The 72089-nt window shown below is 35.7% G+C and overlaps 1 protein-coding gene and 2 non-coding genes across 3 annotated transcripts; 2 read left to right on the top strand and 1 right to left on the bottom strand.

The window, feature by feature from the left end:
* Positions 1-25344: 25344 nt before the first annotated feature.
* On the bottom strand, positions 25345-25845 carry LOC139870430 (uncharacterized). The gene has a single exon (XM_071858241.1). It carries the CDS (start codon positions 25843-25845, stop codon positions 25345-25347), a length of 501 nt encoding a protein of 166 aa, XP_071714342.1.
* Positions 25846-27425: 1580 nt separating this feature from the next.
* On the top strand, positions 27426-27532 carry LOC139873908 (small nucleolar RNA R71). Its single transcript, XR_011767618.1, has one exon. It is a non-coding gene; the product is annotated as a small nucleolar RNA R71 (small nucleolar RNA).
* An 18113-nt stretch (positions 27533-45645) lies between these two features.
* Positions 45646-45751, top strand: LOC139873715 (small nucleolar RNA R71). The gene has a single exon (XR_011767441.1). It is a non-coding gene; the product is annotated as a small nucleolar RNA R71 (small nucleolar RNA).
* The last annotated feature ends 26338 nt before the right edge of the window (positions 45752-72089 follow it).

Consider the following 72089-nt stretch of genomic DNA (forward strand, 5'->3'; position numbering starts at 1 on the left):
AACGCAGAACCTGTGAAGGTATGCGTAGCGTACTTCACTTTGTCCTCTTCAGTACACTTACTTATGGCAAACACCGATTCGACCTTCTCAGTCCACCGTTTCAATCCGATCGGTCCTTCGGTTCCATCAAATTTTAAAGGTTTGCAGGCAGTGAATTCTTTGTAGGTGCATCCTACACGATTTCATGTACTGCTAGATCCAAGGTTATTGTTGGTATGTAGCGCAGCCTGTACTGCGGCTATGTTTGAAGCAAGAAAAGCACAAAATTTCTCTTCGCTCATATTCAAGGTGTATCGAGTAGTCAGTGCCATTTCCCTCAAAATAGTCAAATGAAACGAGTTAATCATATAGAATATCAAGAGTAGTCAATAGTATTTCGTAGCGTAATATGAACTTATTTATAAAAGCTCTTTCTTCATATTAGCGTTTTATACTCTTTAATTCGGGTAGTACCTACCCGTTAAGTTCATACTTAGTAGCTAACATACCATTTCAACTACTACAATTCTATATGAAAAACTAATCACAAAAAAAAAAGTATATCATATTCAAACCTTTATACAATAACTTGCAAACTTACAATACCGCTATTTTACATATAGCATGAAATATAGCACATAAAACTTTGATACAAAGTAGTTGCGAAGATAATTCTAGTTAATAAATAAGGCGTTCAGCAAAGGCAACAAAGACACGTAATTCATACGTCCAGAAACAAGTCATGCATTCTGGTTTTACTAATACCACTTCCCATCCTTGGTCTTGTGGAACGTAACTGTTGTGACCGATAGTATGACAACGTGTTGTAACGTCATCAAAAGGACGAAGGTTACGTAATGACCAACAGTCTTGTAATAACCTAAAAACCTAATTTCTTACCCCAATTACCGACTCCGTCACTTGTGGGAACGTTTTGTTTAATAGTTGTAGCCCGATGTTCTTGTTCTCACTTTGGTGAGAAGCGAACATTACTAACCCGTAAGCATAACATGCTTCTTTATGTTGCATGTTAGCCGCTTTTTCTAAATCACGAAGTCCTATATTCGGATATATTGAGTCAAAATAATTTCTTAACCCGTTGCGTAAAATAGCATTTGGGTTCCCCGCAATATATGCGTCAAAGTAAACACATCGTAACTTATGGATTTCCCAATGTGATATCCCCCATCTTTCGAACGAAAGCCTTTTATAAATCAAGGTATTCTTGGAACGTTCTTCGAATGTCTTACAAACTGATTTTGCCATAAATAGTTGTTCCGAGGAATTCTGACCGACTCTATACAAGATTTCATCAATCATGTCTCCGGGTAAGTCTTCTAAAATATTAGGTTGTCTATCCATTTTGTGTTTTTATACTGTAAAATAGACAAGAGTTAGATTCATAAAAGATACTTATTAATACAAGCAATTTTTACATATATCGTAAAGCATAAGCACACTATATTACATATATTACACCGCACAAATACAACTATATTATTTCGACTCACTCGTTTCATCTTTTTCGAACTTGGTTCTTTTTGCTAAGTTTTTAGGGATATATGATGTTCCCCTAATATGAGCCGTCGTTTTCCACATTGGTCTAGAAAAACCTGGTGGTTTAGAGGTTCCCGGGTTATTGTTACAACTTAAGAAATACGGGTGTTGACGATACATATAAAGTTCATCGGGGTTGGAATCAGATTTCTGTATTTTTATGCCCTTTCCCTTATTGTTCTCTTTTGCCTTTTTAAATTCAGTTGGGGTAATTTCTATAACATCATCGAAATCCTCGTCGGGATCCGATTCATCGGAGAATTGGTAATCCTCCCAATATTTTGCTTCCTTGGCGGAAACACCGTTGACCATAATTAACCTTGGTCGGTTGGTTGATGATTTTCTTTTACTTAACCGTTTTATTATTTCCCCCACCGGTTCTATTTCTTCTTTCGGTTCCTCCTCCTCCGGTTCCGATTCTTCTTCCGGTTCCGATTCTTCTTCTGGTTCCTCTTCGGGAACTTGTGAATCAGTCCACGAATCATTCCAAATTACATTTGACTCTTCATTATTATTAGGTGAGTCAATGGGACTTGTATTAGAGGTAGACATCTATCACATAATATCAAACACGTTAAGAGATTAATATATCACATAATATTCACATGTTAAAAATATATAGTTTCCAACAAAATTTGTTAAGCAATCATTTTTCAAGTAAATACGGTCGAAGTCCAGACTCACTAATGCATCCTAACAAACTTGATAAGACACACTAATGCAAAATTCTGGTTCTCTAAGACCAACGCTCTGATACCAACTGATATGTCCCGTTCATATTGATTATAAACGTTCCATAATAATTGATTTCGTTGCGAGGTTTTGACCTCTATATGAGAAGTTTTTCAAAGACTACATTCATTTTTAAAACAACCATAACCTTTATTTTATCAATAAAGGTTTCAAAAGCATTACGTAGATTATCAAATAATGATAATCTAAAATATACTGTTTACACACGACCATTACATAATGGTTTACAATAGAAATATATTACATCGACATATGTTTCTTAAATGCAGTTTTTACATAATATCATACAAACATGGACTCCAAATCATGTCCTTATTTTAGTATGCAACAGCGGAAGCTCTTAATATTCACCTGAGAATAAACATGCTTTAAACGTCAACAAAAATGTTGGTGAGTTATAGGTTTAACCTATATATATCAAATCGTAACAATAGACCACAAGATTTCATATTTTAATATACATCCCATACATAGAGATAAAAATTATTCATATGGTGAACACCTGGTAACCGACATTAACAAGATGCATATATAAGAATATCCCCATCATTCCGGGACACCCTTCGGATATGATATAAATTTCGAAGTACTAAAACATCCGATACTTTGGATGGGGTTTGTTAGGCCCAATAGATCTATCTTTAGGATTCGCGTCAATTAGGGTGTCTGTTCCCTAATTCTTAGATTACCAGACTTAATAAAAGGGGCATATTTGATTTCGATAATTCAACCATAGAATGTAGTTTCACGTACTTGTGTCTATTTTGTAAATCATTTATAAAACCTGCATGTATTCTCATCCCAAAAATATTAGATTTTAAAAGTGGGACTATAACTCACTTTCATAGATTTTTACTTCGTCGGGAAGTAAGACTTGGCCACTGGTTGATTCACGAACCTATAACAATATATACATATATATCAAAGTATGTTCAAAATATATTTACAACACTTTTAATACATTTTGATGTTTTAAGTTTATTAAGTCAGCTGTCCTCGTTAGTAACCTACAACTAGTTGTACACAGTTAGATGTACAGAAATAAATCGATAAATATTATCTTGAATCAATCCACGACCCGGTGTATACGTATCTCAGTATTGATCACAACTCAAACTATATATATATATATATATATATATATATATATATATATATATATATATATATATATATATATATATATATATATATATATATATATATATATATATATATATATATATATATATATTGGAATCAACCTCAACCCTGTATAGCTAACTCCAACATTCACATATAGAGCGTCTATGGTTGTTCCGCAATATATATATAGAAGGGTCAACATGATAGGTCGAAACATTGTATACGTGTCTATGGTATCTCAAGATTACATAATATACAATATAAGTTGATTAGGTTATGGTTGGAATAGATTTATTACTAACTTTCACGTAGGTAAAATGAGTAATTTTTATCAATCTTGTTTTACTCGCAATTTCTTCGTTTCTAATCCGTTTTGAGTGATTCCAGTGGCCACGGTTTCGTATTGAACTTAACTTTATGAATCTAAACAGAAAAATTATGAGTTTATAGTCGAAAATACAAGTTACAAGTCGTTTTTGAAAGAGGTAGTCATTTCCGTCGAAAGAACGACATCTTGATGACCATTTTGAAAAACATACTTTCACTTTGAGTTTAACCATGATTTTTGGATATAGTTTCATGTTCATAAGAGAAATCATTTTTCCAGAAGTATAGCTTTTAAATCAAAGTTCTTCTTAGCTTTTAATTATCCCAACCAAAACAGCCCCCGGTTTTACTACGACGGCGTATATCCAGTTTTATGGTGTTTATCATGTTTCCGGGTTTTAAATCATTAAGTTAGCATATCATATAGATATAGAACATGTGTTTAGTTGATTTTAAAAGTCTAGTTAGAAGGATTAACTTTATTTGCGAACAAGTTTAGAATTAACTAAACTATGTTCTAGTGATTACAAGTTTATAACGTTGAATAAGACAGCTTTTTATGTATGAATCGAATGATGTTATGAACATCATTACTACCTCAAGTTCCTTGGATAAACTTACTGGAAATGAAAAAAATGGATCTAGCTTCAAAGGATCCTTGGATGGCTTGAAAGTTCTTGAAGCATAATCATGACACGAAAATAATTTCAAGTAAGATTTCCACTCGAAATAAGATTGTTATAGTTATAGAAATTGAATTAAAGTTTAAATATGATTATTACCTTGTATTAGAAAGATAACCTACTGTAAGTAACAAAGGTTTCTTTATCTTGGATGATTACTTGGAATGGATTTAGAAAACTTGGAAGTAAACTTGCAATCTTGGAAGTATTCTTGATTTTATGAAACTAGAACTTTTGGAATTTATGAAGAACACTTAGAACTTGAAGATAGAACTTGAGAAAGATCAATTAGATGAAGAAAATTGAAGAATGAAAGTGTTTGTAGGTGTTTTTGGTCGTTGGTGTATTGATTAGATATAAAGGATATGTAATTTTGTTTTCATGTAAATAAGTCATGAATGATTACTCATATTTTTGTAATTTTATGAGATATTTCATGCTAGTTTCCAAATGATGGTTCCCACATGTGTTAGGTGACTCACATGGGCTGATAAGAGCTGATCATTGGAGTGTATATACCAATAGTACATACATCTAAAAGTTGTGTATTGTACGAGTACAAATACGGGTGCATACGAGTAGAATTGTTGATGAAACTGAACGAGGATGTAATTGTAAGTATTTTTATTAAGTAGAAGTATTTTGATAAGTGTCTTGAAGTCTTTCAAAAGTGTATGAATACATATTAAAATACTACATGTATATACATTTTAACTGAGTCGTTAAGTCATCGTTAGTCGTTACATGTAAGTGTTGTTTTGAAACCTTTAGATTAACGATCTTGTTAAATGTTGTTAACCCAATGTTTATAATATCAAAAGAGATTTTAAATTATTATATTATCATGATATTATGATGTACGAATATCTCTTAATATGATATATATACATTAAATGTCGTTACAACGATAATCGTTACATATATGTCTCGTTTCAAAATCATTAAGTTAGTAGTCTTGTTTTTACATATGTAGTTCATTGTTAATATACTTAATGATATGTTTACTTATCATAATATCATGTTAAATATATATATAACCATATATATGTCATCATATAGTTTTTACAAGTTTTAACGTTCGTGAATCACCGGTCAACTTGGGTGGTCAATTGTCTATATGAAACCTATTTCAATTAATCAAGTCTTAATAAGTTTGATTGCTTAACATGTTGGAAACACTTAATCATGTAAAATAACAATTTCATTTAATATATATATAAACATGGAAAAGTTCGGGTCACTACAGTTACTATATGGTAGACGCCCAAATGTCAAATATTTCCGTGTCTTTGGTTGCATATGCTATGTGCTTAACGATTTTGACTGCCTCGGAAAGTTTGATCCTCGTGGCCATCAGGCCAGATTTCTCAGTTATTCTTCGAACAAAGTTGCCTATAGTGTCTATCACAAATGGACAAAGACGATCAAGGAAAGCATTAATGTAAGGTTCGATGAGTTATCGGGAATGGCTTTTGAACAACTCAGTTCAAAACCCGATCCTAATTTAACGCCCTAAAACGAAGACATTTTTTTTTATTTTTTTTAGATCCCACTATGGGATCCCATCATCCCGCTATGGGATCAGGTTCTGATTATATTTCTTGAAAATCACCTTTGATCCCATTCCGGAATCTTTTAATCCCATTCCGGGATCAGGCCCTGACATGGTAGTTTTTAACCAAATTAACACTTGTGACCCATTTGACTATCAATGCATAACAACTCCGTTCCAACCTGTTTTAATCATCATAACACATAAACAAACTTAAACATCTTTTATCTTAATACACTTTTGACCCTTGGCATTAATAAGCGATTATCATAAAGCTAGATTCAAATAAGAGACTTGCATACCACTTGATAAGTGCCGAATGCACCTCTAAAACCTTGTCATCACTTCTCGATGCATAAGAACCTAACAAACATTAACAAAATAACGGGGTAAGCAATACGCTTAGTGAGTTAATGGTAAATAAATATCTTAAACTTAAAACATAAACACAATCATAACGTAACCATAACCTTCCAACCCGAAGGTTGATTTCGTGTTTTGAACTTGATCATCTCGCATCCTAGGCATACGTCTAATCTTAGCACATGACATGTACATAGTTCAAGCTTAAAACATTATCATAAATGTGTGTTCAAGATTACACATAACATAGACATCGTCCAAGCTTACACTTAACATGGATATAAATCCAAGCTTACTCTTAACATGGACCCCGTCCAAGCTTACACTTAACATGGATATAAATCCAAGCTTATCACGTGATATGGACATAGACATAAAGTCTAAGCTTTACACCTTGACATAGACACAAAGTCTAAGCTTTTCGCCTTATAATAGACATGAAGTCTAAGCTTTGCACTTTGACATAGACGAAAAGTATAAGCTTTACCTAGTGAACTTAATCGTCACCCTCTTGCACAGATGCAATCCGGGAGCATTAAGTCACCCATATCATCCTATCTCGTATTCAAAACAACCACATGTACACTTCTATAATTAAACTCAAAAACATAGAATAATCATAAATATCTCTTTTACACAACTTATGATCATGGATTCCATGATCACCCTTGACCCGCCCATATTACCCCCATTTAACTCACCTTTGCCACTTGTCGATTTGCATCCAAGTTTGCTTCCTTTCCTTGATTAGCACCTAATACACAAAATGCTAATCTTGTCATTTCGCATTAATCATACTTTTCCTTTAATCTTTATAATCATAACTAGATTAATCTTAACTAATTAACCTCATTTCATGCGCAATATAACTTTACTAGTCTTTAACCTTCTTAATCTCCTTTTTACCATTAATAACTACTATATTATTTCATTACTCATCATAAACTCCTTATCCATAACATTTCTTGTTAAATTACAATTTTCACTTTCATTGAAGCATTTTATCAAACACCTTATGTGCACAAAACCATATTTACCTATTTCATTACACATATAATCATCTTCTTCCCCATGCAAAATCTTTTAACTAGTATTATGCATATTCATGTATCATAATACTATAAAACGAATATTTATACATAAACATAACATAAACCCATCATAATCTACTCTTATACTTTCATTTCATTAACAAAACCCATTTAGACATACACCATAGCAATTAAATCCGAAATTCACTAACTCAACTCATAAAACATCCATTACATCATGATCTAAGCATAAACTAAACATAAGCTTCAATAATTTCAAGTGTACTAGTTTTACCTCAACTTCTTCTTAAGAATTCAAACTTGAAAAACATGAAGAAAAGGATGTTGATGATGATCTTCTTACTTCTTTGTGCTACTAGCATCCTTGATTGTAGACTTACTTGATTGTTAGAGGGTTAGATCACTAATTGAAAACCCTAATTTCTCCCATCTCTTTCTCTCCCGTTCTTTCTTTCTTTCTTTCTTTCTTGGACTTTCTCCCCAAAATGAACTAGAAGCTTCATGACTAGTTTAATACTTATAAACTTTCACTAGTTGGCAACTTTGGTCCCTCCCCTCCAAAACATAGTTTAGGTGGTCCTTAACACTAACTAACCATCTCATTTCATACTTTGCATGATTAGTCCTTGCCAATATTTAACTAACAAATTCTTGAATTGGCTATTTTATTTTGCTAGTTAAATACTTAAACATAACGAATCACTAATAAATTCTCATAAAATATTATCTTAAAATTTTGGGATGTTACAAGTCTCCCCCCGTTAGGTTGTTCGTGTCGTCACGAACATTCCTTTATATTTCTTGGTGAATTCAAAAACCTTATCAACTACATTTGAACCTTCACCGGCCCTTGCACATACTTCATAACTCGTTGGGATCAATTCCCCTTTTTACCGTATATAGTTTCAAATAACCATAAGTCTTCCTGAATCTATTAAGGCTTTACATCTAATTAGTTATCATTTATACCTTTGTCCTCATAATTTCGAAACTTTGTTCACTAACCTCTTTCAAATTCGTTAACCAAAGTACTTAGCTTTTACTTAATCTCCTCTTAATGTTAGTAATTTCTTGTAGAATTTTGTGCACATTGCTCCATCAATCACACACTAAGTGTTCTTTAGGCATACATTCGTTATTTTTGTCACCCTATCTCTTAAATTTCATACCTTAAGTACTCTTTCTTCATGTATCTTTCATTAGATATTTCAATTTATCCGCTTTCTATCTCCTTTCCTGTATTATTAGGCCTCTATATCACAATCTTTACCAATAAAAATCCTCATATCCGAGAACTATTCCTTAATACCAGACAAATCATTATTTCTTTTCCAGAAAATTTCTCGTTATACCATATTCTCGCATCTTAATTTTCTTCTTTCAAAGTATTAAAACATGTTATCACTCTAAATTCTTCACTAGCTTCTCTTAATTTTCGCCAATTTACATAGATTTTACTTCCTTACGTACTTTTCGTGTCGACAACTCATACCATCAACATTGATTATTCGCATCATCATCTTAAATCGTGTTTAGTATTAAACAACTAAAAAGACTTTATCCCCTTTATGCTCGCCATTATTTCCATGTCATAAGCTTTCCGTATAATTGTACAGTACATTTCATAAGTACCTTTCTCTTCTTAATTAAATTACACCCTTCACCAATTTTACACTTGTAAAATTCATCTTTCAAGTCTCTTCATTAAATCACATATTATTTGACTCATTTTCTTAAATATTTAAAATCTTCTATAATCTCTTAGTCTCTATTCACGAATCTATACAAGAGCCCGCATTTGCTCCCCACATATCACTTGTATATAAACTTACATACCTTTGAATCTTCCATAGGTTCTTTCTTGGTAAAATATTTCTACTAAAGTCTATAGAGGTACCATTATTTTAACCTTCATCTATCTCTATAAAGTTAACGATCATATTATCACCATGATCAATCTTCCATTATTATGCTCCCTTTAACCATGTATTTTCACTTAACCCCCCCCCCCCCCCCCCCTCTTTTTTTTCCTCTTAACCACATTAACTAGAAACGGGGAATCTGACATACCTCATGCAAAACCCATTAAATTCTTTTTGCTTATAAAATTCTCCTAATTACTTGAACAAGCCTTCAATATTATCTAATATAATTATAGATCAAACGTACGATATTTTCATTTTCATCATCAATTTCTACATCATATTCTCTGGCTAATGAATAGCGGAACCTGCTCCTTTTTAAATACATAACCAGAACGTGTCGCAAGACTCATTACTACTACTTAAATGTAGCCCTAAATACATATCTCATCATCTTTACGGGTAGGGAACCTTACTCTTTAATTTTTCCCACTATGTAGTCAAAACTAACTTTACAATTTTAAGTTCGTACCAAACATCTGTGTCTTGTTCTCTGACTAATGACACTCATAACTCCTCTTATCGTCATCCCATATCACTGTTGCTTATAGGTGATAACTTATTATCGATTATTTCTCCTTTCTATTCATAACATGTTCCTTAACATGCTTCTCCACTTCTGATTATGCCCAACATTTTAAATATGGACTCGTATGTACCTTCATTGTGATAATCAACTATTCATATATGTACCCATAAGGTACAATCTATGATTTAGAGCTCATTTCAATGCCTATTTTCATGAATTCTCTTCAGACTATTCTCAAGCGAATTTTCAGAGATGCCTCCTTCCATTCTCTAAATTCATTACCATAACATAAAAATCTTCTCATCTCTCACATTAGATACCGATAATACACATTCGTATACGCACTTAGTCTTTATTTTAAACATCGTACATCATGCACATCTTACTACTTAGGCGCAACCAGTTCTTAAGTACCATGATAGTTGGATTGCTCATTCTCATGCAAAATTTTACTCCTCATGCTTAATTAGTTTTCTTAACTGTCTACTAAGTCTTACATCATACTACAATCATTTGATGTACCATATCTCTTCCTTTTTAATATAAGAAGAACTACTCTTTTTCAGGCTTCTTACATTCAATCTTGTTCTTCTTACATTTGTGTAGTCTTAAAGCTATGGAGATCCAAATATTTATAGGTACTTAGAATCGGTTCAATCTAATCTATCATATCTTTCTCTCCTTCTAGGACCAAAGAGATTTCTTGCTCATGACATTTCAACCTTAAAAGTAAGTAATTTGGTCCTCTTAACATTCTTACATTTGCCTAAGGGAAACTCTTTCTTTTCATTCAGTCCCTTCACTTGAAGGTTCATTGCTATACATTTCCGTTGCAGCATACTAACCCCACTCCAAAGGAACAAAATAATCATTTACTCACTATACTCACAACTATATAGTTTCATTACCTCTCCAATTAAAGGTTAAGGCCTATACGCATTCATGTAGGAACTTACACAAAACATGTGCAGGTGTAAAGGAAGGTACCTACCACACATCTCGTGACTCCTTTACCCTTCTTCTATTCTAGATCGGGTTCAGGTCCCAGTCCAACCCGGACTGAGTTCACATTCCCTTCATACTTCCTTTTCTTTCCATGACTTCTTAATATTCTAAACGATCAGGGATGCTAAGCTCCATCCCTAAATTTCATTCTTTTCACGCTTCAGCATTACTTGAACCGCTTTCACGCTTTTCTCGTTTCCGTTACATCATCTTTAGTCATCTTAACTTAAGTGTACATTTATTATACTTTTGACAACCACTTTACATAACCATTTCTATTCATGTGTTTGTTCATCTTAAACTTGCAACTTACATCATCCTATATAGAACTCGTGGTCACGAAAACCCAAGAGTACTCTTAGCATTAGCATAATCATAACCAAGACATAACATGTCAACCCGCAAGTTTCTTTCTTATATCGGATCCGGTCATACCACACCATAGACACAACTTACTAGGGATGACCTAAGATTGTGCCTAAGCTAAACACAAATCCATAGACATAAGGTCTAAACTCACAAGATTAACATGGACGTAAGTTCAGGCTTACTAACATTACCATGGACGCAAGTCCAAGCTCATTAACTCTACCATGGACGCAAGTCCAAGCTCATTAACTTTACCATGGATCCAAGCTTACCATTATCGACATGGACACAAGTCCAAGCTTATCATCATCGACATGGACGCAAGTTCAAGCTAATCCTCATTGACATGGACATAAGTCCAAGCTCATCATCATTGACATGGACACAAGTCCAAGCTCATCATCATTTTCATGGACACAAGTCCAAGCTCATCATCATTGACATGGACACAAGTCCAAACTCATCATCATTTTTATGGACACAAGTCCAAGCTCATCATCATTGACATGGACATAAGTCCAAGCTCATCATCATTTTCATGGACACAAGTCCAAGCTCATCATCATTGACATGGATCCAAGCTTCATTACTTAGTGGGTTTGATCATCACCCTCTTGCACGGATGCAATCCAGGTGTACCAAACCACTCTCGTACAGCACATCACAAGTGCATAGTTTTCTCGAAAATACTAACAAACTCATGCATAACACACATTCATTCTTCCCATTCCTTTCTCCTAGTTTCTAGCATCATATACAATCCTAAGGAACATGACATAATACTTTAAACATTATCTATCATGCAAGTCATAAACCGCTTATTAAAACTTAGAGTTGGTTTAAGCCTAGATAATCCCTATAGTGGATTATCCAAGTCCCTTAAACCATAGCTCTGATACCAACTTTTAACGCCCTAAAACGATGACTTTTTTTTTAGATCCCACTATGGGATCCCATCATCCCACTATGGGATCAGGTTCTGATCAGATTTCTTGAAAATCACCTTTGATCACATTCCGGGATCTTTTAATCCCATTCCGGGATCAGGCCCTGACATGGTAGTTTTTAACCAAATTAACACTTGTGACCCGTTTGACTATCAACGCATAAAAACTCCGTTCCAACCTGTTTTAATCGTCATAACACATAAACAAACTTAAACATCTTTTATCTTAATACACTTTTGACCCTTGGTGTTAATAACCGGTTATCATAAAGCTAGATTCAAATAAGAGACTTGCATACCACTTGCTAAGTGCCGAATGCTCCTCTAAAACCTTGTCGTCACATACCTTCTCGATGCATAAGAAACTAACAAACATTAACAACATAACGGGGTAAGCAATACGCTTAGTGAGTTAATGGTAAATAAATATCTTAAACTTAAAACATAAACACAATCATAACGTAACCATAACCTTCCAACCCGAAGGTTGATTTCGTGTTTCGAACTTGATCATCTCGCATCCTAGGCATACGTCTAATCTTAGCACATGACATGTACATAGTTCAAGCTTAAAACATTAGCATAGATGTGTGTTCAAGATTACACATAACATGGACATCGTCCAAGCTTACACTTAACATGGATATAAATCCAAGCTTACTCTTAACATGGACCCCGTCCAAGCTTACACTTAACATGGATATAAATCCAAGCTTATCACGTGATATGGACATAGACATAAAGTCTAAGCTTTACACCTTAACATAGACACAAAGTCTAAGCTTTTCGCCTTATAATAGACATGAAGTCTAAGCTTTGCACTTTGACATAGACGAAAAGTCTAAGATTTACCTAGTGAACTTAATCGCCACCCTCTTGCACGGATGCAATCCGGGAGCATTAAGTCACCCATATCATCCTATCTCGTATTCAAAAACAACCACAAGTACACTTCTATAATTAAACTCAAAAACATAGAATAATCATAAACATCTCTTTTACATAACTTATGATCATGGATTCCATGATCACCCTTGACCCGCCCATATTACCCCCATTTAACTCACCTTCGCCACTTGTCGATTTGCATCCAAGTTTGTTTCCTTTCCTTGATTAGCACCTAATACACAAAATGCTAATCTTGTCATTTCGCATTAATCATACTTTTCCTTTAATCTTTATAATCATAACTAGATTAATCTTAACTAATTAACCTCATTTCATGCGCAACATAACTTTACTAGTCTTTAACCTTCTAAATCTCCTTTTTACCATTAATAACTACTATATTATTTCATTACTCATCATAAACTCCTTATCCATAACATTTCTTGTTAAATTACAATTTTCACTTTCATTGAAGCATTTTATCAAACACCTTATGTGCACAAAACCATATTTACCTATTTCATTACACATATAATCATCTTCTTCCCCATGCACAATCTTTTAACTAGTATTATGCATATTCATGTATCATAATACTATAAAACTAATATTTATACATAAACATAACATAAACCCATCATAATCTACTCTTATACTTTCATTTCATTAACAAAACCCATTTAGACATACACCATAGCAATTAAATCCGAAATTCACTAACTCAACTCATAAAACATCCATTACATCATGATCTAAGCATAAACTAAACATAAGCTTCAATAATTTCAAGTGTACTAGTTTTACCTCAACTTCTTCTTAAGAATTCAAACTTGAAAAACATGAAGAAAAGGATGTTGATGATGATCTTCTTACTTCTTTGTACTACTAGCATCCTTGATTGTAGACTTACTTGATTGTTATAGGGTTAGATCACTAATTGAAAACCCTAATTTCTCCCATCTCTTTCTCTCCCGTTCTTTCTTTCTTTCTTTCTTGGACTTTCTCCCCAAAATGAACTAGAAGCTTCATGACTACTTTAATACTTATAAACTTTCATTAGTTGGCAACTTAGGTCCCTCCCCACCAAAACATAGTTTAGGTGGTCCTTAACACTAACTAACCATCTCATTTCATACTTTGCATGATTAGTCCTTGCCAATATTTAACTAACAAATTCTTGAATTGTCTATTTTATTTTGCTAGTTAAATACTTAAACATAACGAATCACTAATAAATTCTCATAAAATATTATCTTAAAATTTTGGGATGTTACACCTAACCTGGCTATTTGTAAAACCGGCTATTTCTTTTTATAACACAGCGAAAGTCTTAGTTAATAAAACACCACATTAATTACATTATTACAAAAGCTTAAGTTTAACTTTCACAAATGGTGTTACTTTATTACAAACACAGTTACAAATGTCCACATCAGAGTTGCTAGTCAAACATGTCTTCTACATCAAGTTTCGATCCCATCTACAGTACCTAAACCTGCAGGGGGAGGAATGTGGGGGATTAGCGCACCGCTAAGTGAATGGAATCTATCTACAGATTAAGCTTAAGCAATCCCTCATACGACAGTCAACTAACATGCTTACAACCATCAAGCATACAAACAACGACAATATGAGGCTCAGCGGCTTGTACGGGCACACAACTCCTAGCTGATCGAACTAGAGTCTACCGATAGTCCTTCCTACCAAGTCTCTGCATAACTATTCAAACGCAACACATGCGTTCTTCTATGCTATACTAACAGACTGTAGGACTTGGACTCAACCTCCTTTGGAATGGTTGACCTCACATGAACTTCAACCGCCCTAGGCATGGTTGAAAGCCCCCAACCGCCCTATGCATGGCTGGTGTCAACCACAGTGCACATATACAATATATATAGCTCACATAGCATGCAACTATCTATCTATCATGGCAATCACTACACTACACAAGGTAATCAGAGTAATCCACAGTAGCATGATTTGCTACTTAAACTCTATCCGAAGATAGACCCACTCACCAATTATCAGCAACGGCTCAGATTCTAACTACTGAGCTTTCTCTTTATCCTTTCCACCTGAGAATAAACATAACCAAGTCAGTAATCATGTCTTGATATAATCTCAGCAACAAGACAATGGCATCAATATATAAACAATTTAACACTTAACCACCTGACCAGTCAACCGTACGAGTGACACTCACCCACACGTTTGAGAAACCTCAACAGTGCGGTTGACACCTCACTCGTACGTTTAGTCCTTGGCCAAATATCTAATTAGACAACAGTAGATCTGTACGGTTGACTACACGAGTGACATATGACTCGTACGAGTCACATCTCAACCGTACAATCCAACTTTCCAATATACAAGTTCAAGTAGTCACTCACTCGTGCGGTTCACCATGCGGTTGACCGCCTCAACCGTACGAGTGAAAGCTCACTCGTACGAGTGAAGACTCACTTATACGAGTGACAAGGAACATCAATAACAACATGTAATAACATTTTCCAACCTATATTCATCATATATTCAATCATTCATAAGCCTATATCAAGAATTCAACCCATAATAACATATTAACGCATGCACACTAGACACACACGCTAATATCTCTATTTCTGACCCAAATACATTCTGATATAGCTTCTAAAAAGTTTACCATTGGAAAGGATTTTTATTACGATTCCAACGATACTTGATTCATCAAAAGTGGAGTTACGGTTTGAAAGTTATGACCAAAACAAGTTTCCACAAATCTGACCCTGTGCTCACAGGTGCGGCTGAGGCCTCACTCATGCGAGTGAGTCCTCACACGTGTGGTTGACCCTCAAAAGTGTTGTCACTCGTACGGGTGACCTGTCACACGTGTGGGAGCTGAAGAACAGCTCCAGCACGCTGTGTTTCGCGTTTTTGACCCAAAAACTCAATTTTTGCAAGTTCTAACACCAAAACAACTTCAAAAACATCATATAAACTATATAACAACTATTTCTAACATCAATTAAGCATAACAAACATATAATCATAAGATTCAAGCTCAATTTCATCAAAAACCCACTTTGCACCGCAAACCCAATTTCTAAGAATTAACACACGAATTCAAGTAAACAAACCTGGATTAATGATCACAAAGATGATATGAATCAATCCTTAAAGGCTTACAATCCAATTCTAGCTTGGATTAATTTAGGGTTTGAGAGGAAATAAAGTTAGGTACGTACTTGTTTTGAGATAATTCTAGAAATGAGAAGATAGAAGCAGTTTACACTCTTAAGTGGGTATTAAAACCCATACCCTACAACACACGGGTATTTATCAGTTATCTGATATCTTTCGTACCTCGTTAGAAGGCCCTAACGGAGTCCAAATTAAACAAACGAACCATTTCTGTGACCCTTGTCACAAACTGGTCTTAACCAACTAATCAAATAATAATAAATATATTATTAAAATAAAAGCATATTTAAACACAAATATAAACCTAAGGGCAATTAAGTAATCTTACTTCTAACCCCAGTTTCAGTCTGTTACACTATTACTTCTTCCGCACAAAACTCAATTTTCTTGAAGAAAGGTGTTCCTACGGTAACAACAGAGGAAATGGATGTCTTGTTTGATAGTCTTTATGCTCCTCAATGGAATTCAAATGTTCAAACCGTACCGGTTACACCATCACAGTCAACTACTGTGGAGACTCAATCAAGTCTTTTTGATGAAGATACAACGCCAACTGATTTTCCCGTTGCTTCTTCATCCTCCCTCCCACCTCCAGATATAGATAATCTTGAACCAATTCAAGATTCATCAGTTAATACAACTCCAGTTGTTTCTCCAGATACTCAAATGAATCCATTAGATGGCGTTACATCAGATCAAGCGGATCAAGGCTCAATGTCAACAACGGTTGATGTTCCAACGGATAACACTGATGTACAACCTCTTCCACATAACAACCGATGGACTAAAAGTTATCCAATTGATCTTATCATTGGGATGCATCTGCTCCAGTCTCAACTCGAAGGGAAACTCGGAATATGTGTCTATACACTGCCTTTCTTAGTAAGATTGAACCAACAACGGTTGCTCAAGCTTTACTAGATCCGAAATGGGTAGTAGCAATGCAAGAAGAGATCTGTCAATTTGATCGTTTAAAAGTATGGCGATTAGTTCCAAGACCAACGAGTCAACGACCTATAGCGGTTAAGTGGATTTTTAAGAACAAGAAGGATTTTGATGGAATTGTGGTTCAAAATAAGGCACGTCTTTTGGCCAAGGGATATCGACAACAAGAGGGTATTGATTATGATGAAACGTTTGCTTCGGTTGCTAGGATTGAGGCTATTCATATTTTCCTTGCATTTGCTTCTTATGTGAAGTTCACGGTGTTTCAAATGGATATCAAAAATGCTTTTCTAAACGGTCATCTTCAAGAGGAAGTTTATGTTGATCAACCAGAAGGCTTTGTCGATCCCATTCATCCAAACCACGTCTACTACTTGGAGAAAGCTTTATATGGTCTGAAGCAAGCACCGCGTGCATGGTACAAGACCTTGACAAAGTATTTGTTGGACAATGGCTTCTCTCGTGGAACGATTGATACAACGCTATTCATCCGTAAAAACCACGGTCACATTCTCTTGGTTCAAATTTACGTTGATGATATTATTTTTGGTTCCACGTCCCCGGCCTTATGCAAAGAATTTGGTGACCTTATGGCCAACAAATTCGAAATGAGCATGCTTGACCAGTTAAATTTCTTCTTGGGGTTACAAGTAAAACAATTACCAAATGGGATTTTTATCAGTCAAACAAAGTATATCAATGATATGCTATAACATTTTAAAATGACTGATTTAAAACCAATGACAACCCCAATGAGAACTCTACTGGATGCTGATGCTAATGGGGAACCCTTTGACGTTACGCTTTATCGAAGCATGGTTGGTTCTTTAATGTATCTGACTGCAAGTCGACCAGACATTACACTTGATGTAACTGTCTATGCCCGCTTTCAGTACAACCCTAAGAAATCTCACTCCAAAGCAGTTGTTAGGATTTTTCAGTACCTTAAAGGTACACCTAACCTTGGGATCTGGTATCCTCATGGATCCGATTTCAATCTCACTGCTTATACTGATGCGGATCATGGCGGTTGCCAAGTTGATAGAAAAAGCACATCTGGATCAATTCAGATGTTGGGGAATAGGCTAATTGGTTGGTCATCCAAAAAGCAGAACTGCGTGTCTTTATCAACAGCTGAGTCTGAGTACATTGCTGCAGCTCACTGTTGTTCACAAGTTTTGTGGATGCAAACTCAACTTTTGGACTATGGCTTTAAGATTTCTAAGACCCCAAATTACTGTGATTCATAAAGTGTTATTGCAATTACGTGCAACCCGGTCCATCATTCTAAGACTAAACACATTGATATTCGTTATCATTTCATTAAGGACCATGTAGAAAAAGGCGATGTAGAGTTATACTTTGTGCCTACCAAAGTGCAATTAACTGATAAGTTCACTAAGTCCTTAGATGAACTTAGGCTAAAGTTCTTGATCAAAGAGATTGGCATGGTAGAGTATAGTGCTTGACATTCCTCATATCTGTTGGGACTTATACTTGGGATCTTGTATTTAGGGGGAGTAGATACATTCTAGGGGGAGCAACTACTTCTTATGCTTTAGATAATATCTTTCAAGGGGGAGCTTTACTTTTAGAATACTGTTAACTTCCTGGGATTAAATTTCAATAGTTACGAAAGGGGGAGATAACTCATTGATATCATATTTCAAGGGGAGTTAACTCATTTTCTTGGGAATATATCAAAATTGTGATTTACTTTCTTGTATATCACATTTTGAGGGGGAGAAAAAGGGAGAAAATGAAAAGAAAATTGTTTTTCAAAAGTGAATTTCATAAATTCTTTGTTTTTATCTGAAATAATTCACTAAGGCTTGTATACATCTCAGTATGCAACCCGTTTTAACAATTAGTATCACTGAAGATTTGTATTTTGTACATAATTCAAATTTTTTTTAAATACAAATCTTGTTTTGATAATATTCATAAAAATTGGAAAAGATAAAATCCAAAAAGATTTGAATTTAAATGAATAAATGCTAATTTTAGCATTATACCGAATCTGACAACCAACAGTACAGATTCGGTAAGTTTAAAATTTTCAACAATTGTCTCATAAATATTTTTCATCAAAAATGTGATAATCTTGAATGATTTTTGATAAAGATTTGTCAAAGTTTGAAGTGCAATGTGTCTAAATTTGAAAATGGACTGCATTCGGTACTTAAGGCCCATTCGATAAAGCCCATTTCTTTAAAACATTCGGTATCTATAAATAGCAGGGTCAAAGTTAAACTTTCTTTTACTTTTATCTAATTGCATACCGAATCTGATAAAACCTACCGAGTCTGCCTAATCTACCGAATCCGTCTCTCTGTATCTTTAAATCTTTGGTATATTCTTGTTTTAATTGAATTTAAGTATCACATGTTGTAGATCTGAGATAATTGAACATTTATAAACCAGAAAATCAAGCAAATAACATGATTGTGACACTTAATTTTGAAAAATGTTACTTATACCGAATCTGAGTCGTATTTCTTACTTCTTTGATTAAACTCATCTGATTTGGTTGATTAACATGAAATCTTGTCAAATCCATGTTAAATTAGTTGATCTATCAATTGACCGAGTCTGATTACATGTTTAATTGAGTATTTGATAGATTATGTACATACCGAATGTGTTCTTGCTACAGTACCGAGTTTGTTCAAGTCATTGACATGTTTTTCTGATTTTGTTTGAGTTGTTAATTGATTGTGACTATGTTTTTGCATGATATAAGACTGAATATGCATTTTTGGGTGATAATATGTGATTTTTGAAGATACCGAATCTGTTTTTGGAATTATACCGAATCTGTAATTTGGTACCTTCAAAATATGATATTTTCAACTTGATAAATCTTACATACTTTATTTAAGTCTTTGGTATGAAAACTCAAGCTTATTTGGTTACATAATCTCAAGTTTTCATGAGGAAGCCTGAAGATCCTCCTAAAATCAGCCTTGGTTATGTTGGAGCAAGATTCTGTTGATGTCATCAATCTTTGATCTTGGTTATGTTGGAGCAAACAATGTTCCACCGGCTAAGTTTCAAAAGAAATACCTGCACTCAAGGTGGTATGTGAGCTTCTCAATCATCAACAGATGCTTGCTGATGACAAGAAGTGGATCTGACAGCTTGACTGTGCGAAAGTGTTCTACTCTTTCATAAGAGTAGAGACTCCTGATTATGCAGAACTATTATGGGATTTGGTTCAGGCTCAAGTTGATAAGCCAAGGGGTTCATACATCCCTTGTGAAAGGTTTTTCTGTATCTTTATCCATGATGCTATCACTGCTTGCAGAAAATGCAAATATATTTGTCCCAGGTACACATGGATTACAGATGAAAAGATTTAGGGAGCTGAAGATGAATACCCCGATGGTATCTGACAATCAATTCACTGCGCCGATTCCAATTTGGCTTGTGGGGCTAGCTGCACCCCAAGACGTTAGAATGCGTTCTTATTTTGAGGCCGTAGGAATACCTCTTCCGAACCCGGCACAACAAGAACAAGTTGAACCCGCCGTGGTTCCAGCCCCAGAGGTTGTAGAGGAACCTGTAGTACAACCACCCGGGCCAGCTAATCCTCCACTTAGGGTGAACCTCAAACGTTCTAGGGCAGCACATCAAGCTTAACCCGTGAGGATTAGGGAACCTAGTTCATCTAGGATTGAACCAACCCTTTCAACAACACCCGAAGTGAGCAGTAACACTGATTCTTCAGCAACTGAGTCATCTCCTGAACATTCTCCTAAAAGAACTCGATTTATGCCCGATGAGATGATTCAGACTCTGCCAACCCAACGAGTAACTAGATCTAGGACTTCGACACCTATCGTTCTCCAAACAGTTACTCCAACCGTTGGTGATACAGATCAAGACCTAGAGCCAATTAGATCACCCTCACCCATCTCCGTATCACATCCAATAATAACAGTAAGCCCTATGCTAAATGAAGCGCAAGCTTCGGTAGGCAGGAGAGCTAAACGCACGGATGGTAAAAAGACCAGTAAGCCCATCCAATCTAAATAGGACTTAATAATAAATCTTACACAGTAAGATGCTTCGGCATCTAAGGAAGTAAAGTCTTCCTCTGCAGTAAAGTCTGCGTTAACTCAATCGATTGAGGAAACTCAATCATTGAAGTCCAGAATGGCCGAAGGGGAGCCGGAAAATCTTGAAAAGGCACCCTGCGTATCGGCTAGAAATCCTCCTGTACCTCAACGTACAACAGGGTCTCGAGGTCCGGCTTATCTTGATGAGGGAGATCTGCCGCGTCCTATGGAAACGAGTCAACATGACAATCCTTCGGGATATTTATCAGACTTCCAGCAGACTGATCCCTTGGTTCATGAACATGATCCATTGCTTCAAACCACTTCTCTTCTAGATTCTGAATCTCAGGGTCTGGAGGAAGAGTCGTTAACTAAAAGAGATGTACCACCTCATGGTATATCAATGATTTCAGGAGTCGGAGATAGCAATATCTCTGTGAAATCTAAACCAACGGGTAGTTCTACTACTTTGTCAGAGTTCCATGAGACTTAAGTCATGGAGGCGGATGCTTCAAAAGAAACTTAGCCGGTGACAACTCCGGTTGTTGCCCAACCTCCATCAGAAGGGGATATCACGAATCTGACTAGTAGTATGTACAGCCCTACATATAAGAATAATACCGCACAAACATCCTTACCTGCCCTCACGGCAAATCAAACACTTCCACCGACATTGCTTCCAACCGATGCTGCTATTCCTATTGTCATTTTACCACCATCACCCTCGCATTCACCAAATTTATATGATGCTTTGGAGCAAGAATATTTCAGTCGTATCTTTTCTCGAGTTAATCTTGATGTTCTTCGACGCACTTCGCTTCAAGCATTGTTTCGCACTCGAGTACGATATCCACTTACTTCCTGCTCTTCTGCAATAGGTCCTCACCGTGATAATGAGCATGACAATTATGATCCTCAGAATAGTCATGAGGGGGAGATAGGAGTTGATGGAGATTATCTAATGGTGGACATTTCAACTAAGGGTGGTGGTGTGAGGTCTTCATCAGCTTCTCAAGCTCAACAGGTTCAGACGGTATCAGAAATGATTTCTACTCACGATGAAATTGATGATAAGGAGCCTGAGCAAGTTATTATTCCAATTGTACATTCAGAGGCTGATGGTGGACCGGTAGATGAGGATTTGAACTTAAGTGATTTTTATCTTGAAGAAACAGATGATGATGGGTTTGTCATTCTAAGCAAATTATCTTCAGTATCTTCAATCCCGGAAAATGTAGAGATTATAGATGAAGGGAATCCTGATCCAGTAACTTAAAGTGATGATGAAATGGATTCTTCTGATGACGATGAAGACAGTCTTTATGTTAATCCAAATGATGATGATAACTTTGACCATATTGAAGATGATAATGTTCCAACCGATGATGCGACAAATCCTACTGATCATTCATCGAATTCTACATCTTCATCGAGTTCAAATCCAACAAATGCTAATGAAAGCTCAACTTCTGGTACATCTACATCAAGTGAAATAGTGAATTCCAGATTCAAATACAAGCATGGTATATTCTTTAAGAATCGGGAAAAAAGATTGTTATTGGGAGTTGAACATGATTTCATAACTTTGTGAAACACATTCATCGAGGAGAATGCTTACAAGATCTTCCGCATTAATGAAAGACCAAGGAGTAAAAGATTTACTTATATAGGTTCACGATTGCTTCCAGCAAGTGAAAGAAAATGGTATGAGTTTATGTGGAGGAAACACATCAACAAAGATGATGATGACTTGTGACTTCAAAGAAAATATCGTATTTCAGAAGTGTTGAATATTACTCTAGTCGGAGTAGAGATAAGCGAGAAAAAAGACGTCATCAGTCAGTTCCACGTAATTAGAGAAGATGAGAAGAAATACAAGTTCACAGAAGCAGATTATCATAATCTAGATATGCTTGATATCATTCACATCTACAACTACCTCTGTATCATCACCATTCGACCTTTTGCTAAGGCTCAACCTTTGGAAGCTGTGAAAAGATACATGATGGAGACAATCGAACTGATGAGACGTGAAGATTTTCAAATTGGTCTCGAAGCTAATAGGAAAAAGATTCGAATAACCTGTCCGAATCAATACACAGAGGGACTAAAGGATATGAGAATGTTTCAAATGCAATTCGAACCCGAAGGGTTTGTATTTGTGAATTCTCAGAAAGAAAAAGTGTTCATCAGCACTGATGAGTTGAACAAATACTCAGATGGTACACTCATGGCTGCACTGAAGTATCTTAAAATTCATCAAAGCAAGTTTGATGACATTGACATGAAAATGGGTCTTGGAGAGTTTCTAAAGCATATCAGAGATCGTCTGAAGCTCCGGATCCGTACAAGACAGTTTGAGATTCTTTGTGGCCAGAGAAAGAGAAGGTATTTCAAAGAAATGGATGAATATCCATTACATGAGGGAGATCCAAGAAAAGCGAGGGGCGTCTGGAAACCTTCTAATCAGATTTCAGAAAATCAATTAGAAGTTTTGAAACCAGATGGCACACGATGGAAACTAACGTTTGGACCTCTCAAGATTACTAAATAGGATTATATTGTAAAGTTCACATTTACCACTAAGGGGGAGATTGTTAGGACCCCGAAGTTGTACAGTGTTAATGTGAAATAAGCTTAAGTGATGGTTCCTTAGAAGAGATCTATATAAGGAACCTAAGTAGTCCTAATTAGATAGCCATTGCATTGTAACTGAGTTCTAGAAGCTGTGGAATGTAAATCTTGTTAATTCTCTCTAATACTGAATCTCCTTCACACCTACCGAATCTCATTCTAACTTGTCTTTTCTTCTAATCTCAACATGATCTGACCTATCACATACAAGCATGAAAGACTGATTCAAAGCAAGATAATCATGACAACCTATCAATTAAACATTAACAACATCAATTAATACTCCAATTTGGCTCAGAATTAAAAACCCCCAAATTGGATGAACCCTAGAAATTCAAAGTTGAAATCGATGTAACTAATCATGCAAATCATGTTAATAAACATCAATGTAGTCTAGATTCATCAACAATTTGACCATCAACATCATTGATCAAGCACAATCTATAAATTAAGCATAAAGAGAAAAATAGTAAAAATTAAAATGATAGATTCTTACTTTTCCCATGTTGAATGATAAAGATTTGCAAGAAATTAGATGAAATTTGAAGTTTAGGGTTGATTAGGGATGAGATAGCGCCGCACTTGGAGTGAAAACTTGAGTTGGGTGTGAAAAAGTGATGTTTTGGTCGTGCAGATTTCTTAAGTAGCCAGGTGCAACAGCGCCGCTTTTGGTACAAGAGCGCCGCTCCTGGCAAAAGGGAAACGTCACTCTAGGCGAAATAAAAGTGCTGCTTTTAAAAATAAAAGCGTCGTTCTTGGCTACTGTCCATTTTTGGTCTCAAAACACAGGTTAAAGCATCACTCTTGAAGCAGAAGTGTCGCTCTTGAAGATGAAAAGCACCGTTCCTAGGACAAAAGTGCCGCTTTCGTACCTGATTGCAGTTTTTCCAGTTTCAAGTCCATTTTGACCCATTCACAAACTATTTTTGCCGTTTTACGGTTTTACCCATATGCATGAAATGCAAAAACATAAAAATGAAACTACGAAAGTAATATCATACAATTCTAAATGAAATGCAACGAAAAGAAAATCTATATACACAATTGTGAAAAGTTTTTAACGAGTCTATCACCCGACTCCCCTCCCCTTTAGACTTCAACTAATCCCGGGGTGGTAAACTTCCCCTTCTTTAAGCTAAGGGAAACATTTTCATTACTACAACCACTTTAAATTGACATTAACCATTCATTCATTATGTTGGTTTCATTGATCAACTTTTTAAGTTTTACTTTTTCACGTTTTGACAAGTTTGACACTAGGTGTTTTCTCAAATGTTCGTCTTTTTGGATGAAGCCCGATGCACCCGCCCAAATAATTTTCTCAGGGACTTGTCAACAATGTCATTTTGATCTTTGGGTTTACCTTGAGTTCCCTTGGTCAATCCCACACCACCTTTAGTTGGTAACCAACTTGCTTTGTGCTTGTGATGCATTGCATACTAGCAATAACTTGTCGTATGGTCAACGGTATTTATGGTGCTTTAACACGTTTGGTTCGTATTCTCATGCATTTCCCTTTATCCCTAAGAGTCAGTTTTCCGATTCTAAAGTCAAAGAAAGAATTCGCAGTTGCCAAAAATGGCCTTCCCAAAACAAGGGGTACAACCGGATCTTCCTTTATATCAACAATGACAAAATCAATTGGAAATTCCATATCCCCCACCTTAACAATTAAGTCCTCGGCAATCCCAACACTAGAGCTAATTGATTGATCAATTATTTTCACTCCCATTGTAGTGGGCGAAAGGTCCCCTAGGCCTAACCTTTTATAAACGGAGTAGGACATGAAGTTGATACTTGCCCCCGAGTCGGCTAAAGATGTAAGCAGCTCCGACCCGTTCACATTACATGGGATAAGGAAAGGTCCGGGATCACCCATTTTTGGTGGTAGGTTACATTTCTTTAAAATCCCATCACACTGCTTTTTCAATAAAGCGGTGGATGCTAGTTCAACATCTCCCTTTTTGGCCATAAGTGTCTTCAAAAATTTTCCATAGTTGGGCATATTCTCAAGCACCTCTGCCAAGGGGAGTTTAACATAAATGCTCTCATTATCGGTTAAAGTTGACTTACAATACACATCATTTAGATGTGTAGGAGGTAATGGTTGAGGATGTGAGACCGGTGTCTAGTTTTTCTCCTCGGTTGATGTAGCAAGAACCTCGACCTCATTCGTTTGCTCCTTTATATTCAACAAAGTTTCGACCTTTTTCTCTTTCTCAACCTTTCCCAATTTAATTCGCTCAAATTCACCCTTTTGTTCCTTGCATGTCGACTCGAAAGCCTCCATGGACATTACACTTTTAACTTGATACGGAATAAACATTGCATCGTCCGAATCTTTCGAAAACTTGAATACCCCATAATGTATCGTATCAATTTCCAACGCTTCATCGAAATCAAATTTGTCCCCTTCAACGTCAAACATGAAAACTTGAGGATATTCGGTTTGATCTTCTTCGGTTGAATCAATCGAGTTCACTTGAGCATAAGTATTGTTTGAATTTGATGAACTTGCTTGATTATGGGTTGGGTTGGTAGTGTTCTTCTCAATAGGAATGACTCTCGTGTTATTGTTGTTTTGGTTTTTGTTGTTGATGTTGTTGTTGTTTGGGTTAACTTGAGTGTTTGACGGTAAAGTTCCTTGTGCTCTTTTGACAACTTGATTTGAAAGTCTCCCAATGGTGCTCTCAAGGTTTTGGAATGAGGCTTGTTGGTTTCATATTTGTTGCTTCAAAAGTTCATTCTCTTTTGATAAGAAAGCTTCGGTTGATTCTACCTTCTTGATGTAGTTTTGCATGAGTTCTTCTAAACTTTTCGAAGGTTGGGATTGTTGAATGTTTTGTTGAGGTTGTTGATTGTAACCTTGGTTATTTTATGGTTGAATATAACCTTGGTTGTTTTGATAATTCGAATTGGCTTGGTTGTTATAAGTTGTTGATTGTTGTAAGGTTGTTGGTTTTGATATTGAAAGTTGTTGTATTGGTTTTGGTTGTAGTTTAACCTTGGTTTCGGTTTTGGTTTATGAATCCGGGTGGTGTATTGGTTTGGGTGTTGAATGACACTTGTTTTTTATTAGGATTGTAGTAGCCTTGGTTCGATGTTCCTCCCAGTTGATTGTTTTAATTACTCACGTAGTTCACATGAGCATCCGAATTCATGGGAATGTCATCTAGATCAACATGATTGCATTGAGTAATTTGAGGACAATTCTTTGTGAGATGTGGACCCTCGCATCGTTGACAACCCACTTGCATTGCGACTATCGTTTGTTGAATCTTTTTCAACTCTTTACCTTACGTTTGAAATTGATTGTTCGAGCTTGCAAGCGTCACTTGCCCATTATCACTCTCAATTTGTGCTACACTTTTCCTTGTCAAATCTCGCGGTGAAGTTTCCCATTCGTATGTGTTGACCGAGATGTCTTCCAATAAGATTTCGGCCGCATTTGGTGATTTATACATAAATACCCCACCGGATGAAGAATTAAGATATTGCTTCGTCAAAGCATTGCAACCCCGGTAAAATGTGTTGATGTACTCCTTTTTCGTCAAACCGTGCGGTGGGCAAGCTCTTAACATTTTCTTGAATCGTACCCACGCATCATACAAAGATTCATCACCCCGTTGGGTGAACCCATTAATCTCCATTCGAAGTCGTTCTACTTTTGACGGTGGAAAGAAGTGATTGATAAACTCGTTGGTTAAATCTTGAAAAGTTCTTATAGAATCGGATGGTAAGCTCCTTAACCAAATCTTTGCTTCCCCTTGAAGTGTAAAGGGGAATGCCCTTAACTTAAAAGCGTCATCGGTGACATCCTTGTACTTTAGATATCACAAAGATCATTAAAGTGTTGGATGTGTTTGAACGGATTTTCGTCTATCATCCCTTGAAAGTATGTATCTTTGATCGACGTGAAGAAGTTACCCTCAATCTTCTAATTTTCTGCTTCGATTGGTGGCTTTGTAATAGCCGGTGCATTCATTGTTGGTGGAACTAATCTAGCATTCCATATCGGCGTGTCGTTCGGATCATTCAATAACTCTTGATTAACCGGTGGACCGTGGTTGATTGGATTACCCTCTTCACTGAGAATCGGTTGACCGTTAGGATCCATGTCTTCTAAAAAAATGGCAAAGCTTCAAAATTTTTCCTTAATACCCTTACTTCTCTACGATTATAAACCCCGTGCATGTGTTTTTTCGGGTCGGAGAATGGATGTGTTAACTCTTGATCCTTGTGAGACCTTGTTTTCATACCCCAAAGGGACCTATCCTTCAATCACAATGCAAACACAAATGGTTTTCCAAACAAAAATAATATATAAAACACGAAAAGTAACTTCGTAAGGGTAAACCCCTACGAAAGGATCGAACAATCAAAACTTTAAACCAAATACCCAACTAAGCTAACCGCTCCCCGACCAAGAAAGTATGACTGATGTTGTGCATATACATCTTTTACCCTCTAAATTTATATATGAATCAAACACTATAAATAAGCACACACAACTAACGAGCACTTAGAACTCGGTTATTATAGCACTTTAATGTAAGTATTCTTATCAAGTTTGCCCCAAGATAGCGGTGTAAGTCGAATATTTGCAACTATCGATTGTCCTAGAGTTTGTTTGATTGGGGGTTTTGATTGATATTAACTGAAATGTCCCGTTCTTATTGATTAAAAACGTTCCATATTAATTGATTTCGTTGCGAGGTTTTGACCTCTATATGAGACGTTTTTCAAAGACTGCATTCATTTTAAAACAAACCATAACCTTTATTTCATCAATAAAGGTTTAAAAAGCTTTACGTAGATTATCAAATAATGATAATCTAAAATATCCTGTTTACACACGACCATTACATAATGGTTTACAATACAAATATGTTACAACAAAATAAGTTTCTTGAATGCAGTTTTTACACAATATCATACAAGCATGGACTCCAAATCTCGTCCTTATTTAAGTATGCGACAGCGGAAGCTCTTAATAATCACCTGAGAATAAACATGCTTAAAACGTCAACAAAAATGTTGGTGAGTTATAGGTTTAACCTATATATATCAAATCATAATAATAGACCACAAGATTTCATATTTCAATACACATCCCATACATAGAGATAAAAATCATTCATATGGTGAACACCTGGTAACCGACATTAACAAGATGCATATATAAGAATATCCCCATCATTCCGGGACACCCTTCGGATATGATATAAATTTCGAAGTACTAAAGCATCCGGTACTTTGGATGGGGCTTGTTGGGCCCGATAGATCTATCTTTAGGATTCGCGTCAATTAGGGTGTCTGTTCCCTAATTCTTAGATTACCAGACTTAATAAAAAGGGGCATATTCGATTTCGATAATTCAAACATAGAATGTAGTTTCACGTACTTGTGTCTATTTTGTAAATCATTTATAAAACCTGCATGTATTCTCATCCCAAAAATATTAGATTTTAAAAGTGGGACTATAACTCACTTTCACAGATTTTTACTTCGTCGGGAAGTAAGACTTGGCCACTGGTTGATTCACGAACCTATAACAATATATACATATATATCAAAGTATGTTCAAAATATATTTGCAACACTTTTAATATATTTTGATGTTTTAAGTTTATTAAGTCAGCTGTCCTCGTTAGTAACCTACAACTAGTTGTCCACAGTTAGATGTACAGAAATAAATCGATAAATATTATCTTGAATCAATCCACGACCCAGTGTATACGTATCTCAGTATTGATCACAACTCAAACTATATATATTTTGGAATCAACCTCAACCCTGTATAGCTAACTCCAACATTCACATATAGAGTGTCTATGGTTGTTCCGAAATATATATAGATGTGTCGACATGATAGGTCGAAACATTGTATACGTGTCTATGGTATCTCAAGATTACATAATATACAATACAAGTTGATTAAGTTATGGTTGGAATAGATTTGTTACCAATTTTCACGTAGCTAAAATGAGAAAAATTATCCAATCTTGTTTTACCCATAACTTCTTCATTTTAAATCCGTTTTGAGTGAATCAAATTGCTATGGTTTCATATTGAACTCTATTTTATGAATCTAAATAGAAAAAGTATAGGTTTATAGTCGGAAAAATAAGTTACAAGTCGTTTTTGGAAAGGTAGTCATTTCAGTCGAAAGAACGACGTCTAGATGACCATTTTAGAAAACATACTTCCACTTTGAGTTTAATCATAATTTTTGGATATAGTTTCATGTTCATAATAAAAATCATTTTCTCAGAATAACAACTTTTAAATCAAAGTTTATCATAGTTTTTAATTAACTAACCCAAAACAGCCCGCGGTGTTACTACGACGGCGTAAATCCGGTTTTACGGTGTTTTTCGTGTTTCCAGGTTTTAAATCATTAAGTTAGCATATCATATAGATATAGAACATGTGTTTAGTTGATTTTAAAAGTCAAGTTAGAAGGATTAACTTTTGTTTGCGAACAAGTTTAGAATTAACTAAACTATGTTCTAGTGATTACAAGTTTAAACCTTCGAATAAGATAGCTTTATATGTATGAATCGAATGATGTTATGAACATCATTACTACCTTAAGTTCCTTGGATAAACCTACTGGAAAAGAGAAAAATGGATCTAGCTTCAATGGATCCTTGGATGGCTCGAAGTTCTTGAAGCAGAATCATGACACGAAAACAAGTTCAAGTAAGATCATCACTTGAAATAAGATTGTTATAGTTATAAAAATTGAACCAAAGTTTGAATATGATTATTACCTTATATTAGAATGATAACCTACTGTAAGAAACAAAGATTTCTTGAGGTTGAATGATCACCTTACAAGATTGGAAGTGAGCTAGCAAACTTGAAAGTATTCTTGATTTTATGAAACTAGAACTTTTGGAATTTATGAAGAACACTTAGAACTTGAAGATAGAACTTGAGAGAGATCAATTAGATGAAGAAAATTGAAGAATGAAAGTGTTTGTAGGTGTTTTTGGTCGTTGGTGTATGGATTAGATATAAAGGATATGTAATTTTGTTTTCATGTAAATAAGTCATGAATGATTACTCATATTTTTGTAATTTTATGAGATATTTCATGCTAGTTGCCAAATGATGGTTCCCACATGTGTTAGGTGACTCACAGGGGCTGCTAAGAGCTGATCATTGGAGTGTATATACCAATAGTACATACATCTAAAAGCTGTGTATTGTACGAGTACGAATACGGGTGCATACGAGTAGAATTGTTGATGAAACTGAACGAGGATGTAATTGTAAGCATTTTTGTTAAGTAGAAGTATTTTGATAAGTGTATTTAAGTCTTTCAAAAGTGTATAAATACATATTAAAACACTACATGTATATACATTTTAACTGAGTCGTTAAGTCATCGTTAGTCGTTACATGTAAGTGTTGTTTTGAAACCTTTAGGTTAACGATCTTGTTAAATGTTGTTAACCCAATGTTTATAATATCAAATGAGATTTTAAATTATTATATTATCATGATATTATCATGTATGAATATCTCTTAATATGATATATATACATTAAATGTCTTTACAACGATAATCGTTACATATATGTCTCGTTTAAAAATCATTAAGTTAGTAGTCTTGTTTTTACATATGTAGTTCATTGTTAATATACTTAATGATATATTTACTTATCATAGTATCATGTTAACTATATATATATCCATATATATGTCATCATATAGTTTTTACAAGTTTTAACTTCGTGAATCACCGGTCAACTTGGGTGGTCAATTGTCTATATGAAACATATTTCAATTAATCAAGTCTTAACAAGTTTGATTGCTTAACATGTTGGAAACATTTAATCATGTAAATATCAATCTCAATTAATATATATAAACATGGAAAAGTTCGGGTCACTACAGTACCTACCCGTTAAATAAATTTCGTCCCGAAATTTTAAGCTGTTGAAGGTGTTGACGAATCTTCTGGAAATAGATGCGGGTATTTCTTCTTCATCTGATCTTCACACTCCCAGGTGAACTCGGGTCCTCTACGAGCATTCCATCGAACCTTAACAATTGGTATCTTGTTTTGCTTAAGTCTTTTAACCTCACGATCCATTATTTCGACGGGTTCTTCGATGAATTGAAGTTTTTCGTTGATTTGGATTTCATCTAACGGAATAGTGAGATCTTCTTTAGCAAAACATTTCTTCAAATTCGAGACGTGGAAAGTGTTATGTACAGCCGCGAGTTGTTGAGGTAACTCAAGTCGGTAAGCTACTGGTCCGACACGATCAATAATCTTGAATGGTCCAATATACCTTGGATTTAATTTCCCTCGTTTACCAAATCGAACAACGCCTTTCCATGGTGCAACTTTAAGCATGACCATCTCTCCAATTTCAAATTCTATATCTTTTCTTTTAATGTCAGCGTAGCTCTTTTGTCGACTTTCGGCGGTTTTCAACCGTTGTTGAATTTGGATGATCTTCTCGGTAGTTTCTTGTATAATCTCCGGACCCGTAATCTGTCTATCCCCCACTTCACTCCAACAAATTGGAGACCTGCACTTTCTACCATAAAGTGCTTCAAACGGCGCCATCTCAATGCTTGAATGGTAGCTGTTGTTGTAGGAAAATTCTGCTAACGGTAGATGTCGATCCCAACTGTTTCCGAAATCAATAACACATGCTCGTAGCATGTCTTCAAGCGTTTGTATCGTCCTTTCACTCTGCCCATCAGTTTGTGGATGATAGGCAGTACTCATGTCTAGACGAGTTCCTAATGCTTGCTGTAATGTCTGCCAGAATCTTGAAATAAATCTGCCATCCCTATCAGAGATAATAGAGATTGGTATTCCATGTCTGGAGACGACTTCCTTCAAATACAGTCGTGCTAACTTCTCCATCTTGTCATCTTCTCTTATTGGTAGGAAGTGTGCTGATTTGGTGAGACGATCAACTATTACCCAAATAGTATCAAAACCACTTGCAGTCCTTGGCAATTTAGTGATGAAATCCATGGTAATGTTTTCCCATTTCCATTCCGGGATTTCGGGTTGTTGAAGTAGACCTGATGGTTTCTGATGCTCAGCTTTGACCTTAGAACACGTCAAACATTCTCCTACGTATTTAGCAACATCGGCTTTCATACCCGGCCACCAAAAATGTTTCTTGAGATCCTTGTACATCTTCCCCGTTCCAGGATGTATTGAGTATCTGGTTTTATGAGCTTCTCTAAGTACCATTTCTCTCATATCTCCAAATTTTGGTACCCAAATCCTTTCAGCCCTATACCGGGTTCCGTCTTCCCGAATATTAAGATGCTTCTCCGATCCTTTGGGTATTTCATCCTTTAAATTTCCCTCTTTTAAAACTCCTTGTTGCGCCTCCTTTATTTGAGTAGTAATGTTATTATGAATCATTATATTCATAGATTTTACTCGAATGGGTTCTCTGTCCTTCCTGCTCAAGGCATCGGCTACCACATTTGCCTTCCCCGGGTGGTAACGAATCTCAAAGTCATAATCATTCAACAATTCAATCCACCTACGCTGCCTCATATTCAGTTGTTTCTGATTAAATATGTGTTGAAGACTTTTGTGGTCGGTATATATAATACTTTTGACCCCATATAAGTAGTGCCTCCAAGTCTTTAATGCAAAAACAACCGCGCCTAATTCCAAATCATGCGTCGTATAATTTTGTTCGTGAATCTTCAATTGTCTAGACGCATAAGCAATCACCTTCGTTCGTTGCATTAATACACAACCGAGACCTTGCTTTGATGCATCACAATAAATCACAAAATCATCATTCCCTTCAGGCAATGACAATATAGGTGCCGTAGTTAGCTTTTTCTTCAATAACTGAAACGCTTTCTCTTGTTCATCATTCCATTCAAATTTCTTCCCTTTATGCGTTAATGCAGTCAAGGGTTTTGCTATTCTGGAAAAGTCTTGGATGAACCTTCTGTAGTAACCAGCTAGTCCTAAAAACTGGCGTATGTGTTTTGGAGTTTTCGGGGTTTCCCACTTTTCAACAGTTTCTGTCTTTGCCGGATCCACCTTAATACCTTCTTTGTTCACTATGTGACCGAGGAATTGAACTTCTTCCAACCAAAATGCGCACTTTGAAAACTTAGCGTACAATTCTTCCTTCCTCAATACTTCTAACACCTTTCTCAAATGTTCACCGTGTTCTTGGTCATTCTTTGAGTAAATAAGTATGTCATCAATGAAAACAATGACAAACTTGTCAAGGTATGGTCCACACACTCGGTTCATAAGGTCCATGAACACAGCTGGTGCATTAGTTAAACCAAACGGCATGACCATAAACTCGTAATGACCGTAACGTGTTCTGAAAGCAGTCTTTGGAATATCATCTTCTTTCACCCGCATTTGATGATACCCGGAACGTAAGTCAATCTTTGAATAAACAGACGAGCCTTGTAGTTGATCGAATAAGTCGTCAATTCTCGGTAGTGGGTAGCGGTTCTTGATGGTAAGTTTGTTCAACTCTCGGTAGTCGATACACAACCTGAATGTACCATCTTTCTTCTTGACAAACAAAACGGGAGCTCCCCACGGTGATGTGCTTGGTCTAATGAAACCACGCTCTAAAAGTTCTTGTAATTGGCTTTGCAGTTCTTTCATCTCGCTGGGTGCGAGTCTGTAAGGAGCACGAGCTATTGGTGCAGCTCCTGGTACAAGATCTATTTGAAATTCAACGGATCGATGTGGGGGTAATCCCGGTAATTCTTTCGGAAATACATCGGGAAATTCTTTTGCAATGGGAACATCATTGATGCTCTTTTCTTCAGTTTGTACTTTCTCGACGTGTACTAGAACAGCATAGCAACCTTTTCTTATTAGTTTTTGTGCCTTCAAATTACTAATAAGATGTAGCTTCGTGTTGCCCTTTTCTCCGTACACCATTAAGGGTTTACCTTTTTCTCGTATAATGCGAATTGCATTTTTGTAACAAACGATCTCGGCTTTCACTTCTTTCAACCAGTCCATACCGATTATCACATCAAAACTCCCTAACTCTACTGGTATCAAATCAATCTTAAATGTTTCGCTAACCAGTTTAATTTCTCGATTCCGACATATATTATCTGCTGAAATTAATTTACCATTTGCTAATTCGAGTAAAAATTTACTATCCAAAGGCGTCAATGGACAACTTAATTTTGCACAAAAATCTCTACTCATATAGCTTCTATCCGCACCCGAATCAAATAAAACGTAAGCAGATTTATTGTCAATAAGAAACGTACCCGTAACAAGCTCTGGGTCTTCCTGTGCCTCTGCCGCATTAATATTGAAAACTCTTCCGCGGCCTTGTCCATTCGTGTTCTCCTGGTTCGGGCAATTTCTAATAATGTGGCCCGGTTTTCCACATTTATAACAAACTACATTGGCATAACTTGCTCCGACACTACTTGCTCCGCCATTACTCGTTCCGACACCATTTGTTCCTTTCGTTCTGTTAACCCCTGGTCCGTAGACATCACACTTCGCCGCGCTATGACCATTTCTTTTACACTTGTTGCAAAATTTGGTGCAGAACCCCGAGTGATACTTTTCACACCTTTGGCATAGCTGCTTCTGATTGTTGTTGTTGTTGCGGTTATTATTGTTGTTAAGATGATTGTTGTGGTTGCTGTTGTTGTTGTTGTTGTTGTTGGGCCGTTTGTTGTAGTTGCGATTGATGTTGCGATTGTTAGGATAGTTGTTGCGATTATTGTTATAATTGCTGTTGTTGTTGTATTGGTGATTCTTATCACCATTTTCCTCCCACTTTCTTTTGACTTGCTTCACATTGGCCTCTTCAGCAGTCTGTTCTTTAATTCTTTCTTCAATCTGGTTCACTAGTTTGTGATCCATTCTACATGCCTGTTGTATGGAGGCGGGCTCGTGTGAACTTATATCTTCTTGGATTCTTTCCGGTAATCCTTTCACAAACGCGTCGATCTTCTCTTCCTCATCTTCGAATGCTCCCGGACACAATAGGCACAATTCTGTGAATCGTCTTTCGTACGTGGTAATATCAAATCCTTGGGTTCGTAACCCTCTAAGTTCTGTCTTGAGCTTATTGACCTCAGTTCTGGGACGGTACTTCTCGTTCATCAAGTGCTTGAATGCTGACCACGGTAGTGCGTACGCATCATCTTGTCCCACTTACTCTAGATAGGTATTCCACCATGTTAACGCAGAACTTGTGAAGGTATGCGTAGCGTACTTCACTTTGTCCTCTTCAGTACACTTACTTATGGCAAACACCGATTCGACCTTCTCGGTCCACCGTTTCAATCCGATCGGTCCTTCGGTTCCATCAAATTCCAAAGGTTTGCAGGCAGTGAATTCTTTGTAGGTGCATCCTACACGATTTCCTGTACTGCTAGATCCAAGGTTATTGTTGGTATGTAGCGCAGCCTGTACTGCGGCTATGTTTGAAGCTAGAAAAGTACGGAATTCCTCTTCATTCATATTCACAGTGTGTCGAGTAGTCGGTGCCATTTCCTTCAAAATAGTTAAATGGAACAAGTTAATCATACAGAATATTAAGAGTAGTTAATAGTATTTCGTAGCATAATATGAACTCATTTATAAAAGCTTTTTCTTCATATTAGCGTTTTATAAGTTTAAATTCGGGTAGTACCTACCCGTTAAGTTCATACTTAGTAGCTAATATACAATTCAACTACTACAATTCTATATGAAAAACTGATTATAATAATATTTCGCGTTCAAACTTTTACACAATATTTTACAAACTTACAATACCGCTTATTTTACATATAGCATGAAATATAGCACACAATAAATTTGATACAAGATGGTTGTGAAGATAATTCTAGCTAGTACACAAGTCGTTCAACAAAGGCAATAAAGACACGTAATTCATACGTCCAAAAACAAGTCATGCATTCTGGTTTTACTAGGATTACTTCCCATCCTTGGTCTTGTGGAACATAACCGTTATGGCCATTGATAAGACAGCGTGTTGTAACGTCGTCAAAGGGACGAGGGTTACGTAATGTCCAACAGTCCCGTAACAATCTAAAAACCTCATTTCTTACCCCAATTACCGACTCCGTCACTTGTGGGAACGTTTTGTTTAATAGTTGTAGCCCGATGTTCTTGTTCTCACTTTGGTGAGAAGCGAACATTACTAATCCGTAAGCATAACATGCTTCTTTATGTTGCATGTTAGCCGCTTTTTCTAAATCACGAAGTCCAATATTCGGATATATTGAGTCAAAATAATTTCTTAACCCATTGCGTAAAATAGCATTTGGGTTCCCCGCAATATATGCGTCAAAGTAAACACATCGTAACTTATGGATTTCCCAATGTGATATCCCCCATCTTTCGAACGAAAGCCTTTTATAAACCAAGGCATTCTTGGAACGTTCTTCGAATGTCTTACAAACTGATCTCGCCTTAAATAGTTGTGCCGAAGAATTCTGACCGACTCTAGACAAGATTTCATCAATCATGTCTCCGGGTAGGTCTCTTAAAATATTGGGTTGTCTATCCATTTTGTGTTTTTATACTGTAAAATAGACAAGAGTTAGATTCATAAAAAAAAATACTTATTAATACAAGCAATTTTTACATATATCATAAAGCATAAGCACACTATATTACATATATTACACCACACGAATACAACTATCTTATTCCGACTCGCTTGTTTCTTCTTCTTCGGTTTTGGTTCGTTTTGCCAAGTTTCTAGGGATATATGATGTTCCCCTAATACGAGCCGTCGTTATCCACATTGGTTTAGAAAAACCTGGTGTTTTAGAGGTTCCCGGGTCATTGTTACAACTTAAGGACTTCGGGGGTTGACGATACATATAAAGTTCATCGGGGTTGGAATTAGATTTCTCTATTTTTATGCCCTTTCCCTTATTATTTTCTTTTGCCTTTTTAAATTCAGTTGGGGTAATTTTATAACATCATCGGAATTCTCGTCGGAATCCGATTCATCGGAGAATTGGTAATCCTCCCAATATTTTGCTTCCTTGGCGGAAACACCATTGACCATAATTAACCTTGGTCGGTTGGTTGAGGATTTTCTTTTACTTAACCGTTTTATTATTTCCCCCACCGGTTCTATTTCTTCATCCGGTTCCGATTCTTCTTCCGGTTCCGATTCTTCTTCCGGTTCCGACTCTTCTTCCGGTTCCTCTTCGGGAACTTGTGAATCAGTCCACGAATCATTCCAATTTACATTTGACTCTTCATTATTATTAGGTGAGTCAATGGGACTTGTTCTAGAGGTAGACATCTATCACATAATACCAAACGCGTTAAGAGATTAATATATCACATAATATTCACATGTTAAAAATATATAGTTTCCAACAAAATTTGTTAAGCAATCATTTTTCAGGTAAACACGGTCGAAGTCCAGACTCACTATTGCATCCTAACAAACTCGATAAGACACACTAATGCAAAATTCTGGTTCTCTAAGACCAACGCTCGGATACCAACTGAAATGTCCCGTTCTTATTGATTAAAAACGTTCCATATTAATTGATTTCGTTGTGAGGTTTTGACCTCTATATGAGACGTTTTTCAAAGACTGCATTCATTTTAAAACAAACCATAACCTTTATTTCATCAATAAAGGTTTAAAAAGCTTTACGTAGATTATCAAATAATGATAATCTAAAATATCCTGTTTACACACGACCATTACATAATGGTTTACAATACAAATATGTTACAACAAAATAAGTTTCTTGAATGCAGTTTTTACACAATATCATACAAGCATGGACTCCAAATCTCGTCCTTATTTAAGTATGCGACAGCGGAAGCTCTTAATAATCACCTGAGAATAAACATGCTTAAAACGTCAACAAAAATGTTGGTGAGTTATAGGTTTAACCTATATATATCAAATCATAATAATAGACCACAAGATTTCATATTTCAATACACATCCCATACATAGAGATAAAAATCATTCATATGGTGAACACCTAGTAACCGACATTAACAAGATGCATATATAAGAATATCCCCATCATTCCGGGACACCCTTCGGATATGATATAAATTTCGAAGTACTAAAGCATCCGGTACTTTGGATGGGGCTTGTTGGGCCCGATAGATCTATCTTTAGGATTCGCGTCAATTAGGGTGTCTGTTCCCTAATTCTTAGATTACCAGACTTAATAAAAAGGGGCATATTCGATTTCAATAATTCAAACATAGAATGTAGTTTCACGTACTTGTGTCTATTTTGTAAATCATTTATAAAACCTGCATGTATTCTCATCCCAAAAATATTAGATTTTAAAAGTGGGACTATAACTCACTTTCACAGATTTTTACTTCGTCGGAAAGTAAGACTTGGCCACTGGTTGATTCACAAACCTATAACAATATATACATATATATCAAAGTATGTTCAAAATATATTTGCAACACTTTTAATATATTTTGATGTTTTAAGTTTATTAAGTCAGCTGTCCTCGTTAGTAACCTACAACTAGTTGTCCACAGTTAGATGTACAGAAATAAATCGATAAATATTATCTTGAATCAATCCACGACCCAGTGTATACGTATCTCAGTATTGATCACAACTCAAACTATATATATTTTGGAATCAACCTCAACCCTGTATAGCTAACTCCAACATTCACATATAGAGTGTCTATGGTTGTTCCGAAATATATATAGATGTGTCGACATGATAGGTCGAAACATTGTATACGTGTCTATGGTATCTCAAGATTACATAATATACAATACAAGTTGATTAAGTTATGGTTGGAATAGATTTGTTACCAATTTTCACGTAGCTAAAATGAGAAAAATTATCCAATCTTGTTTTACCCATAACTTCTTCATTTTAAATCCATTTTGAGTGAATCAAATTGCTATGGTTTCATATTGAACTCTATTTTATGAATCTAAATAGAAAAAGTATAGGTTTATAGTCGGAAAAATAAGTTACAAGTCGTTTTTGTAAAGGTAGTCATTTCAGTCGAAAGAACGACGTCTAGATGACCATTTTAGAAAACATACTTCCACTTTGAGTTTAATCATAATTTTTCGATATAGTTTCATGTTCATAATAAAAATCATTTTCTCAGAATAACAACTTTTAAATCAAAGTTTATCATAGTTTATAATTAACTAACCCAAAACAGCCCGCGGTGTTACTTCGACGGCGTAAATCCGGTTTTACGGTGTTTTTCGTGTTTCCAGGTTTTAAATCATTAAGTTAGCATATCATATAGATATAGAACATGTGTTTAGTTGATTTTAAAAGTCAAGTTTGAAGGATTAACTTTTGTTTGCGAACAAGTTTAGAATTAACTAAACTATGTTCTAGTGATTACAAGTTTAAACCTTCGAATAAGATAGCTTTATATGTATGAATCGAATGATGTTATGAACATCATTACTACCTTAAGTTCCTTGGATAAACCTACTGGAAAAGAGAAAAATGGATCTAGCTTCAATGGATCCTTGGATGGCTCGAAGTTCTTGAAGCAGAATCATGACACGAAAACAAGTTCAAGTAAGATCATCACTTGAAATAAGATTGTTATAGTTATAAAAATTGAACAAAAGTTTGAATATGATTATTACCTTGTATTAGAATGATAACCTACTGTAAGAAACAAAGATTTCTTGAGGTTGGATGATCACCTTACAAGATTGGAAGTGAGCTAGCAAACTTGAAAGTATTCTTGATTTTATGAAACTAGAACTTTTGGAATTTATGAAGAACACTTAGAACTTGAAGATAGAACTTGAGAGAGATCAATTAGATGAAGAAAATTGAAGAATGAAAGTGTTTGTAGGTGTTTTTGGTCGTTGGTGTATGGATTAGATATAAAGGATATGTAATTTTGTTTTCATGTAAATAAGTCATGAATGATTACTCATATTTTTGTAATTTTATGAGATATTTCATGCTAGTTGCCAAATGATGGTTCCCACATGTGTTAGGTGACTCACATGGGCTGCTAAGAGCTGATCATTGGAGTGTATATACCAATAGTACATACATCTAAAAGCTGTGTATTGTACGAGTACGAATACGGGTGCATACGAGTAGAATTGTTGATGAAACTGAACGAGGATGTAATTGTAAGCATTTTTGTTAAGTAGAAGTATTTTGATAAGTGTATTGAAGTCTTTTAAAAGTGTATAAATACATATTAAAACACTACATGTATATACATTTTAACTGAGTCGTTAAGTCATCGTTAGTCGTTACATGTAAGTGTTGTTTTGAAACCTTTAGGTTAACGATCTTGTTAAATGTTGTTAACCCAATGTTTATAATATCAAATGAGATTTTAAATTATTATATTATCATGATATTATCATGTATGAATATCTCTTAATATGATATATATACATTAAATGTCTTTACAACGATAATCATTACATATATGTCTCGTTTAAAAATCATTAAGTTAGTAGTCTTGTTTTTACATATGTAGTTCATTGTTAATATACTTAATGATATATTTACTTATCATAGTATCATGTTAACTATATATATATCCATATATATGTCATCATATAGTTTTTACAAGTTTTAACGTTCGTGAATCACCGGTCAACTTGGGTGGTCAATTGTCTATATGAAACATATTTCAATTAATCAAGTCTTAACAAGTTTGATTGCTTAACATGTTGGAAACATTTAATCATGTAAATATCAATCTCAATTAATATATATAAACATGGAAAAGTTCGGGTCACTACATTAACTAACAACTAAAACTTGCACAATTAACAAAATTAAACTTAACAAGCAAACTAGTAGCAAGAAACAAGTAACGAAATATTAAGACTTAAAACAAATTAACTAAGAAGTGTTTACTTATCTAATCCTCTCTATGCTTAGCTTGCCCCGTTTTGCCTATTTATCTATCTCATTAGTTGTTGAACTATTAAATGTTTAGCATCACTACTAAACCTCAAATCAAATAACACTCCACGAATTCACATAAGCATTGTATTCTAGGATCGAGTTAAGCATGATTTGGTCATTGAGATTGAGCTTGGGTTAAAATCACTTAAAACCCCTAACTATCGAATTCACTTAAGACAATCGGCACTACTATGTTGACTAAAGGCCAATTGAAAACCAACCTAGATCAAGAACACAATCACTTGCAATTCCTAAGCTAGTTGTCTAGATCACCTAAGGTGTTGAAGCACACATTGATTCACTTCTCAAATCACTAAGAGAGCTACTAAACATATGTAATCAAAGTCAAGCCTAAAACAAACTCATAGCAATGAATCTTTAGCTAACTCAACAACACATGATCATGTAATTCATTCAAACAACATTATTCAATTGATTTTGGGGCAAACACTAGCATTAGAGATTCATAGATAAGCAAACACAAGAGATTTAGCCAATCATGGCTAAGATCAAACTAATAATAAGCATAGAAACATAAATAATCATCATCTTCAAGTTATTACAAGTAATGGATTCAAAATATGTAAAGTAAAGTGGAGATAGAGGCCAGTGATATGACTGAAATGGACAATGGGCTTTATTTGTATCATCAACAGGATGATCGATAGAGGCCAGTGATATGACCGAAATGGACAGTTTTATTTATCCGGTGTCGTCAGGCCACAAGGCGTTAGAATCAGCTATCAAGAAAGGGAGGTAATAGTTTTTAAATTTATATTTAGCGGGGCCTAAATCATACTACTCTTTATTATGGTGAGTAAAGGAAGTATGACCTAGGGTCATATTTTTAAGATATCAGTAGAATCGAACCTATAATTAAAGCTTAAGATAATTCTAAAGTAAAGGAGTAGTGGTTTGTTACCTAATTTTGGGTTTTCTAGTTTATAAGATAAAATAAAGTAAATGCGATAAAAATTTTAATTCAGATAAGGTTAAAACAAGGGCATACTATGGTTTCGTCAGTTTCTTTACCGAGATTATGGAATATTGGCTCATGAATAGGTAGTGACCTTGAATTCATTACACTGAATAGACAGCTACGTCCCTTACCCCCGATGCCTGTGCAGTCTGACTACAGGCATACACGTTCAGACGGCTCATCCAATTGAGCGACTCGGTTGGGTGACGTATTAACATTCCACAAAGATCTAAACTTTCTTAAGCATAATAGAATACAGAGTTTGCTATATCCGAGAGACGTGATGTGTTTCGATGCTTTCGTTAATTATTGGGTTTAAAAAGGTAGTTAGTCCCTTGAAAAGAGTTCAACCATAAAGAACACCATGGCCAATCAGTTTTAACTTCCATGAACACGTTCAGTTATCCTAACGGTCCAATCCTTTATGTGTTTAAACAAACAGTTCCTTAATTAACTAAGAATCCCTCAAGTAGGATGCAATGCTTGAGACCGCGTTATGGTGAAGTGTACTAATCAGCACTAACTAGGTTCCATGGTCTTACTTAGCTGAGGTACAGCATACAAAACCGTTGTGCTTCAGCGTGCACGTACGAAGTTTATATGCTTGGTGACAACACTAGCATGGTCTAGGACCGACAATGTACTATGGGTCTAGTTAGATGTTTCACTACGAAAGAGTCCTCAGTCAAAATCCAAGGCTCGGTGGACTTACTATAACCGGTGTGACGTAGTTAAACTTACGTTGTATCCGATAGACTTCTCTTACCAAGGGGTTACACAGATAGTGTACTCTGAATCGGGGTTCTCGACTTCTTAAAAATAGAGACGATAACTACGTTTTATTAGTTGGAAAAGCGATTAAGTTTAAAGCATAATCGGAAAGCATCTCGACAACATACACAAACCATAATATTATTTCGGCATTATAATTGACTACATCATAGCATACACTAAAGATAACTACTCTCTAATCATGGCAACAATATCACAAAGTATAATAATGAAAGAAATTATATAAAGACAAATGATAGAAGTACCAGTAGATTAAACGAGTTTCGAATACAAAAGTGACAACTTCAAACTCAGACCGCTCCAAATACAATCTTCGGCGTTCTTCTCCGGGTACTAGGTTTCCCACACGGAGTCGAAGACCTTGAAAGTATGACTAATATTGTAGAAAGAGAGAGAGAGAGAGAGAGAGAGCGAGAGAGAGAGAGAGAGAGAGAGAGAGAGAGAGAGGTGAATTGAAGTGTGTGTAAAAATGGATGAAAAAAATCCCTTTAAATAGACTTGAAAATCGCCTGCATACGGCTGGCAAACCGTATGGCAGGCCATTTTTACAAGGCGTTTGCTTTGGCAAGCCGTTTTGCATGGTCGTTTCCTCAGGCTGTATGGCAGGCCATTTTTCATACTGGCAGGCCCTGGTTTGCTGTTTTCACTGGATCGCAACTTGATTTCCTTGGTTGTAGCTTGGTTTCTCATCTTTTGCCGTTTTCGCTCTAGAATCTTTGTTTTAGCTCCGATTCTCTTGATTCTTTTTGCACAGTCTTCGTAATTACTTAATCTTCAATTTCTTCCAACAAAGCGGGTATTTTGGCGATAAAGCTTGGAACTTTATTATTTTTGGGCCTCAATACCGGGGTAAAAGCGTGACTTTTTAGCCGATATCAAATATCACATGAATGGTTTCAGATTGGTAGATCAAAGACGGGAAAATGAATCGGCCCGTATCTCCTAGCTTTTGCGGTAGAGAGTTTCTGAGTAATGTCGAGCATTCTTCACTCAGTGGAATTTTATCGAAATCTGGTATCCTTTCCTTTGTAGAGAGAAGCCTTTGGATGTATCTTTTCTGGTTGGGAACTTTGGACATGGTGTCCAGGAATCTTCCATAAAGTTTGTAGGTATCAAACTTGGATGGTTCTTCTTGTAGCCTTCCAGGATAAGGTACACGAATTGGAGTTTGAGTGGGCAACTTCTGAGTATATGTCGATTTGTTCTTGAGCCTAGCTGACCTTCTCCGTGGTTCTTCCCTTGGGATCATGGAGTCCATTTTCTTAGCTTCCTCTATGTGGGGATTTTGGATGGTATTACTAGGTAATCTTCTTGTGATTGGGTTTCAAGGCGTTGTGATAACTGTCTGAGTTACGTTTCTAGACTTTTGAGCAGAGCCAACTGGTTTTGCATTAGTATCTATGTCTGGTCTTGTCTGGATGCAGTTCTCTGATTTAGCTGTTGTTGTCCTTGAATGAACTGAGTCAACTGATCATCAGTCCTGAGAGTAGGGTTGGTTACTTTCGTAATTTGGGTGGTTGGGGAATTTTCCTCAACTGGTGGACTAGTGAGTGGAAGTGGTTGATCGTAGGTCAATTAATATTGTTGAGGTGGATAAGGTGGGTAACGATAGTGAAAAGGCTGATTGTTTCTTTGAAATTGGTTAAACCTAGGTTGTTGATTTAGTCCGGGATTTGATTGACGAGCTGGGTATTGAACGTAACAGACTGAGCCGTCAGGATTTTGGTACTCAACTTCATATTCTTCAGTGGATTGCGGATTAGTATAATTAACACAGGCCTGAACCTGGTTAACCTGTTGCGGTTGCGTCTTCAATTCTCTGAGTTGTTTGGCAAGAGATTCCATCTATTCCGTAAGGGATTTGATGGCCTCTGTTTGATTGTTAAGGGCGGAGAGTAGAGCAGGCAATGAAGTTGTTTCACCACTGTTCCAGTAATGATGATGCATCGTCATGTTCTCGAGCAACTCCCATGCTTCGTCTGTGGTTTGGTTCATCAGATTTCCTTGAGTAGCTGCATTGATCATCGTCCTATGATTTACCGTAAGACCATTGTAGAAGGTACAGATTTGGGCTGGCCGTTCTAACTGGTGATTAGGGCATTTCTTCAGCAGGGTTTTGAATTGCTCCCATGCAGTGTAAAGAGATTCATCATAACTTTGTTTAAAGTTAATGATGTCATTCTTAAGCTTGGATTGTTTAGAAGGAGGGAAATATTTGGTTAGGAATTTAGTAGCCATCTCCGTCCATGACGTGATGGAGTCTTTTTCCAATCCTTCAAACCATGTTTTTGCATGATGAGTGAGAGAATAGGGAAACAAGTATAGCCAGACTATATCTTGTCCTATGCCTGGCTGTTTGTAGGAGTTCGAAAGAGATATGAATTTATCAAGGTGAGAGTTAGGATCATCATTAAGTAGTCCATGAAATTGACAGCCATTTTGGATGAGCTGTATAATATGATGTTTTAACTCGAACAAGTGTCCTTGAATCTCTGAGAATCTGATCGGTCCTCCTCGACCTTCAATCGAGGGTTTGGTGTTTTCTTATAGAGTAACGTGTAATTCCATTCGATTTCTGATTCGTTCTTCTTTGCGTGCTTTGGAGATTATTGCGTCTGGATCAGGTACGAATAACAATGGCCCTGGTCTAGATCGGGTTTGGGTCATACACTGAGTATGCCCTTTTGTTTTAAATTTAAGTAGATAAGCGAAGTTCCTAATTTAATCTAAGGTAATCTGAAGTAATTATCCTGAGTTTAAATATGTTTTTGGTTCTTGCTACTGATTCCCTGGTATTTCAATAAAAGAGCTTCGCACGAACTATTCAACAAACCAAGTGGCCAGGCCGACTACGGAGAGGAAGGATCCTTTTGGTTCCAATATAATTGTAGACTGTTCGGAAAATCCAACAACCAAGTCCGTGTATAATTGTCTTTCTTAGACATCACTAAATGCTTGCAAATAAGTTTGATAAATGTAGTATTGTCTGATACCAGTTCCCCGGCAGCAGCGCCAAAAACTTAACTCCCTCCTGATATGATCGAAACGGTAAAAAAATTTATGCGGTGTCGTCAGGCCGCAAGGTGTCAGAATCAGCTATCAAGAGAGGGAGGTAATAGTTTTTAAATTTATATTTAGCGGGGCCTAAATCGTACTACTCCTTATTATAGTGAGTAAGGAAAGTTTAACTTATGGTCGTATTTTTAAGATATCAGCAGAATCGAATCTATAATTAAAGTTTAAGATAATCCTAAAGTGAAGGAGTAGTGGTTTGTTAGCTAATTTTGGGTTTTCTAGTTTATAAGATAAAATAAAGTAAATGCGATAAAATTTTGTAATTCAGATAAGGTTAAAATAAGCGCATACTATGGTTTCGTCAGTTACTTTGCCGAGATTATGGAATGCTGGCTCATGAATAGGTAGTGAGCTTGTATTTATTACACTGGTCCTAAACGCCCCTATCATAAGACATGTCACTGGGTAATGCGTTAGACTTGAAGATTCTGAATAGACAGCAACGTCCCTTACCCCCGACGCCCGTGCAGTCTGACTACAGGCATACACATTCAGAAGGCTCATCCAATTGATCGACTCGGTTGGGTGACGTATTAACATTCCACAAAGGTCTAAACTTTCTTAAGCATAATAGAATACAGAGTTTGCAATATCCGAGAGACGTGATGTGTTTCGATGCTTTCGCTAATGATTGGGTTTAAAAAGGTATTTAGGCCTTGAAAAGAGTTCAACCATAAAGAACACCATGGCCAAGTCAGGTTTGACTTCCCTGAACACGTTGGGTTATCCTAACGGTCCAATCCTTTATGTGTTTAAATAAACAGTTCCTTAATTAACTAAGAATCCCTCTAGCAGGGTGCAATGCTTGAGACCGCGTTATGGTGAAGTTTACTAATCAGCAATAACCGGGTTCCATGGCCTTACTTAGCAGAGGTACAGCTTGCAACAACCGTTGTGCTTCAGCGTACACATACGAAGTTTATATGCTTGGTGACTACACTAGCATGGTCTAAGACCGACAATGTACTATAGGTCTAGTTTAATGTTTCACTACGAAAGAGTCCTCGGTGGGAATCCAAGGCTCAGTGGACTTACTACAACCGGTGTGCCTCAGTCAAACTTACGTTGTATCCGATAGACTTCTCTTACCAAGGGGTGACACAGATAGTGTACTCTGAATCGGGGTCCGCGACTTCCCAATAACATAGCCGATAATTACGTTCTATTAGTTGGAAAATCGATTGAGTTTAAAGCATAATCGAAAAGCATCACAACATACACAAACCATAATATTGTTTTGGCATTATAACTGACTACATCAAAGCATACAATAAAGATAACTACTCGCTAATCATGGCAACAATATCACAAAGCATAATAATGAAAGACATTATATAAAGACAAAGGATAGAAGTACCAGTAGATTAAACGAGTACCGAATACAAAAGTGACAACTTCAAACTCCAGACCGCTCCTAATACAATCTTCGACGTTCTTCTTCGGGTACTAGCTTTCCCACACGGAGTCGAAGACCTTGAAAGCATGACCAATATTGTAGAAAGAGAGAGATATAAGTGAATTGAAGTGTGTGTAAAAATGGATGACAAAAAACCCTTTAAATAGACTTGGAAATGGCCTGCATACGGCAGGCAAGCCGTTTGGCAAGCCGTATGCTTTGGCAGGCCGTTTTTCATGGTCGTTTCCCCAGGCCTTATGGCATGCCGTTTTTCACACTGGCAGGCCATTTGGCAAGCCGTATGGTCTGCCCTGGTTTGCTGTTTTCACTGGATCGCAACTTGATTTCCTTGGTCGTATCTTGGTTTCTCGTCTTTCACCGTTTTCGCTCTAGAATCTTCATTTTAGCTCCGATTCTCTTGATTCTTTTTGCACCTTCTTCGTAATTACTTAATCTTTAATTTCTTCCAAAAAATCATGTATTTTGGCAAAAAATCTTGGAACTTTATTGTTTTTGGGCCTAAATACCGGGGTGAAAACGTGACTTTTTAGCCGATATCAGCCAGCTAATCACACAATGTTTTAAATTTTTGGATGTATTCTGTTATAGAGGATACCCTTTTGAAGATGACAGAGTGAATCACGTAAATTGTGCATTCGATCCAAGGATAATTTCCTCTTCATAAAGTGCAGATTGAATAATAATCCTTGTGATCATATATATAGGTATATTTCAAGTGCGAAAGGAAACTCAAATGCAAGCGCAAGCAGAACCGCAGAAATAAGTAAGCATTTATGCATTGTGCTGAAACACCGCGGAAGCCCGCATAAAGAAAGTCTGCGAAGATGTCCCGCACAAACATTGCGGATATTTCGGTGCTGGCGAATATCAACTCCGCGAAAATCCGAAGCCTATAAATAGGGAGTTTGGCCTCTCATTTTAGGTTGTTGATTTTGTGTAATTGCTAAGGTTTTTATGGTTCGCTTATGAATACGTCCAAGCCTTAATCATAGTCAAGCCATGGTAATGCAATCAAGACCGGGACATGGTGATTGATCACTTGAATCTAAGTGAAAGACGATCATAAGGTCCCAAAAACATTATCAACACCACCATCCACCCCTCATTGCACTCAATTCCTAAATTAGATCTAAATATCTAATTTAGGATTGACCAATTGGCGCCATCCGTGGACATGAATTAAAATTGAAATCGATAAATCTATTCTGTGCAATTGAATGATTTTATTGCGAATTCAATTATAGTCATGTTTTTGTTTAATGATTTACAGGTCTCTACATTCAATTGAACGTGTTAAGCTAAAATGACAACACACAGCAAAAAGAAGAGTAATAACACAGCTGATATATGTGATTTTAGAAATTCAACACCGTTCGATTTTCAAACAAGTCCTGAAATAAGCAAGCAAACAAAAGATTTGCTTGCTAAGTCGTCAGGAAACGTCATTGCTAATGAAGGAACACAACAAAACGCTATAATTGAAAAAACAATTGCAGCTAAACGCAATGCTCAGCAAGTTGTAAATAATCGCGAAGAAAATACTGCGAAAGTTACTTCTACAAATCCTCAATGGAATGCAGACAAAAATCAGCGAATGAAAGCACTGTAAATGTTGCTAACAAGAACGCAGAAAAAGATGCAGCAATTAAAACTACAAAGCGTGTAATACTGCCTTTAGAGGCAAGGCAACTGCTTCAAGAGAAAGGTCTTGATCTTCATATTCCGCTAAACTATGAATGGCCGCTCAATGACACCTTGTCACAAAAACAGCAATTGGTCATAAATAGTAGCGATGATGTAACTGAAGATGCGCTTGATTGCAACGCGTTTGGATCGCCTGTGCTGCTTTTAAAGAAAGCAAAGCATTCAAAATACAACGTCAACTCTATAATAATTTAGAAAGTAATCCTGAAATTATTGAGGTTACAAGCTAAAATGCAGAAGGCCTGGAACACCAATTCCACAATATATGGAAGAAGGTGAAACTTCACATACTGCAGAGAAGGAAAATGCAAAATTATTTTTAGCAGATATCTTTCGCAAATTTGCGCCGAAAGATATGCAACATAAATTTGATTAGCCTGATGCAATTCAAAAGATGATTGAAAGATACTGTACAGAAACAAAGGAAACGCAAACTAAAATAGCCACAGAAATTACTTCGGTGACAGATAAATTTATCCCACATATTTCTGATTATCCAATAACAACTCCGCCAATTTTGCCTGCAACTTTGGGCGTATACTCAAGCTTAACTGATCCGCTGGATTTCTTATAGCGGTTTGAAGGAGTCGTGAGTACATACAATTGGGACGAGCCTGTTGCATGCAGAGTTTTTCCTATGGTTTTACAAGGCTTAGCGCGAGAATGGTTCCACAATTTGAATGTGCGAAGCATTGCTGGCTTCATTGATTTACGTGAAAAATTCCTACTGCAGTTTCAAAACTTATTGCCACAAAAGAAGACGCACATTGAGTGCCATGATATCAAGAAAGGGTTCAAGGAAACGCTAGGTGGCTTGTTTACGCGCTATGTTTATGAAAGTCAGAAGATACCAAATCTGTATGAAGATCAAAAAATATCTGGGTTTGTCCATGCGATTAATCCGCAGAAACATCCCACATTAGTTCGGAGATTGTGCAGAGATGTGCCGCAAACCTTTGCAATAGTTATGCAGGAAACTTATGATTCTATTCGCTGTGGGGAAGATAGAAACATTATGCAAAACTGCAATTGGGGAAAGGAAATAAATTGGCGAGATGATCATGATTATTATCGAGATGGTATTCAAGACAATTACCGTGATAACAATCGTGGATCAGGCTATCAGCGAAGAAACAACAATGGTGGTTACCAGTGTAATGATAAGCAGTGCAATAATGGTGATAATAGTAGCTATGGGTACAATAATCGCAATTCATCAAGAAAGTGGAGTAATGATTCATTCAATATAACTCAAGCGTTGTCTAAAATGCCGAAAGAAATTTTGATGCAAGAAAAGATTGCGAAAACTTTTCTAGATCCACCACCGCTGTCAGAAAACAACAGACGTGATAAATCTAAGTTTTGTATTTTTCATGATGATTACGGTCATGACACAAATAGATGCCGCGATCTGGTTGAACTTATAGCAGATGCAACAACGCAAGGCAAAATGAATCACTTGATTGATAAAACAGCAAGCTCTACAGACGCAATGATTGCGCCATGTTTGAATAACGCACCTAAGATGCCAAATGTCAGCGCAACTGTTCAGCAAGAGCGAAAGGCTCCCGCTGTGAAAAATTTGGGCGCAAAAGTTGTTGGAAAGAAAGAAAATTTGCAGGGAATCAAAGTGATCAATATGGTGCAAATAAACAATGTTGCGCAGAAAATAAAATCTGAAGAGGTTCTTGAGAAATGGCAATTTGCACCAATAATTTTTCCACCAGTGCAACATTGCGAGTTGTCTAATGAACCTATAATCATCTCGTGTAAGATTGCGGATTCAATAATTCTTATCCAGAAAGTGCACATTGTTACTGGAAGTAGCGTTGATGTCATGTATGAGCAATGTTTCGATAAATTGTCAGACGACATTAAAGCAAAATTGCTACCAACCGCAGTGTCAATCTCTGAATTTTCGGGCAAAGCAACATGGCCTTTGGGGAAATTGGAATTAGATGTTGAATTAACTAATGAAGTGGACGCAAAAAGAGCGCGAAAGGCGACTTTAAATTTATATGTTATGCGATCCACTTCACATTTTAATATCTTGCTAGGGCGCACTGCGCTATGTAAATTGGGTGTTATTTCATCCACAATTCATGGAATGGTTAAGTTTGCAACATGCAAAGGAATAGCGACAGTGACATCTGCAGACAGCGAGCCAATTTGTGCATTAATAACTGCTCAGGAAAATGTGGGTATTGAAGGTCATAGAGTTGTGACCAACTGCATTTTTCTAAAGCAAAGTGATGATAGCTCAAGCGAGAATGTGATCGACAAATAATGGCAATTGAGCATACCATGCAAAATGCAGTTTATTCTGCTACAAAAGTGCCAAATGCAAAACACAATAACAGTTTGATGGCGACAACTTTTTTGCGAAATTTGAAAACTTTTGCAAAAAGATTGTGCATGAAATGTCCCGTTCATATTGATTATAAACGTTCCATATTAATTGATTTTGTCGCGAGGTTTTGACCTCTATATGAGATGTTTTTCAAAGACTGCATTCATTTTTAAAACAACCATAACCTTTATTTTATCGATAAAGGTTTAAAAAGCATTACGTAGATTATCAAATAATGATAATCTAAAATATACCATTTACACACGACCATTACATAATGGTTTACAATAAGAATATATTACATCAAAAATAAGTTTCTTGAATGCAGTATTTACATAATATCATACAAGCATGGACTCCAAATCTTGTCCTTATTTTAGTATGCAACAGCGGAAGCTCTTAATAATCACCTGAGAATAAACATGCTTAAAACGTCAACAAAAAATGTTGGTGAGTTATAGGTTTAACCTATATATTATCAAATCATAATAATAGACCACAAGATTTCATATTTCAATACATCCCATACATAGAGATAAAAATCATTCATACGGTGAACACCTGGTAACCGACATTAACAAGATGCATATAAGAATATCCCCATCATTCCGGGACATCCATCGGACATGATATAAAAACTCAAAGTACTAAAGTATCCGCTATAACGGATGGGGTTTGTTGGGCCCAATAGATCTATCTTTAGGATTCGCGTCAATTAGTAGACTGGTTTACTAATTCTTAGGTTACCAAGTAAAAGGGGCATATTCGGCTTCGATCGTTCAACCATAGAAAGTAGTTTCATGTACTTGTGTCTATTTTGTAAAATATTTATAAAGCTGCATGTATTCTCATCCCAAAAATATTAGATTTTAAAAGTGGCACTATAACTCACTTTCACAGATTTTTACTTCGTCGGGAAGTAACACTTGGCCACTGGTCGATTCACGAACCTATAACAAATATGTACATATATATCAAAGTATGTTCAAAATATATTTACAACATTTTTAATACGTTTTAATGTTTTAAGTTTATTAAGTCAGCTGTCCTCGTTAGTAACCTACAACTAGTTGTCCATAGTTATATGTACAGAAATAAATTGATATATATTATCTTGACCCAATCCACGACCCAGTGTATACACGTCTCAGGCTAGATCACAACTCAAAGTATATATATTTTTGGAATCAACCTCAACCCTGTATAGCTAACTCCAACATTACTGCATATAGAGTGTCTATGGTTGTTCCAAATAATATATATAGATGGGTCGATATGATATGTCAAAACATTTGCATACGTGTCTATGGTATCCCAAGATTATATAATATATTAGAATATATGTATTATACAATATAAGTTAGCTAGGATATGATTAATATAGATTTGTTACAATTTTCACGTAGCTACAACAAGTAAAAATATCCAATCTTGTTTTACCCATAACTTCTTCGTTTTAAATCCGTTTTGAGTGAATCCAATTGCTATGGTTTCATATTGAACTTAAGTTTATGAATCTATACAGAAAAATTATAATTTTATAGTCAGAAATACAGATTACGAGTCATTTTTGTAAAGGTAGTCGTTTCAGTCGAAAGAACGACGTCTAGATGACCATTTTGGAAAACATACTTCCACTTTGAGTTTAATCATGATTTTTGGATATAGTTTCATGTTCATAAGAAAAATCATTTTCCCAGAAGAACAACTTTTAAATCAAAGTTTATCATAGTTTTTAATTAACTAACCCAAAACAGCCCGCGGTGTTACTACGACGGCGTATATCCAGTTTTACGGTGTTTTTCGTGTTTTCAGGGTTTTAAATCATTAAGTTAGCATATCATATAGATATAGAACATGTGTTTAGTTGATTTTAAAAGTCAAGTTAGAAGGATTAACGTTTTTTTGCGAACAAGTTTAGAATTAACTAAACTATGTTCTAGTGATTTCAAGTTTAAACCTTCGAATAAGGTAGTTTTATATATATGAATCGAATGATGTTATGAACATCATTACTACCTCAGGTTTTGTGGATAAACCTACTGGAAATGAGAAAAATAGGTCTAGCTTCAAAGGATCCTTGGATGGCTTGAAAGTTCTTGAAGCAGAATCATGACACGAAAACAAGTTCAAGTAAGATTTTCACTCGAAATAAGATTGTTATAGTTATAGAAATTGAATCAAAGTTTGAATATAAGTATTACCTTGTATTAGAAAGATATCTTACTATAAATAAGAAAGATTTTTTGAGGTTGGATGATCACTTTACAAAATTGGAAGTAAGCTAGCAAACTTGGAAGTATTCTTGATTTTATGAAACTAGAACTTATAGAATTTATGAAGAACACTTAAAACTTGAAGATAGAACTTGAGAGAGATCAATTTGATGAAGAAAATTGAAGAATGAAAGTGTTTGTAGGTGCTTTTGGTCGTTGGTATATGGATTAGATATAAAGGATGTGTAATTTTGTTTACATGTAAATAAGTCATGAATGATTACTAATATTTTTGTAATTTTATGAGATATTTCATGCTAGTTACCAAATGATGGTTCCCACATGTGTTAGGTGACTCACATGGGCTGCTAAGAGCTGATCATTAGAGTGTATATACCAATAGTACATACATCTAAAAGCTGTGTATTGTACGAGTACGAATACGGGTGCATACGAGTAGAATTGTTGATGAAACTGAACGAGGATGTAATTGTAAGCATTTTTGTTAAGTAGAAGTATTTTGATAAGTGTCTTAAAGTCTTTCAAAAGTGTATGAATACATATTAAAACACTACATGTATATACATTTTAACTGAGTCGTTAAGTCATCGTTAGTCGTTACATGTAAATGTTGTTTTGAAACCTTTAGGTTAACGATCTTGTTAAATGTTGTTAACCCATTGTTTATTATATCTAAAGAGATGTTAAATTATTACATTATCATGATATTATGATATATTAATATATCTTAGTATGATATATATACAGTTAAATGTTGTTACAACGATAATCGTTACATATATGTCTCGTTTCGAAATCCTTAAGTTAGTAGTCTTGTTTTTACATATGTAGTTCATTGCTAATACACTTAATGATATATTTACTTATAATTTAACATGTTTAACAAAGTGTATCAATATCTTAATATAATTCATATGTACTTAGTAAGACGTTGTTATAACGATAATCGTTATATATATCGTTTTCGAGTTTCTTAATTCAATAGTCTCATTTTTATGTATATAACTCATTATTAAAATACTTAATGAGATACATACCTATCATAATAACATGTTAACTATATATATATATATATATATATATATATATATATATATATATATATATATATATATATATATATATATATATATATATATATGTCATCATATAGTTTTTACAAGTTTTAACGTTCGTGAATCATCGGTCAACTTGGGTGGTCAATTTCCTATATGAAACCTATTTTAATTAATCAAGTCTTAACAAGTTTGATTGCTTAATATGTTGGAAACACTTAATCATGTAAATTACAATTTCATTTAATATATATAAACAGGGAAAAGTTCGGGTCACTACAGTACCTAACCGTTAAATAAATTTCGTCCCGAAATTTTAAGCAGTTGGAGGTGTTGACGTATGTTATGGAAATAAGTGCGGGTATTTCTTCTTCATCTGATCTTCTCGTTCCCATTTGAACTCGGGTCCTCTACGAGCATTCCATCGAACTTTAACAATTGGTATCTTGTTTTTCTTAAGTCTTTTAACCTCTCGATCCATTATTTCGACGGGTTCTTCGACGAATTGAAGTTTTTCGTTGATTTGGATTTCGTCTAACAGAATAGTGAGAAATTCTTTAGCAAAACATTTCTTCAAATTTAAGACGTGGAAAGTGTTATGTGCAGCCGCGAGTTGTTGTGGTAATTCAAGTCGGTAAGCTACTGGTCCAACATGATCAATAATCTTGAATGGTCCTATATACCTTGGATTTAATTTCCCCCGTTTACCAAATCGAACAACGCCTTTCCAAGGTGCAACCTTAAGCATGACCATCTCTCCAATTTCAAATTCTATATCTTTTCTTTTAATGTCAGCGTAGCTCTTTTGTCAACTTTGGGCTGTTTTCAACCGTTGTTGAATTTGAATGATCTTCTCGATAGTTTCTTGTATTATCTCCGGACCCGTAATCTGTCTATCCCCCACTTCACTCCAACAAATCGGAGACCTGCACTTTCTACCATAAAGTGCTTCAAACGGCGCCATCTCAATGCTTGAATGGTAGCTGTTGTTGTAGAAAAATTCTGCTAACGGTAGATGTCGATCCCAACTGTTTCCGAAATCAATAACACATGCTCGTAGCATGTCTTCAAGCGTTTGTATCATCCTTTCGCTCTGCCCATCAGTTTGTGGATGATAGGCGGTACTCATGTCTAGACGAGTTCCTAATGCTTGCAGTAATGTCTGCCAGAATCTTGAAATAAATCTACCATCCCTATCAGAGATAATAGAGATTGGTATTCCATGTCTGGAGACGACTTCTTTCAAATACAGTCGTGCTAACTTCTCCATCTTGTCATCTTCTCTTATTGGCAGGAAGTGTGCTGATTTGGTGAGACGATCAACTATTACCCAAATAATATCAAAACCACTTGCAGTCCTTGGCAATTGTGATGAAATCCATGGTAATATTTTCCCATTTCCATTCTGGGATTTCGGGTTATTGAAGTAGACCTGATGGTTTCTGATGCTCAGCTTTGACCTTAAAACACGTCAAACATTCCCCTACGTATTTAGCAACATCGACTTTCATACCTGACCACCAAAAATGTTTCTTGAGATCTTTATACATCTTCCCCGTTCCAGAATGTATTGAGTATCTGGTTTTATGAGCTTCTCTAAGTACCATTTCTCTCATATCTCCAAATTTTGGTACCCAAATTCTTTCAGCCCTATACCGGGTTCCGTCTTCCCGAATATTAAGATGCTTCTCCGATCCTTTGGGTATTTCATCCTTTAAATTTCTCTCTTTTAAAACTCCTTGTTGCGCCTCCTTTATTTGAGTAGTAAGGTTATTGTGAATCATTATATTCATAGCTTTTACTCGAATGGGTTCTCTGTCCTTTCTACTCAAAGCATCGGCTACCACATTCGCCTTCCCCGGGTGGTAATGAATCTCAAAGTCGTAATCATTCAACAATTCAATCCACCTGCGCTGCCTCATGTTCAGTTGTTTCTGATTAAATATATGTTAAAGACTTTTAGGTCGGTATATATAATACTTTTGACCCAATATAAGTAGTGCCTCCAAGTCTTTAATGCAAAAACAACCGCGCCTAATTCCAAATCATGCGTCGTATAATTCTGCTCGTGAATCTTCAATTGTCTAGACGCATAAGCAATTACCTTCGTTCGTTGCATTAATACACAACCGAGACCTTGCTTTGAAGCGTTACAATATATTACAAAATCATCATTCCCTTCAGGTAATGACAATATAGGTGCCGTAGTTAACTTTTTCTTTAACAATTGAAACGCTTTCTCTTGTTCATCCTTCCATTCAAATTTCCTCCCTTTATGCGTTAATGCAGTCAAGGGTTTTGCTATTCTGGAAAAATCTTGGATGAACCTTCTGTAGTAACCAGCTAGTCCTAAAAATTGGCGTATATGCTTCGGAGTTTTCGGGGTTTCCCATTTTTCAACGGTTTCAATCTTTGCTGGATCCACCTGAATACCTTCTTTATTCACTATGTGACCGAGGAATTGAACTTCTTCCAACCAAAATGTACACTTTGAAAACTTACCGTACAGTTTTTCTTTTCTCAGCAACTCTAGCACTTTTCTTAAATGTTCTTCATGATCTTGATCATTCTTCGAGTAAATAAGTATGTCATCGATGAAAACAATGACAAACTTGTCAAGATATGGCCCACACACTCGGTTCATGAGGTCCATGAACACAGCTGGTGTGTTCGTCAATCCAAACGGCATAACCATAAACTCGTAATGACCGTAACGCGTCCTAAAAGCAGTCTTTGGAATATCATCCTCCTTCACCCGCATTTGATGATACCCAGAACGTAAATCAATATTCGAATAAACCGATGAGCCTTGTAGTTGATCAAATAAGTCATCGATTCTCGGTAGTGGGTAGCGGTTCTTGATGGTAAGTTTGTTCAACTCTCGACAGTCGATACACAACCTAAATGTACCATCCTTCTTCTTGACAAACAAAACAGGAGCTCCCCACGGTGATGTGCTTGGTCGAATGAAACCACACTCTAAAAGTTCTTCTAATTAGCTCTGAAGTTCCTTCATTTCGCTAGGTGCGAGTCTGTATGGAGCACGAGCTATTGGTGCAGCTCCCGGTATAAGGTCTATTTGAAATTCAACGGATCGGTGTGGAGGTAGTCCCGGTAATTCTTTCGGAAATACATCTGGAAATTCTTTTGTGACTGGAACATCATTGATGTTCTTTTCTTTGGAATTGACTTTCTCGACGTGTGCTAGCACACCATAGCAACCTTTTCTTATTAGTTTTTGTGTCTTCAGGTTACTAATAAGATTTAACTTCGCGTTGCTCTTTTCTCCGTACACCATTAAGGGTTTTTCTTTTTCTCGTATAATGCGAATTGAATTTTTGTAACAAATGATCTATGCTTTTACTTCTTTCAACCAGTCCATACCGATTATCACATCAAAACTCCCTAACTCTACTGGTATCAAGTCAATCTTAAATGTTTCGCTAACCAGTTTAATTTCTCGATTCCGACATATATTATCTGCTGTAATTAATTTACCGTTTGCTAATTCGAGTAAAAATTTATTATCCAAGGGCATCGGTGAACAACTTAGTTTAGCACAAAAATCTCTACTCATATAGCATCTATCCGTATCGAATCAAATAAAACATAAGCAGATTTACTGTCAATGAGAAACGTACCCGTAACAAGCTCCGGGTCTTTCTGCGCTTCTACCGTATTAATATTGAAAACTCTTCGGCGGCCCTGCCCATTAGTATTCCCCTGATTCGGGCAATTTCTACTAAAGTGGCCCGGTTTTCCACATCCAAAACAAACTATGGCGGTATTATTTGTTCCGACATTATTTGTTCATTTAGTTCTGTTATGCATTGGTCCGTAGATTTCGCACTTCTTCACGCTATGACCATTTCTTTTACACCTGTTGCAAAATGTCGTGCAGAACCCCAGGTGATGCTCTTCACATCTTTGGCATGGCTGTTTTTGGTTTTTCTTGCCATTGTTGTTATTGAGATTGTTGTTGGGATTGTTATTGTTGTTGTTGTTGTTATTGTTGTTGGGCCGGTTATTGTAGTTGTTGGGAGGTTTGTTGAAGTTGTTGTTGCGATTGATGTTGCGGTTATTGGGATAGTTGTTGAGATTTTGGTTGTGATTGTTGTTATTGTATTGGTGACTCTTGTCATTGGTTTCTTCCCACTTTCTCTTGACTTGTTTCATGTTAGCCTCTTCGGTCGCCTGCTCTTTAATCCTTCCTTTGATCTGATTCACTAATTTGTGAGCCATTCGACTTGCCTTTTGTATGGAGGCGGGCTCGTGTGAACTCACATCTTCTTGAATTCTTTCCGGTAACCTTTTTACAAATGCGCCGATCTTCTCTTCTTCATCTTCAAACGTTCTGGGACACAATAGGCACAATTCTGTGAATCTCGTTCGTACGTGGTGATATCGAAACCTTGCGTTCGTAATCCTCTAAGCTCTACTTGAGCTTATTGACCTCGTTCCTGGGACGATACTGCTCGTTCTTCAATTGCTTGAATGCTGACCATGGTAGTGCGTAAGCAGCATCTTGTCCTACCTGCTCGAGATAGGTATTCCACCATGTTAACGCCGTACCTGTAAAGGTATGCCTAGCGTACTTAACTTTTTCCTCTTCAATACACTTACTTATGGCAAACGCCAATTTGACTTTCTCGGTCCACCGTTTCAATCCAATTGGTCCTTCGGTTCCATCAAATTCCAAAGGTTTGCAGGCAGTGAATTCTTTATAGGAGCATCCTACACGATTTCTTGTGGAATTAGTTCCACTGTTAGATCCAGAGTTATTGTTATTTTGCATTGCAGCCTGCACTGCGGCTATTTTCGCAGCAAGGAAAACACGAAAGTCTTCCTCACTCATGTTCAAGTTCTGACGAGTCGCCGGTGCCATTTCCTTCAAAATAGCCAAAAGAATTGAGTTAATCATATAGAATTTAAGAGTAGTCAATAGTATTTCATAGCATAATATGAACTTATTTATAAAAGTTTTTTCTTCATATTAGCATTTTATAGTTTTAATTCGGGTAGAACCTACCCGTTAAGTTCATACTTAGCAACTATTATACAATTCAACTACTACGATTCTATATGAAAAACTTATTACAATAATATTTCGCGTTCAAACTTTATACAATATTTTACAAACTTACAATACCGCTATAATACATATAGGATGCAATATAGCACATAATAACTTTGCTACTCGGTAGCTATGAAGGCAATTCTAGTTAATACGCAAGTTGTTCAGCAAAAGAAATAAAGACACGTAATTCATAAGTCCAGAAACAAGTCATGCATTCAGGTTTTACTAAGACGACTTCCCATCCTTGATCTTGTGGAAAATAACCGTTATGACCATTGGCTAGGCAGCATGTTGTAATGTCGTCAAAAGGACGAGAGTTTCGTAATGTCTAACAGCCCTGTAATAATCTAAAAACCTTGTTTCTCACCCCAACTACTGAATCCGTCACTTGTGGGAAGGTTTTATTTAAAAGCTGCAATCCGATGTTCTTTTTCTCACTTTGGTAAGAAGCGAACATCACTAACCCTTAAGCATAACATGCTTCTTTATGTTACATGTTAGAAGCTCTTTCTAATTCACGAAATCCTATGTTGGGATATGTTGAGTCAAAATAGGTTATTAACCCGTAGAGTAAAATTACATTTCGGTTCCCCGCATTTAACTCTTTAAAGAAAACACGGCGTAACTTACGGTCTCCCCAATGTGATATACCCCACCTATCAAAGGAAAGCCTTTTATAAACTAAGGCATTTCTGAAAAGTCTTTCAAATGTTTGACAAGTTAATTTCGCCATAACTAAATGTGCTGATGAATTCTGACCGACTCTAGACAAGATTTCCTCAATCATATCCTCTGGTAGGTCTTCTAAAAATATTCGGTTGTCTACCCTTAACGTCCATTTTGTTTTTATACTGTAAAATAGACAAGGATTAGATTCGTAAAAGATAATTAACAAATAATACAAGCAATTTTTACATAGAACATAAAAGTACAAGCACACTACAATACATATAATACACAACATGATTACAACTCTCTAATCTGAATCACTGGTTTCTTATTCTTCGGACTTGGTTCGTTTTCCTAATTTTCTAGGAATATATGGTGTTCCTCTAATACGAGCCGTCGTTTTCCACAATGGTTTAGAAAAACCTGGTGGTTTAGAGATTCCTGGGTTATTGTTACAATTTAGGAAATACGGATGTTGTCGATACATATAAAGTTCATCGGGGTTGGAATCAGGTTTCTCTATTTTTATACCTTTTCCCTTATTATTTTCTTTCGCTTTATTAAATTGGGTCGAGGTAATTTCTATAACATCATCGGAATCCTCATCGGGATCCAATTAATCAGAAAATTGGTAATCTTCCCAATATTTTGCTTCCTCGGCGGAAACACCATTGACCATTTTTAACTTTGGTCCGTTGGTTGATGATTTTCTTTTATTTAATCGATTTACTGTAGGTATCAATATTTCTTCCTCCGGAACCTCTTCTTCTTCCGGTTCCTCCTCTTCCGGTTCCTCCTCTTCTGATTCCTCTTCTTCCGGTTCCTCTTCTTCCGGTTCCTCTTCGGGAATTTGTGAATCTTCCCAAATTATATTCGACTCTTCATTATTATTAGGTGTGTCGATGGGATTTGTACTAATGGTAGACATCTATCACACAATATCAAACACATTAAGAGATTAATATATCACATAATATTTACATGTTAATAATATATAGTTTCCAACAAAATTGTTAAGCAATCCTTTTTAAAGAAAACACGGTCGAAGTCCAAACACACTAATGTATCCTAACAAACTCGATAAGACACACTAATGCAAATTTCTGTTTCTCTAAGACCAATGCTCAGATTCCAACTGAAATGTCCCGTTCATATTGATTATAAACGTTCCATATTAATTGATTTCGTCGCGAGGTTTTGACCTCTATATGAGACATTTTTCAAAGACTGCATTCATTTTTAAAACAACCATAACCTTTATTTTATCGATAAAGGTTTAAAAAGCATTATGTAGATTATCAAATAATGATAATCTAAAATATACCGTTTACACACGACCATTACATAATGGTTTACAATAAGAATATATTACATCAAAAATAAGTTTCTTGAATGCAGTTTTTACATAATATCATACAAGCATGGACTCCAAATCTTGTCCTTATTTTAGTATGCAACAGCGGAAGCTCTTAATAATCACCTGAGAATAAACATGCTTAAAACGTCAACAAAAAATGTTGGTGAGTTATAGGTTTAACCTATATATTATCAAATCATAATAATAGACCACAAGATTTCATATTTCAATACATCCCATACATAGAGATAAAAATCATTCATACGGTGAACACCTGGTAACCGACATTAACAAGATGCATATAAGAATATCCCCACCATTCCGGGACATCCATCGGACATGATATAAAAACTCGAAGTACTAAAGCATCTGCTACAACGGATGGGGTTTGTTGGGCCCAATAGATCTATCTTTAGGATTCACGTCAATTAGTAGACTGGTTTACTAATTCTTAAGTTACCAAGTAAAAGGGGCATATTCGGCTTCGATCATTCAACCATCGAAAGTAGTTTCATGTACTTGTGTCTATTTTGTAAAACATTTATAAAGCTGCATGTATTCTCATCCCAAAAATATTAGATTTTAAAAGTGGGACTATAACTCACTTTCACAGATTTTTACTTCGTCGGGAAGTAAGACTTGGCCACTAGTCGATTCATGAACCTATAACAAATATGTACATATATATCAAAGTATGTTCAAAATATATTTACAATATTTTTAATACGTTTTAATGTTTTAAGTTTATTAAGTCAGTTGTCCTCGTTAGTAACCTACAACTAGTTGTCCATAGTTAGATGTACAGAAATAAATTGATATATATTATCTTGACCCAATCCACGACCCAGTGTATACACGTCTCAGGCTAGATCACAACTCAAAGTATATATATTTTTGGAATCAACCTCAACCCTGTATAGCTAACTCCAACATTACTGCATATAGAGTGTCTATGGTTGTTCCAAATAATATATATAGATGGGTCGATATGATATGTCAAAATATTTGCATACGTGTCTTTGGTATCCCAAGATTATATAATATATTAGAATATATGTATTATACAATATAAGTTAGCTAGGATATGATTAATATAGATTTGTTACAATTTTCACGTAGCTACAACAAGTAAAAATATCCAATCTTGTTTTACCCATAACTTCTTCGTTTTAAATCCGTTTTTAGTGAATCCAATTGCTATGGTTTCATATTGAACTTAAGTTTATGAATCTATACAGAAAAAGTAAAAGTTTATAGTCAGAAATACAGGTTACAAGTCATTTTTCTAAAGGTAGTCATTTCAGTCGAAAGAACGACGTCTAGATGACCATTTTGGAAAATATACTTCCACTTTGAGTTTAATCATGATTTTTGGATATAGTTTCATGTTCACAAGAAAAATCATTTTCCCAGTAGAACAACTTTTAAATCAAAGTTTATCATAGTTTTTAATTAACTAACCCAAAACAGCCCGCGGTGTTACTACGACGGCGTATATCCGGTTTTACGGTGTTTTTCGTGTTTTCAGGTTTTAAATCATTAAGTTAGCATATCATATAGATATATAACATGTGTCTAGTTGATTTTAAAATTCAAGTTAGAAGGATTAACTTTTGTTTGCGAACAAGTTTAGAATTAACTAAACTATGTTCTAGTGATTTCAAGTTTAAACCTTAAATAAGGTAGTTTTATATATATGAATCAAATGATGTTATGAACATCATTACTACTTCAGTTTTTGTGGATAAACCTACTAAAAATGAGAAAAATAGATCTAGCTTCAAAGGATCCTTGGATGGCTTGAAAGTTCTTGAAGCAGAATCATGACACGAAAACAAGTTCAAGTAAGATTTCCACTCGAAATAAGATTGTTATAGTTATAGAAATTGAATCAAAGTTTGAATATGAGTATTACCTTATATTAGAAATATATATTACTGTAAATAAGAAAGATTTCTTGAGGTTGGATGATCACTTTACAAGATTGGAAGTAAGCTAGCAAACTTGGAAGTATTCTTGATTTTATGAAACTAAAACTTATAGAATTTATGAAGAACACTTAGAACTTGAAGATAGAACTTGATAGAGATCAATTTGATGAATAAAATTGAAGAATAAAAGTGTTTGTAGGTGTTTTTGGTCGTTGGTATATGGATTAGATATAAAGGATGTGTAATTTTGTTTACATGTAAATAAGTCATGAATGATTACTAATATTTTTGTAATTTTATGAGATATTTCATGCTAGTTGCCAAATGATGGTTCTCACATGTGTTAGGTGACTCACATGGGCTGCTAAGAGCTGATCATTGGAGTGTATATACCAATAGTACATACATCTAAAAGCTGTGTATTGTACGAGTACGAATACAGGTGCATACGAGTAGAATTATTGATGAAACTGAACGAGGATGTAATTGTAAGCATTTTTGTTAAGTAGAAGTATTTTGGTAAGTGTCTTGAAGTATTTCAAAAGTGTATGAATACATATTAAAACACTACATGTATATACATTTTAACTGAGTCGTTAAGTCATCGTTAGTCGTTACATGTAAATGTTGTTTTGAAACCTTTAGGTTAACGATCTTGTTAAATGTTGTTAACTCATTGTTTATTATATCTAAAGAGATGTTAAATTATTACATTATCATGATATTATGATATATTAATATATCTTAGTATGATATATATACAGTTAAATGTTGTTACAACGATAATCGTTACATATATGTCTCGTTTCGAAATCCTTAAGTTATTAGTCTTGTTTTTACATATGTAGTTCATTGTTAATATACTTAATGATATATTTACTTATAATTTAACATGGTTTAACAAAGTGTATCAATATCTTAATATGATTCATATGTACTTAGTAAGACGTTGTTATAACGATAATCGTTATATATATCGTTTTCGAGTTTCTTAAATCTATAGTCTCATTTTTATGTATATAACTCATTGTTAAAATACTTAATGAGATACATACCTATCATAATAACATGTTAACTATATATATCCATATATATGTCATCATATAGTTTTTACAAGTTTTAACGTTCGTGAATCACCGGTCAACTTGGGTGGTCAATTGTCTATATGAAACCTATTTCAATTAATCAAGTCTTAACAAGTTTGATTGCTTAACATGTTGAAAACACTTAATCATGTAAATAACAATTTCATTTAATATATATAAACATGGAAAAGTTCGGGTCACTACAGCGCAGTTTTAAAAATTCCTTTAAATAGTCAAGCACTTCATTGCAGTATCCACGAAAAATTAGCAACATTGTTGCAGTAAAAGGAATACTTGTGAAAAAAATTGAAAATTGTTGCCTTATGCGAAGGTTATTTGTATTTTTTCATGATTGATGTAAGGATGTTGTGCTTGGGGCACGTATGAATAATAAAGAAAGTGTTTGGCATATATTATTGCGTATTTCTTATGTAGTAACTCTGCGTATTAAATTGCAGTAGTAGTCATATAGCGATGGAAAAGCCCGCTAAATTGGAACAAAAATTTTAATCAAGTGTTTGCGAAATGATGGGAACTTATATATATTAAATTCCTAAGTTGTGAATTTTCCCAACTTAGATGCTTCGCAATAACACAATTAGCGTATTTTAAACGCAATATTTTGTCCAAGGATCGTTTCGGCGGACTTGGAAGATTCGCAAGGTATATTGATATTATACAAGTAAAAGATTGTTTCGCTAAAAGTAAATCTTTATTATGTGCACAATAATAAATGATTGAAAATGCAAAGGACAAGTCTAGCGATTGCAAATATAAATTGGAACAAAGCACTATATAAGTAAAACAGTTGCAACTGAGATATAAAAATGAGAATCTTTATTAATACGCAAAAGAATTGCGTCAAAATGATTGCGCAACATTACAAAAGTAGATGATTGCATATGCGCAGTTAATAACAAAAACAAAAACTGCAAAGACTTTACAACTTCAATTTGATAATGTCTTCTGCGGTAACGTCTTCTCTGCCGCTAATTTCCAGAAGCGCGGGAATGTCAATATTTTTAATTTCCTCCGCGTATTGATTATATGCCTTACGAGCATCTTCAAAGGGGCATATTTCTTTTTGCACCGCTTCAGGTAATGGCGTTGTAAGATTGGTAGCCTTCAGCAGAAGTTCTAAAAATTCACATCGTGCAAGAATATTCGAAGCCTGTAAGTAGTTGCAAAATTTTTTGGTTACAGGCGCCGAATCCATAATCTTTTGGCTTAATTCAAGCAGATGCTTGACTAGTTTGTTGAATTGCTCTTCTGCATGCTCAGTCTCTTCGGTAAGCTGAGGAATAGCGGCACAAAGTTGAGCGTTGGCTTCTTGTGTTTTTTTAAAGCAGTTTGAGACTTTTCAAGGTCCCAAGTTAACTACAGCTTGTCTTGCTCCAGTTGACGAATTTTTGATCGTAAAATTTCATTAGACGCCTTTTCAGCGCCAAGAACTGCTGTAATAGCTTTGCGCCGTCTAACAAAATCAACTAATGAGCAGAAGGAATTAAAGCAGTTTTGAATGCTTGCGTTTTCTGCAGCAAGGTTGCTGATTTTTCGATATTCATTATGCACATCCTGTGGAATAGCATCTTGTAAGCATTTAAGTTGATCTGCAGCTGCATCATCACTAACATTCAAACTCGTCATAAAATTATCAATATGAATTGATTTGATGGGGTTATACGGTGATGAGAAAATGTCTTGAAATTGAGGATCACTAAATTCTTCAAAAGGCAGATCATGACTAATGAATGGTTCTTCCTCTGTTTCTTTTGTATCCACTATTAGATCCACAGGATCTGCTACAGTTTAAAGGATAAAATTCAATTGACGCAAAAGTAAAATTACAAATATAATAGTGTGTATTCATGACGCAAAAAGGTAACATAGTTTTGTCTTTGCCTTTCTCGGAAACTTCCTCTGCAATAGGAGTAATGCGTGGAAGTTTTCGTCTACTTTCTTGCACAGACGGGGCACTTGTGCTGCTTCTCTTTTGCTTGCCCTCTACAATAGTTAGCGAATTCAGTACTGGCTCTTCAACGGCTACGGTAGTACTGCTAGCTTCTTTAGGATGACAAATAGCTTTGCAGCGAGAAGCATCTTCTAGTACCATTAAGTCGGAAAGAAAGATTTCTGCAAAAAGTAAGAGGTGTTAATATATAGTGCACAGAAAAATGCATTAGTTTTGTGTGAAAATAATGCTATGAAAATATACCTCTATTGGTTGCATCATGAAGAGTTATATTGTAATTATTCCATGGCCAATACACGAAAACTCGCCCCAGATGCAGTGGAATATGACTGTATTGGCGAACTACCAAGTGTACGTTCTTAACTTCGGCCAATAATTTTTCAACAAGTTCATCAAGGTCATTGCGTTCATGTGCGCTTTGATTAAGATCCAGACGCTAGCAACGGAGGTGTTGATAATTGCGCAGCGCTTCAGCTTTAATGAAAAAGAATGATATGCGCCAATTTCCAATGGACGCCTATTACGCCATTGCGTGACTCAAAGGTAAACCATCCGCGGTCGATTGGTGTGATGGTATTGAAGTTGCGAAACACGTCAAGTAAGGGTTGCTCATTGATCTCCCTGCAATACATTTCAAATAAAACTATTTTAGCAACAGCGTAGGGGTGCAATTGGGCGATGGCGATGCCGTATGAATCGCAGATGCCCAAAAATATGTCGGTCAGAAGAAATCTTAGATTTCCTTGAAACATAGATGTTTCATAGACTGCAATCATCCCTTCAGGAGGATTGTTCGTTTTCTCATTCTCAGCAGGAGCAATTGGAATGAACTGATCCAATAGCAGATAGTTAACTTTCAATCTCATCTATAATGTATGATGAGAATTTATCCGCAGTGATATTTATCCGCAGTGATAGCGGAAGAAGACTGAGGAGTAGAAGGAGAAGCCATTGGTGGTATATGCAAAGATTAAAATTAAAAATAAGTAAGAAGATGATGATGAAGGAAGAGTGTGAATGCTAAGCGTCAGGAAGATAAAGTGTTAATTTGTGTGTGTAATGCTTTAATAAGAATGGCAGATGAATGCGAATGAGTAAAGTGAAAATTGAATTAAAACCGATCCTATTTATAGTGATAATTGAAAGAATCAAGGCTTTTCGCAATGATTATAATCAACGGCTATAATTTTACTGCAATATATCAACGGCTAGAAATGAGCCATTAGGATATGCTGATGAGACACGCATTATTTGTCAGACGCGATATTTATATGCGTAACGGACTAAAATTTTGCGGACCGTTTGAAGAATGCAATTTAAACTACATTTTATAGAGTTTATTATGTTATATTTTATGTGTAAATATAACACAATAAACTGGGGGGACTTGATCATATATATATAGGCATATATATGTATATTTCAAGTGCAAAAGGCAACTCAAATGCAAGTGCAAGCAAAATCGCAGAAATAAGTAAGCATTCATGCACTGTGCTGAAACACCGCGGAAGCCCGCATAAAGAAAGTCTGCGAAGATGTCCCGCACAAACATTGCGGATATGTCGGTGCTGCGCGAATATCAACTCCGCGGAAATCTGAAGCCTATAAATAGGGAGCTTGGCCTCTCATTTTAGGTTGTTGATTCTGTGCAATTACTAAGGTTTTTATGGTTCGCTTGTGAAAACGCCCAAGCCTTAATCATAATCAAGCCAAGGTAATGCAATCAAGACCGGGACATGGTGATTGATCACTTGAATCTAAGTGAAAGATGATCATAAGGCCCCAAAAACATTATCAACGCCACCATCCACCCCTCATTGCACTCAATTCTGAAATTAGATCTAAATATCTAATTTATGATTGATCACCTTGCACGTTGATCAGCTTCTTGCCAACAAAGGTAATCTGGATTAGAAAAAGGAGCTTCATCGATAATAAAAGTAGGTGATGGTGCAGAATTCATATCATCTAAATAGGGCATAAGTTTTTTATATTCAATAAGAGGAACAATGTGATGTTTCCATAGAAGATAATTGGATGATGTTAGCTTAACAGTACGCATGTGCAAGATTGTATTAAGAGGAATTGTGCCATCGTTAGTTGTAGAAGAAGAAGCAGCAAGATACCAGCGAGGCATTGCATGAGTAGTATACGAGGGGGCGATCTGTTTGTACGCAATGTGTATGCGCAGTTTCGTTTCCAGGAGTTGGGATCTAATTGGTACTGCCAGCAATTAGCTTATCAGGGGGGATTTTTCCCAACCTTCAACCGTACCGTCAGGGTTGTTGCGATTCGAGTTTCCTCTTAACAAGTGTGTGGGAGACATATGATCGCGAATATGGTTAAGTCCCCTGGGTGATGCCGATACTGCCGTTAAAAATGGGTAAAAGATGAGATAGAAGTCGACAAAAAGAAGGGGATTTTTAGGGTTTTGAAACGTGATTTGAATGTTAGATTGATATCATAAAATAATTGATTTGAATGTTAGGTTGATATCATAAAATAATTGATAAAATTCACCACACAATTGTGGGATATCATTTATTATACATATATGCTATCAAGCATTAAACATTTGCTCGTTTTAGCTTTTTTAATATGTCATTATGATGTAAAACGGCAATGTATTGTATGTTGCCATTTTAATTTTTTTCTTTCTAAAATTAGAAAGCTTATTATGAGTACTTTTTCTTTCATTTTTTACAATTTAATAGTATATTTCATAAAAGGTTTGTGTCAATTCTAGATATGTGTACTGTAAGTATAAAGTACTAAAATTGTATTTAACTAGTTAAATGACCCGTAAAATCACGGATTTGTTCAAACGAAATAGTTTAATGATATGTTTTAGGTATTAAGTGAATGTATATGCTAAAGTCATTTAGTTTAATAACCTGTGAAACCACGTATTTCGACTAAGAAACTTGATAATCAAATTATTGTAGTTTATAAAATGCGTATAGCAAATAATGACAATGTAACACCCCGTTTTCCCCGTATATGATTTATAGATGTATTGGGTATGTACGATAGATGTAAGAAGGGTTCGGGGCATTTTCTAGTGTTAAAGCCTTGTGTGCGAGAAGTGGAGTCAGATCACGTGAAACGTCGCGGCGCGACAAATGAGGTCGCGGCGCGGCAATCAACTAGAAATCAGATCAGAAAGTGTGGTAAAGAAAGCACCAGACTCAGGCAAAGGTCGCAGCGCGACCATTAATGCCGCGGCGCGGCATACTGTGCGAACTGGCACCAGATTCTTGTAATATTAAATGAAGTTCAGGGGCAATTTGGTCATTTCACGTTTGAGCCAGATTTGAGGCTTTAACCTCATCCATTCATTCCATTTCCTAATTTCTTTTTCTTTTTCTTTTCATTTTTCCTCTCAAACTCAAACACCCACTTGATTTCAAAGGGATTTTTGGAAAGGAAGAAACGGGATTTGATCTTTGGCATAGTTGACAAGTTTGTTCTCCTCGTTCTTAGCAACACGGTGATACTAGTGGTAAGCTCTAACTCTAAATTTCATTTTCGTGTTCATCATTCAAATTTGGGGCTTTTGATTGTATGATTCATAGATGGAACCCATTTAGTTGTTAATTGGAGATTAACACCAAGATTCGGGTTTGTAAGTGTTAAAGGCGGGTTTTGGGTTGGTTAATGATTTAACCATGTTTAAGACTTGATAATGGTGTATAATCACTAGTATTAGTGGTTGTTGATGTTTTGGAGACTTCTAGGGTTCTTGTGGTTGACTAATTTTGACTAGAGTCGAAATTAGGGTTTGTTGAGGATTATAACCCGAATGTCGATTCGATGAGGTTTGTAAACTTAAAATGGATTAAGTTGAAGTATAAAACCGAGTTAAACATGTTTTGGTGTCAAAACTTGTAAAGGGTGAGGTTTTGACCTTATGGGTCAAAATTAGGGTTTATGGGCGATTTTGAGAACGATAAGTGTTTAACACTTGTGTTTGGGTTTAATTAGCATATTAGGATCATTTTCACTTGTGTTAGTGAATGTTGGATAGTTTGGGCGCGGTTTGTGCTTGAAAGTGCATTTGGGTCGAAATTGCACTAAGTGTCGAATTGGGTTGGTTTGTAAATACAATCTAAGTGTGTTGTTGAATTTGTGATAATGGAATAGGTACTTTCCATTGACGAGTTACGGATTACTTGGAATCATTCTTCAAGGCGACAAGGTGAGTGTTAATATCCTATATGCATATGTATGTGTAGGATGGGTGCGGGTCGGGTGAAGGGGTTCTCGCTTATAGAGCTCGCTTCTCGTATAGGTGGAATTGTTGGACTTGTGTATAGGTCCAATTGACACGGTTGTGCATTTTGGTTGACCACTTTGGCGAGGTGCACACTTTGTGTGTACGTTATCACATGGGCGTGTGATGTGGACTTATATAACCCCAATGATGAAGGGTTAATATATGTGAAGTGTCGATGTGCTAAGACACCATATTTCACGTGACGAGTGAAGTGTCGATGTGCTAAGACACCACTCAAAGTAATGTGATGGGTGAAGTGTCGATGTGTTAAGACGCCACCCGGGGTGAAGTGTCGATGTGTTAAGACACCACCCGGAGTGAA

This window comes from Rutidosis leptorrhynchoides, chromosome 10 (assembly GCF_046630445.1).
Source record: "Rutidosis leptorrhynchoides isolate AG116_Rl617_1_P2 chromosome 10, CSIRO_AGI_Rlap_v1, whole genome shotgun sequence".
In the NCBI taxonomy this organism is placed as follows: Eukaryota; Viridiplantae; Streptophyta; class Magnoliopsida; order Asterales; family Asteraceae; genus Rutidosis; species Rutidosis leptorrhynchoides.

What these genes read in the sequence shown, in the direction of transcription:
- LOC139870430 (XM_071858241.1), bottom strand. Translation starts at nt 25,845, where the DNA reads ATGGCCAAAAAGGGAGATGTTGAACTAGCATCCACCGCTTTATTGAAA.